The sequence below is a fragment of the Canis lupus genome, chromosome 34 (assembly GCF_048164855.1).
Source record: "Canis lupus baileyi chromosome 34, mCanLup2.hap1, whole genome shotgun sequence".
Classification (NCBI taxonomy): domain Eukaryota; kingdom Metazoa; phylum Chordata; class Mammalia; order Carnivora; family Canidae; genus Canis; species Canis lupus.
In genome coordinates this window covers 1,780,901-1,852,989 of record NC_132871.1, presented here as the reverse complement: position 1 = coordinate 1,852,989, position 72,089 = coordinate 1,780,901, and the positions used below count along the sequence as shown (strand labels likewise).

At 39.9% G+C, this 72,089-nt stretch overlaps 1 protein-coding gene and 1 long non-coding RNA gene across 6 annotated transcripts; one reads left to right on the top strand and one right to left on the bottom strand.

The window, feature by feature from the left end:
* Positions 1-11,851: 11,851 nt before the first annotated feature.
* ZSWIM2 (zinc finger SWIM-type containing 2) lies at positions 11,852-44,985 on the bottom strand. Of its 5 annotated transcripts, none has more exons than XM_072810848.1 (9): positions 44,512-44,985; positions 40,859-40,933; positions 38,804-38,861; positions 32,983-33,193; positions 26,046-26,297; positions 22,555-22,639; positions 21,759-21,871; positions 14,010-14,163; positions 11,852-13,096 (listed from the first exon to the last, which is right to left on the bottom strand). In XM_072810848.1, the coding sequence occupies exons 1-9, from the start codon at positions 44,515-44,517 to the stop codon at positions 12,284-12,286; spliced, it is 1,767 nt and encodes a 588-aa protein (XP_072666949.1). In that variant the 5' UTR covers positions 44,518-44,985; the 3' UTR covers positions 11,852-12,283. The 5 variants fall into 5 exon arrangements, with proteins under 5 accessions (XP_072666949.1, XP_072666951.1, XP_072666946.1 ...); XM_072810850.1 differs by having other exon boundaries at positions 38,804-38,844; positions 40,857-40,933; positions 44,512-44,984; XM_072810845.1 differs by lacking the exon at positions 44,512-44,985 and adding an exon at positions 42,481-42,644 and having other exon boundaries at positions 38,804-38,844; positions 40,857-40,933.
* Positions 44,986-45,030: 45 nt separating this feature from the next.
* Positions 45,031-52,907, top strand: LOC140624093 (uncharacterized). Its single transcript, XR_012023628.1, has 3 exons — positions 45,031-46,260; positions 47,265-47,373; positions 52,754-52,907. It is a non-coding gene; the product is annotated as an uncharacterized lncRNA (long non-coding RNA).
* Positions 52,908-72,089: the final 19,182 nt, after the last annotated feature.

Here is a 72,089-nt window from a genome sequence, read left to right as displayed (position 1 = left end):
TTGTCTGCAGACCAAAACCAGTGACTCTGGCCAGGGAACTTAGGACACAGAGTGGCACGAGTCAAGGCCACAAATAGCCTTACTGGCCTTGGAGCTCGTCCTCCCACTGCGCTTAGGCAGCGAAAATAATTCACAGCACCACCCATTGCTGAATATAGCTATCGGTACCTGGGCCAGGGAACCCATCAGAGCCCTGGGGAGGCCGTACAGCCGCCCTAACAGCCTTATATTGCAGCCTATATTAGCCTTCCATTCAAGTGGCACTTGAATAGAGCCCAGCCCATGGCTTTCCCCTTCTGAGCAAAACTGATGGCCCCATATGGCCAAGGGATTCAGTAGACAGTCTTGCCAGATTTGGGTCACCCTTCCCAGATTTGTGCAGACCCTGAGGTACATTCTGCTGCCCAGCCAAGGCAAGAAAACCAATTCATAACCGAACCCTGCTGCTGAGTATAGTACCAATTCTAACCAGCTAGTAAGCCTGATCGAGGAACCCAAGCAACTACCGAACGCATGCTGTAGCCTCACATAGGCTGGAACCAAGCTACAGGTCCTAGCCAACTGTTCTAGGCCAGTATTACTCCTCCAACCTCAGAACTTGGGCAGTTACCTTGCCCTGCAAAACACCAAGATTAGCAAGCTCCACCTGACCAAGGACATCATCAGCAGACTTACCCAGAAACCCACACTGCACTGACTGATGAACTGTCTCTGCCAAGGTGAACTTGTAAAGTCTAGATGAGAAGACTGCATACATATGCAGATACTAATTTAAGGAATCAAGGATCATTAAATATCTGGGAAACATGACAGCATCAAAGGGAACTAATAAAGCTCCAATAATTGACCCTAAAGAAATGAAGATCTGTGAACTGCCAAAAGATTTAGAATAATCCTTTTAAAGAAGTTTATTGAACTATAAGAACAATCAGACTACTAAACAGAATTAGGAAAACAACGCATGAACAGAATGATTTCAACAAAGAAACAGGATCAAAAACAAAGAAACACAAACATCCTAGAGCTGAAAAATACAATGATTGGAAAGAAAAATTAAACAGAGAGCTTCACATGAGGACTCATCATGCAGAAGAATCAATAATCTAGAAGATATTTGAAATTATCTAGTCAGAGAAGCAGAAAGAAAGAAGAATGAAAAAGAGTGAAGAAAGCCTATAAGATGTATGGCACACAATCAAAAGAATAACCACATTATGTGAATTCCAGGAGAAGAGAAAGGAACAGAAATATATATTTAAAGCTGAAAACCTCGCTAACATGGAATGAAATGGACATCTAGTTCCATGAAGCAAAAAGGATCCTAAATACATTCTACTCATATAAGATTACACTGAGACATTATAATTAAATTGTCAAGACAAAGACAAAGAAAGGGTTTTGAAAGTAGGAAGAGGAAAAAAAGGAATTATATACAAGGAAGCCCACATAAGACAATTGGGTGTTCCTCAACAGAAATGTTTCCGTCCAGGAGAGATTGGGATGATATATTCAAAATATTAAAGAAAAACACTATCAATATAGATTCTATACACATTAAACTTGTCCAGAGGTCAAGACTTTCTTTTTTTTTAAATTTTTTTATTTGTTTTTAGTAGCCTCTACACCCAACATGGAGATTGCACTTACCACCCTGGGATCAAGAACTGCATACTCCTCCAACTGAGCCAGTCAGGTGCCCTGAGATAAAGACTTTCTTGAACAAACAAAAGCTGAAGTTTGTATCACTAGACCTGCCTTATAAGAAATGCTAAAAGAATTTCTTGGAATGGAAATAAAAGTATGCTAAGTCACATCACAAAAACTTAAGTAATGTAAAACTTATGATAATGGTAAATACATAGTCAAAACTGGATCCTATAATTTATAATGGTGGTATGCAGTCCATTTGAAACTAGGTTAAAAGTGAAGGAACAAACATAGTAAAAAGAACCATAACTACAATAATCTGTTATTACACGATATGAAAAATATGCAAACTCTAGGGCAGCCCGGGTGGCTCAGTGGTTTAGTGCCACCTTCAGCCCAGGGTGTGATCCTGGAGGCCTGGGATCGAGTCCCATGTTCTCTCTCTGCCTGTGTCTCTGCCGCTCTCTCTCTGTGTGTCTCTCATGAATAAATAAATAAAATCTTAAAAAAAAATGCAAACTGTAACATCAACAACCTAAAATGTGAGCTGGAAGAGAAGCAAAAGTGTAAAGTTTAGGAATTGTATTGAATTTATCATTTTTACATAGGGTGTTACAATTTTAAGCTATTTCATACAGTCCTCACAAAAACCACAAAGAAAGAACCTGTAGAAATTACACAAAAGAACACAATAAGCTAAAGCATACCAGTAGTAAAAGACACCAAATCTAAAGAGACCGCAGGACCAAAACAGTAACATAACAATGGATATACAAACCAACCAGAAAACAATTGACAAAATGGCGACAGCAAGTCCACGTGTATCAGTTTGCTAATATAAAGTATAAAGTACTTTATACTTTAGTAGATTTAATTTTCCAGCCAAAAGATAGAGAATGGCAGAATGGATTACACATAAGATCCAACCATATGCTGCTTACGACAGACTCACTTTCGCCTTAAAGATACTCATAGACTGAGAGCAAGGGGATGGAAAAAAGATATTTTAAGTAAATGACCTTCAGTGAAAGGCAGGGGTAGTACTCTTACTTCAGACAAAATAGACTTTAAGTGGTAAAAAGAGACAAAGTCATTTTATAATGATAAAAGGGTCAAACTAACAAAAAGAAATGGCAATTGTCAATACTTATGCACCCAATAACAAAGCACCTAAGCATATAAAGCAAAAACTAACATCTGGAAGGAGAAAGAAATAGTGATACCATAATATGAATTTTAACAGCTCATTCTCAATAATGGAAAGATCATCCAGACAGAATCAACAAAACCCTAAGAAAACCAAAGCAGGAGGCACCAACTTCCTGACTTCGGCTATATCATAGAGCTAGAGTAATCAAAACAGCAGGTGCTGGCCCAGACACCAATACATAGGTCAACGGAACGCACAGACTAAAAGCATCACGATGGAGATAGCTGTTCATGCAAATGGAAACTAGAAGGAAGCTGAGAGGGTTATACTTAGAGATTCTAGGAGAAAGTGATAACAGAAAAGAAGGTCATTATAATAATGAAAATTGACCCTGAGAAAATAGAAGCGAACCCCTCACAGCTACATGGCTGCTAAGTGGTAGAGCCAACATCGGAACTAAAGTCGCTCTGAAGCCAGTGCCTGGGCTTGCTAATTGTGCCATGTTGTACCTTGACTCTCGCCTCACCTGGGCTATGGCAATGCTCTCCTCACTGGTATTCTCACCTCTTGTATTTTTTCCCGACCTGTTCCCCAGACTCCAGCATGTTGAACTTCCTAACGTCGTGCGTGATCTACCTCGACTCAACGTCAGTTGGTTTCCCTTTAGTAACAAAGGTCAAAACTGTTTGACATGTAATGGTGACAAGAATCAATTCATGTGACCTTAGGTATGTCATCTTCTTTTGTGAATTGATCCAGGTCAATTTGCTTAATTCCCCTGCAGTAATTCCTAATAGTATTAATCGTACTATATTAGTAAATATTTATTTAAAAATATGATTATCCCTGATGAACATAGATGCAAAAATCCTCAACGAAATATTAGCAAACTGCATTCAAAAATACATTAAAAATGTCATTCACCGTGATCAAAAGGGGATTATTCTGGGGATGCCAGAATGGTTCAATATTTGCCAATAAGTCAATGTGATACATCACATGAACAAAAGATAAAAATCATATTTTTTCAATAGGTACAGAAAAAGCATTTGATGAAGTTCATAACCAGTTTAGGATAAAAACTCTCAACAAAGGGGGTTTAGAAGGAACATACCTCAAGGTAACATATGTAAAAAAGCCACAGCTAACATCATAGTCATTGGTGAAAAACTGAGAGTGTTTCCTCTAAGATCAGGAACAAGACAAAAATGCCCACTCTTGCAACTCTTATTCAACATATTAGAACCCCTAGCCACATTGATCAGACAAGAAAAAGAAATATGAAGGTATCCACACTGGTAAGGAAGATGTTAAGCTGTCACCATTCACAGATGACATGGTACTATACGTAGAAAACCCTAGAGAGTCCACACACACACATACACACACACACACACACACACACACACACCTTCTGAAGTAATAAGTAAACTCAGCAAAGTTGCAGGATACAAAATCAGTACACAGAAACGAGCTGTTTTTCTATACGCTAATAATGAAATAGCAAAGAAATTAGAAAAAAGAATTCTACTTACAGTTGAACCCAAAAGAATAAAATACCTAGGAGTAAATAGCAAAAAGATGTACTCTGAAAATCTTAAAACACCAGTGAAGGAAATTGAAGATGACACAAATGGAAAGATATTCCCCGCTCTAGGATGGAAGGAATTAATATTAAAAAGTCCACAAGGGGGCCCCTGGGTGGCTCAGTCAGCTAAGCATCCAACTCTTTTTTTTTTTCTTTAAAGATTTTATTTATTTATTCATGAGAGACAGAGAAAGAGAGAGAAGCAGAGACCCAGGCAGAGAGAGAAGCAGGCTCCTTGCAGGGAGCCTGATGTGGGACTCGATCCTGGGACTCCAGGATCATGCCCTGAGCTGAAGGTAGACACTTAACCTCTGAGCCACCCAGGTGTCCCTAAGCATCCAACTCTTGATTTCAGTTCAGGTTGTGATCTCAGGGTCATGAGATTGAGCTTGCATCAGGTTCCACAGCAGGGAGGCCGCTTCTCCCCTCCTCCCTCACTCTGCCCCTCCCCCGGCTTGTGCACACTTTTTCTCCCTAAAATAAAATAAAATAAAAATATATAAATATAAATAAATATTGGGGTCCGCAAAAATGGGGTGGGTCCCGGGATCGAGTCCCCCATCGGACTCTCCACAGGGAGCCTGCTTCTCTCTCTGCCTGTGTCTCTGCGTCTCTCTCTCGATCTCTCTCTCTCTGTGTCTCTCATGAATAAATACAAACTTAAAAAAAAACTGTAGATACCACAGTTATAGATTTGAAAATATATACAAAACTGTAGTAATCAAAACAGTAAAATATTGGCTCAAAAATAAATACAAATCAGTGGAACAGAATAGAGAGCCCAGAAATAAACCTAAATTTATATGGTCAATCTGTGACAAAGGAGGCAAGATATACAATGGGGAACATACAGTCTCCTTAACAAATAGGTGTTGGAAAAACTGGACATCTACTTGCAAAAGAATAAAACAGAATCACTTTCTTACACCATATACAGAAATAAATTCAAAATGGATTCAAGACTTTAATTTTTATTTATTTTATGATAGTCACACAGAGAGAGAGAGAGAGAGAGGCAGAGACACAGGCAGAGAGAGAAGCAGGCTCCATGCATCGGGAGCCCGATGTGGGATTCGATCCCAGGTCTCCAGGATCGCGCCCTGGGCCAAAGGCAGGCGCCAAACCGCTGCGCCACCCAGGGATCCCAAATTCAAGACTTTAATGTGAGACCTGAAAACATAAAAATCCCAGAAGAAAATATAGGCAGTAATTTCTTTGACTTTGACCTTAGCAACTTTTTTCTAGATATATCCTCTCTGGCAATGGAAAGCAAAGCAAAAATAAAATATTGAGACTGTACCAAACTAAAAGCTTTTGCACCGTGGAGAAAACCATCAACAAAACCAAAAGGCAACCTGTTCAGTGGGAGAGATATTTGCAAATAGTATATCCAATGAGGGGTTAATATCCAAAATATATAAGGTACTTATATAATTCAACACCAAAAAAAGCCCCAACCTTCCCCAAAATAAAACCCCAACAATCAAATAATTGATTAAAAAATGGGCCGAAGACCTGAATAGACATTTCTTCAAAGAAGACATGTAGATGGTTGACACACATGGAAAGACGCTCAATATCCCTAATCATCAGGGAAACGCAAATCAAAACTGCAATATCACTTCACAGCTGTCAGAGTGGCTAAAATCAAGAAGACAAATAACAAATGTCGGTGAGGATGTGGAGAAGAGGAAGCCATGTGCACTGCCGGGAGGAACATGGGTTGGTATAGCGACTGTGAAAAAGAATAATCCAATAATTCTACTCTTGAGTATTTGCCTCAGGAAGGTGAAAACAGTAACTCGAAAGGATATACGCACCCTTCCTTATGTGTATTGTTGCAGGATTTGCTGTCGCCAAGACATGAGAGCAGCTGACATGTCCACCGATAGATGAATGGAGAAGGAAATGTGGTATACGTACACGACGGAATATACACGCCACCAAAAAGGGTGAGACCATTCCATTTGGGACAACATGGGTGGACCTAGAGGGTATCACGGCAAGAGAAGTAAGTCAGACGGAGAAAGACAAATACCATGTGATTCCACTCCTCAATGGAATCTAAAATAAACACAGAAAACGCAGAATCAGGACTGTAAATACAGAGAATGAACTGAGAGGAAGGTCAGGGGCGAGTTGGGTGACATGAAGAGGAAAGGGAGACACAGGCCTCCAGGTCTGGAATGAGTAAGTCACAGGAACAACAAGCAGAGCATATGGGGAACGGTCAATGATGTAACAGCGATGGGACGGGACAGACGGTAGCTCGACGTGGGGTGAACACAGCATAATGAATACACTTGTCAAGTCACTGAGTCGTACTTCAAATGTGCAGCTATACTGAAAAAAGAAAAGAAAAAGGAAAAAAGACAAGACATAACAAGCATCGGTGAGGATGGGGGGTGGGGACCAACACTAGACTGGGTCACGCTGGGCTTGGAAGTTGGTGCAACCAGTATGGAAGAGTGTGGAGGTTCGTCAAGGATGACATGGGGCGGCGACTCTAGTTGGTAGCGCTGTTTTACAGAATTGAAATTCGCTCAGAGACTAGAACTTGCAGACTGGATAGGAGGGATCCTTTCACCATGTGTGCATGTATCAAATCCCCATGATGTGCGCATTCAAGTACAGTTTCATTTAATTATACTTCAATAAAACTAAAAAAAGTCAGTCTTTAGTACATTGTGTGGAGATCTACTGGGAATTATATAGCCGGGGGCATCGGGGTGGCTCAGTCGGTTAAGCATCTGCCGTCGGCCTGGGTCATGATCCCAGGGTTCTGGGGTGGAGCCCTGCCCGGGGCTCCCTGCTTGGTGGGGACTGTGCGTCTCCCTCTCCGGCTGCCCCTTCCTGCTGCTTGTGCGCGCTCTCTCTCTCTCTCAGATTCTTTAAAAAAATTATTAAAAAATTGTATAAATTCTCATATAGAACATTAAAGATACGTTCTTTCATATTCTTTTGGTCACTTTTTTTCTCTAGAAAATATTCATTTTCATTAAATTATGGAATACCCTCATTCAGTTCTATGACTATTTTCTAGGGAATAAGGTACTGTGGTTTTTATATCATCCTTTGAAATGACGAAGGCATTTGGAAAGCTAAAGGATACATGTAGATATGATGCACTTCAGACTTAATTTTGAAATACTTTTTAAGATTTTATTTATTCATTTGACAGAGAGAGAGAGTACAGGCAGGGGGAGGAGCAGAGGGAGAGGGAGAAGCAGGCTCCTCATGGAGCAGGGGGCCCAATGAGGGGCTCCCTCCCAGGACCCCAGGATCAGGACCTGAGCTAAAGGCAGATGCTCACCCACTGAGCCACCCAGGTGCCCGTTAAATTCTTTTAAGATCATATAAAATATTATTCAGAAGGAATTTGAGTGAATTTTATCCTGGTAACAATATAAAATATTTTAAAGCTTCCTATTGTCAAAAATAATACATTGAAGGTTATACATATTACATTTGAGAGTTATCATTATTATATTCTTGTCTTATTTCTCATACATGATTTGTTAGCCCTCTACAGTCTATAGTAAAATTAGGAAAAGGAATTTTTGAAAATTATATTGGTTAAAAGAAAATTTTTATTAAGAAAATAATGTAAACCAGCGCTAGTACTGTATTTTTAATTTCAAAATTTACGCCACATTTAATGTGGTTTCCTTATTTATTTTACTTTATTTTTTAAATTTAGGCTTATTTATTTGAGAGATAGCTGCAAGCAGGTGAGGGGGGAGAGGGAGAGGGAGAGAGTCTTAAGCATACTCTGTGCTGAGTGTGGAGTGCTGCCTGGGGCTTGATCCCACGACCCTGAGATCAGGACCCTGAGATAACTGAGCCAAAACTAGGAGTCGGCTCTCAGCCAACCACACCACCCAGGCACCCCTCATTATGTTATTTAAAATTATATATTTAATACTACGAAATATATTGAAACAATCAGGATCAAAGTATTTTAATAATTTTGATTTTTCTTCAAAATGACTTATTTTTAGAAATTTTGTAGTTGATAACCATGACCATTAGAGTCTTATTTTTTCTTGTGTAATGAACATCTAGAATTTTAGCCTTTTATATACGTGCTGCTGAAGCGAACACTAGAATTTAAGCATTTCAAAATCATCGATTATCCATAATAATGAAAAGCTAATGAGGAAATTGTTATTCTTATTTTAAATAATCAGTTACATGGGTGTGTGAACTTTGGAAAATTAACTTTGCCGTATTTTAGTGGTTTTATAAAGTATAAAAAAAGATCTATTTTATTATGTCTAGCTTGCACATATTTCTCCAAAAGTTTCAATTCATATTATCTATTTTTCTTTATTTTTTAATTCTAATTTTAATTTTTTTTTTTTAAGTAATCGCTACACCCAACGTGGGGCTTGTTCACAACCCAAAGAGCTGTCTGAGCCAGCTGGGAGCTCCTGATGGTATGTTTTGAAAGAGGAAATTTTGTCAGCATACCGTGCTAGTCTTATCCAGATACTACTGAAATCTCACTGAAACATACTTCTGGTCCATTGCTGACATTTTTTTTAAATAAAAGCAACTGCTTAAAATATTTAAGTGTCCTTTGCTACTTTGCTCCTTTGTACTAAGAATAACATACTAGCCTATCATCACCAAGTTAGAGTTGTGTCTGAAGCACGATTTAAGCACAAATCCTTACTCTCAGGATCTCAAACGTTTGAACAAGCTTACGTGTGCGCGTGTGCTCCAGGGTGGAACAGATGGCCACAAAGCAGTACAATTTATTCACGAGCTGAAATCCAACTTTCAGACACGAGAGCCTCCCCAGTGACTTACACTCCTCTGATAGGCCAGACTGTCTTCCACTAATCAATGTTTCCATCTCCGACTTGAAAAATGCTGCCTCTGCCCCGGCGAGATCAGATCATTCACTCATCCAACCGTCATGACCTTTTAGCCTAAAGAAAATCGGTCCTCCTCCTCCTCAAGGAGCGTGTTAGAAGTAGAACTTGTTTCCCAGTAGACATCACTTAGAAAACAGTTCATCAGTTTTTAATCTTCTAATCGCCTTTGAAAATGTTCCTGCAAATGCCCACCTCTGAATATTTCATCACGATGCCTGCTTTGAATAAAATATTTATCACCGTGTGTACAAGCAACACATTACACGCGTGGCGATTAGTCACCATCGTACTCACGAAGGTGTCTGCTCAGTGTAACACCAACTCCGCGGCCACACTCCACTGGTAAGAACAGCCTTCTGCCTCTGCAAGCTCCAGAAGGCATTCTCTAGCCAGAATCAGGAAAAAAAAAAAAGGTTTAAAATGGGATGATATGATACTCCCTCAGTGGGGAGCTGAGCGAAATTCAGGGAAAGAGTCTGAGAAGGAGCAGCACTGCGTTCTCGCGTCAGACTAGGAGCAAGAAAATGTGCATTTCTGTTCTTGTTTTGGCTTCCCACCTTGGGTGAGACATGCAAGCCCTTTACACTTTATTTTCCTCATTTAGATAAAACCCAGGATTTCCAAGCATTCAGCTCTTGCACACTGTGCCTCTGCTGAAGTGCTGGGGGACACGGACAAAGGGTTCGAGCCCCGCCAGCCTCCGGCCTCCTTGGGCCCAAGCCTCCAGCCACGTCCCCCACCCCCGAGCTGTGGTGACCCTACACCAGTGGGCAGCCCACCGCCCAGCAGCCCCCCCGCGACGAAGACTCGCCTCACTGTCTGCCTTTGCTGCCAGGACCCTGGCCCCCCGCCACGGAGAGGCTGAGGTAAGGAGCGGCCTCGGCTGGAGGCCGCAGCCACCTGGCCACAGCCAAGCAGCACCCGAAACTCAGTCTTTGAAATGACCTGTTCACTGCGCCTCTAATTTCCATTTGTTGGTCACCTCCTTTCCTTTGCTGCCTCTCCTTTCCTTCCCCTTCCTCTTAGACCTCCTAGACACCACCGCGGAGGATGTTTGGCAATAGACCCACACACTTCCTTCCCTCCCCAGCCCTCTTAGGAAGAAGGATGCTACTGTCCATGTCTGACCCAGTTATTCCATCGCCTCTCGCTTCCCCTCACGTTTCATTCTCGTCGGTTCCCTCTGCCATTCCACCCCCCTGCCCGGAACCTCTCTGAAGCCTCCCCCCTCTGAAATCTCTTATTCAGGTACTACTTTCTCTGACCCCAACTTCCTATTTTTGCAGCTTGCCTGCCTACTGCTCCTGTTTGGCCAATCTTGGTCTTCTGACTCATTTACTCCTTCATCCTGCCTTAGAGTCAGACTTTTCCTATAAATCTTTTCTAATTTGTTCAGATTTTGAGTCTATTTTGAGTCTTCGACCTCTCCCTTGTTGAGGCTCCAAACTTGGCATGTTCATTTTCCTTTAATTGTGACTGCCCCCCAGAGCTGCAACCATGATGAATGTAAAGCTCCATCTTCTCTACCGTGGACGTAGAGTCTGTTTTTGCAGCTAAACATCATCCGAATGAGTCAGATTGGTAACATTACATAGATCCGTAGCCCCCAAACTTAAAAGGACTTCAAAATGGCCTGAATTGCCATCATGTTTCACTAGTTTAACTTGCCATTTCCCTTCAGAAGACAGTTTCTTGAGTCCTTTTCCAGTGACCTCAAATCTCTTTCTTTTTTACTCACTGTCTGCTGACTTAGACGGCAACCTCCCTTGTTATAGTGGATCTGTCCCTCCATCCTACTGTAGGCTCCTGACACCTATGCTCTGGGCCCTTCTGTTATTACCAATGATCAGCAGCACTATCTGCCTGATATCAATTATCACACACACAGGCTGTATTTTTAGTGACATATAAAAGGGTTCAAGTCTCAGCTTAAAAAACAAAAACAAAAAAACAAAAAAACAAACAAACCCTGAACATCTTCCAGTTACTTTTCTTTCCTTCGTAATCTCTTGTGCTGAGTTGTATATACTCCCTGTTTCCATGTGCTCACCTGCCATTTTCTCTCCAACGCAATCTGACCTAGACTTGGCTCCCACCACTCCACTGAACTCTCCTAGCTGAGGTTACGACTATTTTCCTTATTGCTAAAGCAAAATTGCATTCTTCAGTCTTGATCTTACCTGACCTAGTTGAAGACATTTTCTTTCTTTGGTTTTCTAATATCACGTATTTTTTTCATTTTGCCTCCCTGCTATGTGGCCACTTGTCTTCTTGATTCAGTAGTTCAACAAATATAGAATTCCCATGTTTGTCAAGCACTGTATGTCGACCATACAGCAGTGAACTAGACAATGAGGTCCTTGCCCCCAAATATATTTTAAGGGGGGTGAGGGGATTAAGTAATTGTATTCAGGCTTCAAAAATAGTACAAATAGTAGAAATTTGGTTATACTTCTATCTTTTTTAAAATCAGCAAAACCATTCTAAATGTGGCATAACTTATAGCATTATAAAATACTTTATTTTCATTTAATGTATAAGCAATACCTTTAGAGAAATAAAGTGAAAAAGACAACTACCCTCTGGATTTTCTTAAGGTTTATGGTGAATATTAATATAAGAAGATGCAAAAAATATACAAGATCTTGAAAAGAATTCTTCTATATTACATGTTATCAAGTGGAATATTTAAAAACAGTGGCTCAATGCAAGGAAAATCTATTTCCTTAATTTAAGTAAAAATAATTATTTTTATCAATATGAAATAAAATTTCTAAAAATTATTCATAATTAACAACATCCCGAATATACTCACCAAAACACCTAATGCTTAAAGGCTTATAAAGAATGTGGTCATTTCTTTTAGAGTAGTTAGTAATTTATAGACAAGTAGGTAAAATGATGACAAATAAGTCTATGTACATTTGTCAAGAGTATACAGTATTTATATTCTACAAATGAAGCACTTTTATGTTCAATATTCAAATATTTTCTGATGTTAATAAAAATACATCTTCATAACTGAATTCCTTCCAATATTAAAGATAGCTCAGGACTTTTTGTCTTTAGAGGATGAGATTCAGGCCTTCTTGACAGATTACTACATTTTTGTCTAATTTTTCCCATGCAATTATTGCATCTTTTGGGCGAACTAATCTTAGTTGTACCCCGATTGACATCAAGATTTAAATCTTCTGGGAGGAAAGTACTTGATCTCTTCTTCTCTTCTTTTATTCTAGTACCAAGAGTCTTCTTTGGATTGTGGTTAATACGTTTACAGTCTTTGGCCATCTTCTGGCTTTGACCAGTGTAGTGTTTTTCACTGATACATGGGCTTTCCATTCCAGTGGAACATACCATATTCTTGTGAGCAATAGAAGGAAGAAATGTTTGAGATGACATTTTTCCAACAGTTCTAGTTGGTAAATCTTGAAGATACCTGGGAAAATGTTGGCTAATTTTATATTCATAGATTAATTTCCTTGACTTTGAATCATCTGATTTGATAGAGAATTGATCATCTATTGTTATATTCTGATAGGTATTTGCTGAACTTTCAGGTGTATCCAGTTTTCCAGAATTACATTGAGGTATGCTTGGTAAAATTCCAAGTCTATTTTGTTTTAAGCCTAATCCAGTACCAGGAATAAAAAGTTCTGGTTCTTCCTGTTTTGACAGATGAGTGATGCTTGCATTTGAAGTGGACTGATGTGCGTGTCCATTTACTGCTGTATCTTTCCAGATTAAAGGGTTATATATAACTTGTCCATCAATAGGGCATGAGTTGCACTTGTAGAATAACCAATTGTCAATACATTTCCTATGAAACTTAAAAAAAAGGTTATAAATTAATCAGAGATACAATTATCTTGTTTATGATGTGTATTATCTATGCAAGTTTCTCCCAGTTTCATTATTGTGTTACTATTAAAACTATTTAGCAAGAATGGAAGATAATTATAATTTATCAAGTTTTATGGAAACAATTTGAAGAGAAAAATGGAATGGGTTATGGACTGATCTCCATTTTCAACCTTAAAATGGAAAGGCTTTTATGGACATCATTTTTGTAACCTCATTAAATCCCATTACTTATTCAAGCCATTAATTTCACTGTTCCTTTCTAATGAATTAAATTTATTAAATGACAAAAATAGTCACAACCAACTAGAGTTGGAAACGGATCTGATGATGGTAAGGTGTAAAATAATAAATCACATTCTTGGGAAGAAAGCAAACTATCAGACATTTTAAGTAAAGGTGACTCTAGAGCTATAAATACTTATTTAAAGTAACTTTATTTCAGAAAAAACCTGGTTGCCAATAGTCATTGAACAACATTAGACTTTAATTTCAGTGAGTTCACTTGAAATAATAATTATGTCAAATTAAACATTTCTGTTTCATCCAAAGAGTAACAAAAACACCTTATTATTCTGCAAGCTTTTTTTTTTTCTGTGGGTAACTAAAGTAGATAAAGTAGATAATCTAATTTGAAGAGCTATTTTGTCTTTCCTGGATAGAGTATACAGAAATGAGTCCTAACCAATAGAAATCCATCCATAAGGGACAGAGCTGCCTTCTCAATGGTCTCTGCTGCAGCTCTACCTTACACACTCTTCAATATGAACATCTCTGCACATAACACAAATAAAAAGTGAAAAGAGACACTTAAATTGTCAATTAATTCACAAAAACTGGCCCTACAAGGAAAGTCAAACTAATATGATGTGACTGCTACCTTGTGAGTACATGGTAGTAATCTTGTATGTTGACCGAGATGAAATGCCTTCAAACAGAGTCGACACTGATAGCCTGGAGCAAGCATCTTACTATTCTTTGTAATAAGTAAGAGAGGCAGTGACTTCACCACTTGTTTTGGTGTGTAAACTGGGCTGAATGAAAATGAGCAGAAAGACATGAATACTTATATGTGTTTATCGATCAGGAAGTAATCAATAGCACAGGTAAATAACCTCCATATAAATAATGTAAATGAATTCAATATTTTCTTGAAATGAAGGTAATAAATCTCATACATTATGAAGTTAAAAAAATCTATTGTATTGATGTTGAACAAGATGGATCCAATTTCAACACCAACTTCATAAATAACAAAATTTAGTCATTTCAAATAAAAATACTAAACTGAAATTTTTTTATTTGTAGTTTTTAATGTCTATGAAACAAGAACAATATTTTAATGAGAACCGTATACTCAAATTTTTTCAGTCTGACCCAACACTTCCGCCTTGTGTTTAGAAAAATACAACCCAATTCATGATGCCATTTGGTGCATGGTAAGCCACATTAGATACTCTGGGCTACTGTGAAAATTGGTAGATGAGAATCTAGGAGGAAACTCATTTTCCCTTAGAGTATATGCTCACTACTTTAGTATTGTTAGACTATGTTAATATTACTCTAGAAGTACCAACCCTATTTTTGTACCATTAAGTAGCAACTAACCAAATTGAGATTAATGTAAATTAACTGCTTTTTGATGCCATTAACAACTAATAAAGCAGATAAAACAAATATTTAAAAACAAAACTTGATTAAAGCTTAGACACATTCCTATCATTTAAAAGTCATTGAGAGCAAAGTTCAAATACAGGAATACCTCGGAGATATCGTGGGCTTGGCTCCAGACCACCACAATAAAGTGAGAACCACAATAAAGCAAGTCAAGTGAATGTTTTGGTTTCCCAGGGGCAAATAAAAGTCATATTTGCATTATAGTGTAGTCTATTAAGCATGCAAAAACATTATCTCTGAAAAAGCAATGTACATGCTTTAACTAAAAATACCTTATTGCTAAAAAATGCTAAGAGTACTGTTCAAAAATGCTAACAGTACTGTTAAAAAATGCTAACATTACTTGAACTTTCAGCGAGTTGTAATATTTTGCTGGTCTTGCCTTAATGTTAATGACTGTTGACTAATCAAGGTACTAGTTGGTGTAGGCTGGGATGGCTGTGGCAATTCCTTAAAATAAGACAACAACAAAGCTAGTGTCTCATCAATTGATGCTTCCTTTCTATAGGATGTGATGCTGTTTGGTTGCATTTTACCCACAGAAGAACTTCCTTCAAATTTGTCAATAGTCTTTTTCTAAAAAAAGGATTTACTTATTTATTTCAGAGAGAGAGAGAGAGAGAGAGAGAGAGAGAGAGAGAGAGAGAGAGAAAGAGTCTGTGTGTGTGTCTGTGTGTGTGAGTAGGGGGAGGGGCAGAAGGAGAAGGAGAGAGAGAAAATCTCAAGCAGACTCCTGTCTGAGCTCAGAGCCTGACATGGGGTTTAATCTCATGACCTTGAAATTATGACCTGACCAAAAATCAAACACTCAACTGACTGAGCCACCCAGGCATCCCAAAATTTGTAAATTCTCTTAAACCCTGTGGCTACTTTAATTAACTAAGTTGATGTAATATTCTAAATCCATTGTTGTCATTCCAACAATCTTCACATCATCTTCACCACCAGGAGTAGATTCCATCTCAAGAAACCACTTTCTTTGCTGATTCATAAGCAGCAACTCGTCATCCATTAAAGTTTTATCATGAGATTACAGCAATTCAGTCAATCTTCAGGGCCCACCTCTAATTCTAGTTTTTTTGCTGTTTTCACCACATCTGCAGTTACTTCCTTCACTGAAATATTGAATCCCTCATTCGTGAGGGCTGGAATCAACTTCTTCTTAACTCTTGTTAATATTAATATTATGATCTGTTCCATGAATAATGTTCTTTTTTTTTGAATAATGTTCTTAATAGCATCTAGAATGGTGAATTTTTTCCAGAAGATTTTTAATTTACTTTGCCCAGATCCACCAGAAGATTCATTATGACAACCAGAGCCTTACAAAATGAATTTCCATTTCCAGGGAACGTGGCAGAGCAAGAGTATCCCAGGCTCACTGCATCCCATGTCTACACCTAGGTAAACTGACAGCAGATTAAATAACCCAGAAAATGACCTGAAGACTTGCAGAACAGACTCTCAACAGCTAAATGATAGAAGACTACATCAAAGAGGGTAGGGAGGGCAGAGATGCAAGTTGGGAGCCAAACTGACCTGTGAGACTGTCTGCAGGAGGGAGAAATGCCATTAGTGTGGGGAGGGGAAGGGCCAGGCCCCAAACCAGGCACTGCAGTGAGGGGCATAATGTATTCAAAGTGGTAAAAGAAAAAAATCTATAGCCAAGAATACTCCATCCAGTAAGGTATCATTCAGAATAGAAGGAGAGATAAAGAGTTTCCCAAACAAAAGTTAAAAGAATTCATCATCACTAAACTAGATCTACAGGAAATGCTTAAGGGGATTCTTTGAGTAAAAAGGAAAGGCCATAAGCAGCAGTAATAAAAGTAGGAAGCACAAAAGCAGTAAACTTAAGTATATCTATAAATATCAGTCAAGGAATTCGCAAAATAAAAGGATATAAAGTATGACATCATACACCTAAAATGCAGAGGGGAGAGGGGTAAAAATTTAGTGCATTTAGAATAGGTTGAAACTTAAGTAATCATCACCTTAATATAGATGGCTATATGCACAAGATGTTATATATAAACCTAATGGTAACCACAAATCAAACACTGGTAATAGATATGCAAACAATAAAGGGGATGGAATCCAAGGATATCACTAAAGAAAGCCAGCAAACTATGAGAGGAGAGAGCAAGATTACAAAGGAACAGAGAAAAACTACAAAACAACCATAAAACTAGTTAAAAAACAGCAATATACACTCTCAATAATTACTTTCCATGTAAATGGACTCAATGCTCCAATTAAGACATAGTGTGATGGAATGGATAATAAAGCAAGAACTATGTGCTGCCTACTAGAGACTCATTTCAGACCTAAAACACAGGCAGAGTGAAAATGAAGGATGGAAAAACATTTATCGTGCAAATGGAAGTGAAAAGAAGGCAGTACTTTTATCAGACAAAATAGATTTTAAAACAAAGACTGTGACAAGAGACAAAGGACACTATATAATCATAAAGGGAACAATCCAAAAATATATATATAACAATTATAAACATTTATGAATCCAACATGAGCAGCCAATAACAAACATAAAGGAAATAATTGGTAGTAATACAATAGTAGGGGACTTTAACATCTCACTTACATCAACAGATAGATTATCCAAACAGAAAATCAACAAGGAAACGGTGGCTTTGAATAACACGTTGGGTCACATGGATCGAATAGATATAATCAGAACATTTCATCCTAAAAGAGCAGAATACATCTTTTCAAGTGCACATGGAACATTCTCCAGAATCAATCACATACCAAAACCAGACAGTGTCACTACAAAAAAACACTACAGGCCAAGATCCCTGATGAACATGGACGCAAAAATCCTCAACAAAATATTAGCAAACCACTTACAACAATACATTACAAAGATTATTCAACATGATCGGGTGGGATTTATTCCTGGGATGCAAAAGTGGTTCAATATTTGCAAGTCAATCAACATCAGACACCACATCAACAAGATGAAGGATAAGAATCATATGATCATTTCAATATATATAGAAAAAGCATTTGACGAAGTACAAAACCCATTTATAATAAAAACTCTCACCAAAGTAGGTTTAGAGGAAACATATCTCAACATAATAAAGGTCATATATGAAAAACCTACAGCTAACATCAAACGCAATGGTGAAAAACTGTGAACTTTTCCCTTTAGGTCAGGAACAAGACAGGGATGTTCACTCTCACCACCTTTATTCACCAGAGTACTGAGGGTCCCAGCCACAGCAATCTGATAAGCAAAACAAATAAAAGGCATCCAAATGAGTAAGGAAGAAGTAAAACTTTCACTATTTGCGGATGACATAACTATATACAGAAAACCCTAAAGTCTACACCAAAAACTACTAGAACTGATAAATGAATTCAGTAAGATTATAGGATATAAAATCATTTAGAAATCCATTGTATTTCTATATACTAATAATGAGCAGCAGAAAGAAAAATTAAGAACAATCCCATTTACAACAGCACCAAAAAGAACAAAATACCTAGGAATAAACTTAACCAGGGGGTGAAAACTAGAAAACATTGATGAAAGATATTGAAGATGACACAACAAATGGAAGGACGTTTTATGCTCACGAAATAACAAATATTGTTAAAATGTCCACACTACTCAAAGCAATCTAGAGATTTAATGCATTTTTCTAGATTTTTATAGAGCTATACAAATACCAACATCATTTTCCACAGAACTGGAACAAACAGTCCTAAAATTGGAATGGAACCACAAAAGACCCTGAATAGCAAAAGCAATCTTGAAAAAGGAGCTAAAGGTATCACAATTCCAGATTTCAAGCTGTCTTACAAAGCTGTGGTAATCAAAACAGTATGGTACTGGCGGAAAAATAGACATACTAGATCAATGGAACAGAATAGAAAGTCTGGACATAAACCGACACGTATATGGCCAATTAATCTTCGACAAAAGAGGCAAGAATATGCACTGGAAACAAGGCTGTTCAATAAACGGTGTTTGGGTAAGTGAACAGCGTCATGCAACAGAATGAAACTGGACCACTCTCTTACACCACGCACAAAAGTCAACTCAAAGTGGATTAAAGACCTAAATGTGAGACCTGAAACCATGAAAGTGCTAGAAGAAAGTATAAGCAGTAATTTCTCAGACACTGGCTGTAACAACATTTTTTCTAGATATGTCTCTCTCTCTTTTTAAAGATTTGTTTATTTATTTGAGGGAGAGTGAGCACAAGGGAGGGGGAAGCAGAGGGAGAGGGAGAGAGAACTTCCAGTGGACTGACCTGAGCCAAAAATCAAGAGTCTGGATGCTTAACTGCCTGAGCCACTTAGGGGCCCCTCTAGATACGTCTCTCGAAGCAAGAGAAACAAAAGCAAGAATAAACTATTAGGACTACAGCAAAGTAGGAAGCTTCTACACAGCAAAGTAAACAACCAACAAAACTAAAGACAACCTACTGAATGGAAGAGAATATTTGCAAATAACTTATCTGATTAATGGTTAGTATCCAAAATATGTAAAGAACTTATACAACTCCACACAAATCAAATAATTTTTTTAAAGATTTTATTTATTTATTCATGATAGACATAGAAAGAGAGAGAGAGGCAGAGACACAGGTGGAAGGAGAAGCAGGCTCCATGCCGGGAGCCCGACGTGGGACTGGATCCCGGGGCTCCAGGATCACGCCCTGGGCCAAAGGCAGGCACTGAACCGCTGAGCCACCCAGGGATCCCCCGAAATCAAATAATTGAATTAGAAAATGGGTAGGAGGTGCCTGGGTGGCTCAGTCGGTTGAGCCTCAGACTCTTGGTTTTCTGCTTGGGTCATGATCTCAGGGGCTTGAGATCCAGCCCCAGGTCAGGCTCAGCGCTCAGTGCAGACTATTGTACACCTGAAACTAACATAGCTAACGCTCTATGTTGACTCTCCCAGAATCAGAGGTTTGCTTAAATGTATTTCTTAAATAGTAAGACTTGAGGGATCCCTGGGTGGCACAGCGGTTTAGCGCCTGCCTTTGGCCCAGGTCGCGATCCTGGAGACCCGGGATCGAATCCCACGTCAGGCTCCCGGTGCATGGAGCCTGCTTCTCCCTCTGCCTATGTCTCTGCCTCTCTCTCTCTCTCTCTCTGTGTGACTATCATAAATAAATAAAAAAATAATAATAAGACTTGAAGTCAAAATTATTCATTAATTCACAGGGTGAAGAATGGATGTTGTATTCGCAGGCACGAGAACAACATTACATAGTAATGTCAAGGATTACGGATCCCAGATCGCCATAACAAATATAACTATCTGAGAAAGTTTGAAATATTGCAAGAATTACCAAAATATGTTAACAGAGACATGTAGTGAGACAAATGCCGTTGGAAAAATGGCACCGATATACCTGCTTGATATGGGTTATCACAAACCCCTGGTTTGTAAAAAAAAAATGCATATCTGTAAAGTATAATACAGTCAAGCACAATAAAACAAGGTATGGGGATCCCTGGGTGGCGCAGCGGTTTGGCGCCTGCCTTTGGCCCAGGGCGCGATCCTGGAGACCCGGGATCGAATCCCACGTCGGGCTCCCGGTGCATGGAGCCTGCTTCTCCCTCTGCCTGTGTCTCTGCCTCTCTCTCTCTCTGTGACTATCATAAATAAATAAAAAATTAAAAAAAAAACAAGGTATGCTTATATTTTTCAGAAGCATTTATATTTCTTATCACTCTACAGATATACTTCCATCACACTACAACGGTTGCTTTTACCAAGGTCGTCTAATTGTCGACCCCCCCCCAAAAAGAACTGTATATTTTTATTATTTAAGGTGGTAACCATACTTTATCTTGAAATTATCTTTTATTCATTCTACTTTCTCTGCCTAGAATGCTTTTCTTTTCTACCCTAATGTTCTCTCACTTTCACCTATAAATTCTTCAAAACCTTTAGTTATACAGTTTGTCGCTCTCGTGGGTTGGCGTGATACCTAGCCAGAGCCAGAGGAAATGGAGATGGAGAGCCTTTGCGTAGGTTTATTATACACCCACGACATATTTTATGCTACGAGAACAAGCACAGTTTTTATTTGTATAACTCACTGAAATTATTTTCTTAAAGATTAATTTTATCCTGTAGGTTTATTATACACCCACGACGTATTTTATGCTCCGAGAACAAGCACAGTTTTTATTTGGATAACTCACTGAAATTATTTTCTTAAAGATTAATTTTATCCTGTCCTTTCAAAATGATCTTCTTTTGTATATGTTTTATAGTGTACCTAATAGGCTAATAATACACAGCATATTTAATTTTCTTTAATAAAGAATATGACAAAAGAATCTGGAGGCCTATCCACTAATAAACAGCCCCGTCAGTGTCGTGAAATACAACCAATCTGCTCAGCATTCTTCCTCCATGAGGGCGAAACAGTGGGGGCATCAGGAGCAAGACTGGCTTCCCCTAGAGGTCAATCACTTCAGAGCAAATATCAGATCCCCCTGCACTTTTTAAAAATAACTTATGTCAGTTTTAATTTTGCATTTATTTAGACAACCATTTATTTACCGAGGGAACTACTATATCCCTAACACCTAGTAGAATCTCTGATAGGATTAATAATAATAGACAACATTATTTGAATATTTACTGTGTGTATTAACTCATTTTATATTCACAAACTTCCTATGAGTCTGGTTTTATAATTATTCACATTTTAAAGATGAAAAAAATGTGGCAGAGAGAAGTGAAGTAATGAGCCCAAAAGTCACTTGTAGCCAATTTGTACAAGATCTGGATCCAGGCAATCTGACTCTAGAGCCTTCATCTTTGCTTGTATAATAATGTTACTCAGCAGATGATTCATACTTACTGAAAAAGGAAAGAATAAAACTTATTCAAACTGAAAAATTATTTAAATGTCTCATATCATAAATGAAATGTAAGCTTGACTGAGAATCTCACCCTTCCTTTCCTTGAAAACGTGGCATCTTTTCTTCTATCTCATTTTTAATATTGACACATTTTACAATTTCATCTGATCTTTTTTCTAGTGATCTCCATCTTTGATTTCTCTTCTGTAATAGGTAAAAATTGGTGTTACTTTGCAAATCACGGAAATTTTAATTTCGTGCATTAAAATCAGTTGCATAGCAACAACATAGTGCGAATAACAAAGACTCATTTGAAAATATACCTTTTTCAATATTAAAAAATTTACAAGTTATTAGTGAGTCTAATATACGATTGCATAGCTACTGTAACTTGACTTTTAAGGTAAAAATGTTAATCAACAATGGTAATTGTGGATGTTTTATCTTGTGTAACAAATAGATAGTATCTCAGCAACAGGAGATACTAACTTCTAAGTATACAGTTCAAATGATTGTAATAAAATTTCATTGTTGTTGATGTCAGAAATTTTAAAACCACAAGTGGTCGTCAATAAGTTATATCAATTTGAAACACTGAGGTTTTTTTTTTTCTTTGAATGACTTTTCCAGCTTAGTAGCTGTAATTCCTGATTTATGTATAATATCACCAGATTTTGTTACTGTGTTAGTTTTATAAACTACCAATGTGAGAACTGGTTGCCTTGTACATTCCTATGAAAAAGAATTCTCGTAAAAATATGGTCTTAGGTTTTTATTAAAAAACAATCAGCTCTACTGAAAGTGTTATCTATTCTTAGATTGACTTCACTTAGATTTCCAACAGCACAAACACAAGCGCCATATAAAATTCAAGATGGATACGGTACCTCACGAAATGCAAATGGGTGAGAAAGGTGGCAGCAGCCATCAAAACATTCCTGGCATAAGTGATACTCTATGCATCTGGTACACCTACAAACACAGAAGACCAAGACATAGACAAGAACACAAATCCAGTCATTTTTGGTGGTTTTGGTGAACAATTCCTGCCAGAATTTCCTGAGAACTAGGCAAATAGGACGAGGCCCATTTTATCTCACCCATCTTGGCTTCCTACTGCTACAGTAACAAATCATAACACATTTAGCAGCTAAAACAACACAACTTTATTATCTTAGAGTTTTGTAGGATAAAAGTCTAACACGGGTCTCAAGGGGCTAAAATCCAGGGGTCTGCGGGATTGTATTCGTTTCTGGAGGTTCTAGAGGGGATCCGTTCCCTCGCCTTTTCCATGTTCTAGAGGCCGTCTACCTTCCTGGGCTCAGCTCGTGGCCTTTTCCTCCATCTTCAAAGCAAGGAATGCTTGGTCTCGGGCCTTTCTTCCAAAGTCACATTTCCCTCTGACTCTCTTTCTGCTTCCTTTCCACTTTTAAGAACCCTTGTGATTACACGGGGCCCAGATAATCAAGAATAATCCCTTTATTTCAAGGTCAAGTGTTTAGCAGCCTTATTTGCACCTGCAATCTTCGTTTCTCTATGACACGTAACATAATATATAGGTTCTGAGGATAAGAATGCAGACGACATATTTGGGAGGGCATTATTTTGCCTACCATGCATCCCCTTTGGGATGTGTTCCCCTATTACCTCAGCTTTCCTTTTATTTCTTTCTCTAAATTCCTGTAGGATTTGTAACCTCTTAGGTATTGTATCATTTGATTATCCAGTGTTTTCCAATTGTTTCATGGATGCAAGAATTATACTTAGCAGAATACTTTTTGAAAACAGGAATTATATTCCCTCTCTTTGCTCACAACATGTAAAAAAGGTGTATGTATAAAAAGTTCTTAAGCTGATAAACAGAAACATCACTTTCCACAAAAGCTCCATCTAAAACTTACATTTATAAATATTTTGCAACAAGCAGATAATTTTAATTTACTTGCAGCAATATTCATGAGACAAATCATATTCTGAGCAGTAATCAAATGAGCTTATTTTCTTACTCAAGTTATCAGAGATTTAGAAAACTATTTCCATGAGAAATTTGAGAAAATATATCCTTCAGATATCTTACAGGCACAAGCACGAATTTATTTATTATTACTATTTATATGTCCATGAAAGTTCTTAGAAATCCTTATCAATTGATCATAGCAGTGGTGCAGTTTATTTGATACACCAAATTTTGTTAGGCAAGAAAAAAAATATTTTATATTTTTATAAAAATATTTTATATATGTATATATATAGTGAAATTAGCTACTTAAAAGATAACTAGCTCTATTGTGAAACTCTAATGAAGAAGGAACTGAAAAGCTTTCTAGTTTGTCTCCTACTCAATCCATTCCTAAAACTACTAGGAATAGTTTTTCAGTCTAATGACTAAATGTCAGTATTTGAGGGAACGCAATGAGGGTGAAGTCACAGATGTTGAAATACATTCTTTAATTTGTAAAAAAGACTGATATAGAGGTAAATAATTGTGAGCTAAACCTAGAGAGGAGAAGTTATTCTCAAAGGAGGGTGTAGAGCAGTGGGCAGAGAGCAAAACAGTGGAGAAAGCCTGAGTTTGGAACGATTCTCCCCAGAATGTGCCACTTTGGCATGCGGATTATTTTGAGCTGAAGTCATCAAGGCCCAAAAGACTCAGGAGGAGCTTTTTTGCCTCCCCTTCAACTGCTAAAGGAATTTAGCAGAAAGAGAGCTTTCAGGAGAGAGAACTGCAAAGAAGTGTGAGCTCACTGTGGAAAGCTGGAGGGAGCTCAGCAGGACCTGTTTGTCCAAATTCCCCTCTGTGTTCCATTGTTTCTGCATGGCAGACATTGGCTCTTTCCATCTTCCCATAGTCTTCTTTCCCTTTGAAGCCTCAGACCCCTATCCCCTTCTAGCTCCAGATGGCTTATAAGCCTCAAGTGAACTTCTCATGTCAATGGGAGGCTCCCACAGGAACAAGTTTAATTTTTTTCTGCTATTAATCTGTTTTATGTCAGTTACAGTAACAGACTAACAAGAAGAACCTAGAAAGTTACAGAAAATTTTTTCCTCCTGAGCAAGAGGTAGTAAGAAGAATCATCCACTAAGACACAAAGAGCAGTCAGAAAGCTCAGAGTGATGGTGGAGTGCACTGCCATCAACAAAAGACTTAAAAGAAGACTTGAAATAATCTACTAAAGCCACACACTGATCATTTGAGGAATAGGCAACAATGAGGATGGAGAAATTTGCACCATGGCCGCTTCTTGCCCTTATCCCCCACAGCTGTTCCTCCTAATCCCTCTTCCACACGTTATCTTGGCTCCTTACTGTTGGAATCCATACCTCTTAAAAGCAATGGCTGCTAAAACTGAAGATCAAGTCTTTCCTTTGTCAAGAACTCTATTTAACCAACACTCCTGACTTTAGCTGAACACCTGCCAAACCTTTACAAAATTCTTCCTTTCTTCCTCAATTTAAAATGCTCCTTTGGAGCCTTCTCAGGCCACTCATTTTCCAATACTTTTACTTATAGTGATCCAGTTGATTTTATCCCATGTGACACATAGAGAAAACAGAGAACTAAAACACTTCAGAGCAGAAGAGTTATCATTTGCTGATGAGAGTGATAAAAACAGTTTTTTGGTTTTATGAGAGGGTTCTAAAAATATATATTAATTGGGCTCATCCTAATGTATTTTTCTAGGAAGACTGAAAAAAAAAGAATATATTTTCTTAACATACAGTTAAGCTAAAATTTTAATTAAAATGCAATCTCCCAAGCATAGCAATTAATTGCTGTTTTAGTATGGCAACTGGGGGAAAGTTTGGGGATTACTTTAAAAAGTAACAAAAATTGTTTTCTCTAATATTTATCTTATTGTTGTTGAGGCATAGGATTAAAGAAAAAAGCATGAACTCATTGCAGTTTTGAGTTTGTGAAACTTGATTAAATATTCAGTCCATCTGGTCAATATCCCTCCAGTTCAATCCTAGGAGCTTTTGGCAGTTGATGGTTCAAAGAAAGTCATAGAAGTTGAGAGGTCTGGAAGTTGAGGCTTCTGAATTTGGAAACTCATTTAGGCCAAAGCAACAGGCCTGTGTCCAGAGCTTCCAGGGCAGGATGCTACTTCAGGCTCTCAATCTACGCTGGAGTACAAAGCCAATGTCTTTGTGTAAGCGAAGAAATAAAACAATCAGAATTTTGGAGGTACTGGGCTGACATAAACCAGTCTGGAAATCCTAAATAAGTAACCATCACGTAAGGCAAACATACTATATATATACACACACACACTGAAGGAAAGAGGCCGTCTCAATGACTAGTACCCTAGTGCTCCAAGTTTCCTAAAGTTCAAAAAAGGTCAGAATACATGTTTATAATTTTACTGATGACACTTACTTATAACATTTCCCCTCAATTGGAAATTGTTTACAGTTATTACAGGGAATTCCAAGGTGTTTGTCCAGTCGCTCTCTTTCAGCTGCAGTCACAAGGTTGCTAGAGTTTTTGAATTCTTCTAAAACAAGTTTTAATGGTGCAAACTCTTTCCTACACAGAGGACATTTCAACATGGAAGTATCTGAAATCGGATCCTGATAGTTAGCCAGGATCTTCATGCATTTTATATGGATGCTATTGCCACAGCCAAACCTGTCAGAAATAAAATCTGAATTTACCATTTGTATACACCAAAGTTATATATATATATATATATATATATATATATACATATATATATATAAGTTATATATATATAAGTGCTATATATATAGCACTTTCAGTGCTACCATCATTATTTCCCATAAAAATAGATTCTGAACCGATTTTCCAAATAAAGCTTGATTATACACATAACCACTATCTTATCTACCTACCCAATCTATCATCTTTAATTTAATGCATTAGGATTCCTAACAAACTCTCCCCCATTCTGATGAAATGGTGGTAAACAATTCTGCATCATCAAAATATTTGTCATTTTTTAAAAAATTTTATTTTTTAAGTAATCTCTACACCCATTGCAGGGCTTGGACCCACAACTCTAAGATCAAAAATTGCATGCTCTATTGACTAAACCAGCCAGGCACCCCAATATTTTTCATTTTTAAAGAGACAACAAATATAATCTTAACAAAAGGAAAATTATAGCAATAATTATTGTTTTTTAAATAAAAAGCATCATTGAGATTGGGGTATTACCTTATTTTCCTAGAAATCACACAGTATGTAATAGTACCTGACAAATATCTACTGAGAGAAATAATATTTTGGAAAATAGTTAGCAACTTAAAAATATGCAGTAGAAGCAGCCATGTGAAAAACTACATGAAAAAAAAAACTACGTGAATGAAAATTTTGACAAATAATCAGGAGTAAGAAAATGAAAAGTTCAATAGTAAATAGTTACCCAAATATCCAAGTCCAACTTTATAGTGCCTCAAAGAATAGTATGAATATGACACTCTTAACAAATGTTTGTATGGGTAAAAATTTCAATTATTTAGATTTAAAGATAGAATTTTGAGAAACTGAAAAGAATTTTTATAATATTAAAGTACTGTCTTTACTCTCAGAAAATTCTTTTTAACTGGTCTAAGCCATGACATTTATTCATGTGTATAAAACAAAAATGTGAAAATTATCCTACTTTAATAACTTAAGGTAGAGAGGGGAGTGAAGTGGAGTTAGGCTTTAATTTTCGCCCTTTATAATGTAGCCTAGAAATGTTTAGAATAAGAACAGGACCTTCTACAATGGCTATGTTAGGAAACAAAAGAAGGACAATTAAATAATAAGCAATAGGTAAAGCTTTTTGTTGTTTATCAATACGTCTTAGAAGAATCAGTTACAAACATATTGAATTAGAATTTTTTTCATAAGCTTCAAATATCCAAAGGAAAAACATGTAGAAGTGTGAGAAGATGGCAAAATAGAATCTTGAGCTCACCTTGTCCTGACTAACAGACACTCACACTGACACAAGAGCCACCTAAGTGCAGTTAACTCTCACCTGGAACATGGGCAGAACGGGCTTTTCACAGTTAATTGTGGAGGGAATTTAACATTGAAAAGTATAAGAGGAGCAGAGATAGGCTCAGGAACTAAACCCCTGGGGAGACTAACTACAAATACGAGGGACACCACAAGCATGGACAACTGGCAGGATGGGCCCCAACCCTAGGCACCCAAGGCACAGGGAACCTGTGGGGAAGAGGAGTCACCACATTTGGCTTTGAAAACCAGTAGGGCTTACCAGTTTTTACATCAGCGGGGCTTAGCTCCAGGAGAGCCACAGGGTGATAGGAAACTGACCCTCCACCCTTAAAGAGCAGCATAACAAAAACCCAGCCCCAGCCAAAATACAGCAAAAAAGCAGCAGTTTGAAAAGCACCGGGGTTATCATGAAGGAGATTGATTTACTAATTTCAGAACGTGCCTCAGAGGAGTAAGGATCACTAGGAGACTTCTCCAAGAACAAAAGAGCTGGTGGGCACCATTTCTATCTTTCCCCATCCCAGAGGCTAGATAGCCGGATACCTGCAGGAACCAGCATACACACTCTCCACCTATTTTGCTATCACAGTGCTTCCTGCCCCCACATTATCCTGTGGAGCCAGACCAACCAACTTGCCCCACTTAGCAGGTGTCCCACCAAAGTAGCTCCTGGTCTAACACACTCTGCAAGCAGTCCCAGCAGGGACCAGCACCATTGCAAAGTGACGCCTACCCTGGGGAGAGAGGCAGCTAACTACACACACCAGTGTACCCACAGTCTCAGCAGCCAAACCTTACAGCAGGCAGCTTAGACACCACCCTGCCAGCCAGTGCAACTGCAGTGCTGGCTCGCAGACTGGGGGCAGGCATGAGGTCTGACTTCTGGCCCCATCCACCCATGAAAGTCTTTCAAGTGACAACACAGGAGAGTGCCCTGAGTTCAGTGTGACTGCAGTCCCAACAGGTAGGATGAGGGCAGGCATCCAGTGTGACCACTAATACTGCCCAACTACAAGACTAGTAGTGCTTTTAGATGGGTTCAAACTTAAGTGACCAACTTATATATACTTTTATTTTTTTAAGATTTTTAAAAATTTATTCATGAGACGGGCGGGGGGGGGGGGCGGGGGCAGAGACACAGGCAGAGGGAGAAGCAGGCTCCATGCAAGGAGCCCAATGTGGGACTGGATCCCAGGACCCTGGGATCATGCCCTGAGCTGAAGGCAGACGTTCAACTGTTGAGCCACCCAGGAAGCCCTAATATATACTTTTATATAGACTTTAAAAAATATATTATTTATTTACTTATTTTATTTATGAGAGAGAGTGCATGAGTGAGGGTGAGTGAGAGAGCATGATTGGGGCAGAGGCAGAGGGAGAGGAAGAGGCAAATTCCCCCCTGAGCAGCAAACCCAAAGAGGGGGTCCATCCCAGGACCCTGGGATCATGACCGGAGTTGAAGGCACTTAACCAACTGAGCCACCCAAGGTGCCCGTTATATAGACTTTTATATCCATGATGTTATATATGAACCTAATAGCGATCATACATTTAAAAAAACTATAAATTATATAGAAAAAATAAAGGGAAAGGAATCCAAGCATGACACAAAAGGAAGCCATCAAACCACATCAGAAGAGAGCAAGAGAAGGAAGGAATGGAGAAGAACTACAAAAACAAGCATAAAACAAGTAACAAAATTGCAATAAGTACCTAAATATCAATAATTACTTTAAAAGTAAATGAACTAAATGTTCCAATCAAAAGGCAGGGTGAGTGGATGGATAAAAAATACCAACTCATCTATATGCCACCTTCAAGGGACTCACCTCAGACTGAAAGACATATGGAGATTGAAAATGAAGAGACGGAAAACCACTTACCATGCAAATGAAAGTGAAAAGAAAGTCAGAGTAGCCATACTTATATTGGACAAAACGGGCTTTAAAACAACGACTGTAACAAGAGAAAAACAAGGACATTACATATATATAGGGAACAATTCAACAAGAGGATATAACAGCTGTAAATGTTTGTGTACTCACATGCGAGCACCTAACTACATAGAGGAACTATTAACAGACATAAAAGAAGAAATTGACAGTAATGCAATAATAGTAGAGGATGTTAATATCCCATTTACATCAATGAATGAATCAGCCAGATGGAAAATCAACAAGGAAATAGTGGCTTTCAACAACACGTTGGGTCAGATGGACTTAATAGATATTCAGAATATTCCATCCCCAAACAGTAGAATATACAATCTTTTCAAGAACACATGGAATAATCTCCAGAATAGATTGCATGTTAGGCCACAAACACGTCTCAATAAATTCAAAAAGACTGGAATCATATCATGTTTTCTGACTATAACATTATGAAATTAAAAATCAAACAGAAGAAAAAAGTCAGAAAAAACCACAAATAAATGGAGGCTAAATAACATGCTACTAAACAATGGGCGGGTTAATCAAAATATAAAAGAAATAAAAAAATGTGTGAAGACAAATGAAAATGAAATCACAATGGTCTAAAATCTTTGGGATGCAGCAAAAGTTGATCAAAGAGGGAAATTTATAGCAATACAGACATACCTCAAGAAGCAAGGAAGATCTCTAACAAACAACATAACCTTATAGCTAAAGGGGCTAGAAAAAGAACAAAACCCAAAGCTAGTAAAGGGAAGGAAATAATAAAGATTTAAAGAAGAAATAAATGAAAAGATACAAAAAACCCTCTCCTCAGACATTATAATAGATCAATGAAACCAGGAGCTGGTTCTTTGAAAGGATCAATAAAATTGATAAACTTTTCACCAGACTCATCAAGAAAAAGTGAGAGAGGCCCCGAATATATAAAATCAGAAATGAAGAAGGAAAAATAACAGCCAATGCCACAGAAACACAAAGAATTAAAAGAGAATATTATGAAAAATTGTATACCAACAAATTGGGCAATGTAGAAGAAATGGATAAATTCCTAGAAACATAACACTTTCCTAAACTGAATCTACTTCCAATAAGAAATAGAACGTTTGAACAGACCATTTAGTAGCAAGGAAACTGAATAAGTAATGAAAAAACTCCCAATAGAAGTCCAGGACCAGATGGCTTCACAGGTGAATTCTACCAAATAATTAAAGAATATCTATTCTTCTCAAATTATTCCAAAAGATAGAAGAGGAAGGGAAGCTTCCAAATTCATTCTAGTAGGCCAGCATTATCCTGGGACCAAAACCAGATAAAGATACTACAAAAAAAATGTATAGGCCAATCTCTCTGATGAACATAGATGTAAAAATCCTCATCAAAATATTAGCAAACCTGGGACACCTGGGTGGCTCAGTGGTTGAGCGTCTGCCTTTGGCTCAAGGAGTGACCCCAGGGTCCTGGGATCGAGTCCCACGTCGGGCTCCCTGCATGGAGCCTGCTTCTCCCTCTGCCTGTGTCTCTGCCTCTCTCTCTGTGCCTCTCATGAATAAATAAATAGTATCTTTTAAAAATAATTAGCAAACCAAATCAAACAATACATTGAAAAATGACTCACCATGAACAAATGGGATTGATTCCAAGGATATAAGTGTGGTTCAATATTCATAAATCAATCAACAAGACATATCAGATTAGCAAGAGTTAGGACCAAAGAAAGTGATCTCAATAGATGCAGAAAAAGCATTTGACAAAGTACAACATCCATTCATGATAAAAACTCTCAACAGAATAGGTTTAGAGGAAATAATTTCTCAATATAATAAAGGCCATATATGAAAAACTCACACTAAAATCATACTCAATAGTGAAAAACTAAATGCTTTTCCTCTAAGATCAGGAACAAGACAAGGATGTCCACTCTCACCAATTTTATTCAACACATTACTGAGAGTCCTCGCCTCAGCCGTCAGACTAAAAATAAATACACGACATTCAAATGGGTAAGGAGGAAATAGAACATTCAGTATTTGCAGATGACATAATACTATACATAGAGAACCTTACAGACTCCAGCAAAGAATACTAGAGCTAATAAATAAATTCAGTAAGGTCATGGGATACAAGACCAACATACGGAGATCTGCTGCATTTCTCTACACTGATAACGAAGTAGCAGACAGAGAAATTAAGAAAGCAGTCCCATTTAGAATGGCATCAAAAAGAACAAAATACTTAGGAATAAATTTAACCAAGGAGGTGAAAGACTTGTACTCTGAAAACTCTAAAACACCGATGAAGGAAATTGAAGATGGCACGACAAGTGGAAGGAGAGTCCGTGTTCTAGGATTGAAAAAAGTCAATACTGTTAAAATGTCCATACGACTCCAAGCAACCTACACAGTGAATATAATTTCTATCAGAATACAAGCAACGTTTTTCACAGAACTAGAACAAATAATCCTAAAATTTGTATGGAACCACAAAATATCCTAAATAGCCAAAGCAAACTTGAGAAAGTAAGACAGAGCTGGGAGTATCACAATTGCAAATCTGAAGATACACACGAAGCTGCAGTTATCCGCACAGTACGGCACTGGCACAGAAACAGATGCACAGATCAATAGAGCAGAAGAGAGAGCCCAGAGAGAAACCCATACACAGATGACCAATTAATCTACGACAAAAGAGGCAAGAATAGACAACAAGGAAAAGACAGTTTTTCAATGAATGGTGCCGGGAAAACTAGACGGCTATTGGCAGGAGAATGAAACTGGACCCCTTTCTTACAAAAATCAACTCAAAATGGATTAGAGGCCTAAATGTGAGATCTTGAAACCATAAAAATCTCCAAAGAAACACAGACAGTAATTTCTTTGACATCATCCATAGAACCATTTTTCTAGATTTGTCTCCTCAGCCAAGGGGGAAGCAAAAGCAAAATTAAACTATTGGGGTTACCTAAAAATTAAATGCTATTTGCACAGCAGAGGAAACAATTAACAAAACCGAAAGGCACCCTACGGAAGGGGAGAAGATATCTGCAAGGGCTTTATCTGATAAGGGTTAATATCCAAAATATATAAAGAACTTATACAATTCAACACCAAAAAGCCCCTAAATAATCTGATTAAAAATGGTCAGAGGATCTGAATAGACATTTTTCCAAAGCAGTCACACACCAGGGTGACAGACACACAGGGAGATGGTCAAGATCAGAAATCGTCAGGGTTGCTGTCAGAAGGTACGTGAGTGGGGGAACGGGGGAAATAGGGTTAGGAGTACACTTACCTTGATGAGCACTAAGTAATGTACAGAATTACTGAATCATTACATTGTACACCTGAAACTAATATAAATGCAGTATTTTAATTATACTTCAATAAAATAGAGAAAGAAACATCTGTCACCTGCAAAATGTGACAGGAAGCTTTTTCTCTAAAAGTAACTCTTGACAAATAGAGCACATATCATCTGAGCCAATTTCCTTCTGTTTGATGTATCCGTCTTCCTCAATGTGCACAGCTTCGCCATTTGTTCTTTTTTGGGGAGTTTGAACTCGATGTATTCCTTGGAGCAAGTCACTGATTTCTCTCTCCACGAGACCTAACCGCAAAGCAGCTAGTGAAAAATTCCAAAGTATTAAAATTCGGTGGCAAAACTGGAGATACAGAAATGTAACAGATTATGCTGAAAGTTAGAATTTTTTGTCCAAATATCGGAAAGACTGTTGTGATTGAATTTTTATACCTACATTTACCACTTTTTGTATTTATTCCGAACCAAAAGGGCAGGAAAGAGTCATTTGTAAGAAGAATGAAAGTTATCTTTTTTTCCCCTTGTGACCGGAAAGAGTGCAAATATAGGGTTATAAAGGTTTTACACTGATTACATGATCGTGTTCCTCCTTGGATCGGTGTCACGATCTTACAATCTGACCTGTTCACCTTCTCCATAAACAAATACTTACAACATAGAATTAAAAACAAAACAAAACAAAACAAAACAAAAACAAAAACAGGCACAAATGCAGAAAGGGGAAACAGGGATATTTGGGAAGCCAGTAAAATTAGTATCTGCTGGATGAGTAAAGAATGGATGGATAATGGGAGAGCAAGACTCAGCTGACGGTGCCGACTCTCCCGTCCTGGTTTAAGAGGGGAGAGGGTCTGTCAGAGGATCTTGGTAGCCACATCTTTCACAGATTTGGTCAGTATTCCTCAGGACAATCTATTATGAACTATGTTGCTTATTACCTGGGGATATGCATCCTTTGAGTTATGAATTTTCTCCATCTTGCTGTCCTGATAAGAAATTATTTTCTAATAATACATATGGTTTTGACCAGGGTATCTTAGATTCTTCATTCCCTGGCTCATCTCAGGCTCTTTTCCTTTTCTCTCTCTGTAACATGCCATAATTTAAATGCCGTCTGTTTTTGGTGCCCTGAATTCTACTCCTGTTATATACCCTGTATTATATCTAGAACATCCTTTAATAAATTTTTAAAACATTCACAAGTTCATGAAAAGCTTCATTTTTTTTCTGGAAAGACTCTTGATTAGACACTAAAAATACTGAAAACATCATAGATACGTTTCAGTACAGAAATCTCTGTTCTTTGCATGCCATGGGGTGGCAGGTGGAATGTAAGAGGGTAACATACTGTAATTAACCATTAAGTTGGGGGATGATGGCTATTTGTCACAGAGACGGAGCAACATCTGCTCTCTACAAAAAAACAAAAACAAAAAACCCACCACCACCACCAACAAAACATGGGGAGGAAAAAGAAGAAAAAAAATTGTGCTTTTGGGAATAGAGATTTTCTAGGGCAGCAGAATCACTGAATATAGGAATTCATAAAAGGAGCTGGCCAGAAGCTGTCCTATGTGGTGTAATATGAATTGGAAGATACAAGGGAGAAACAAACTCTTCTGAGATCAATTTGGAAAAAATAAATGTATGAGACTAGGAAAGAACATTCTTTTATAGAGAAGAGCAAGACAGCTAACCTTATGGAAGATGTTCAATTTCATTAAACATCAAAGACAAGTGAGTTGAAATAAGAATGAGGCACAGACACAGAATGAATATTGCTACTGAATAAGTAATGACAAATAAATGAAATGTTATGTTTCTCATATTTAGAAAAGTCATATGAAGGCATTCTAGATCTTCTAAGGGTGTGTTAGATACATGGGAGAATGGAAACTATTTTCTTATGCAAATTTACCGATTATCATGGACCTTGTATCTGGCATTTTTTCGTGTTTTGTAGGCTAGCCTCTTTTTTTTTTCTAAAACTATGGAAATATTATTAATGTTTCAAAGTATTTCTGTGTATTTTTAAGTTATTTTCTTTGGGGACTTAAGTGTTCTGTTCATGCCTTTCACACTATGGTTAAGTAATAATATGTACCTAACACATGAATTCCAAAGCAAAACTTGCAGAAAATTGATACACCGCTCAAATTGCAAATTACTAAAAGTATTTTAAAGATTGATTTGGCAATCCATATGGGCGGCAGACTTAAAAATATCAATACTTCTACTCTAAAACCCAATTCATGAGATTTTGGGCTAAAGAAATAGTTGAAGGAAGAGACAGCTTCATGTACCAGGAATATAACCGTAGTTAGAAATAAACTAAATGACTAGCGGTAGAAGAATGTTAGCTAATTATGATTTACTATATTCTGTGGAATAATGTTAGCCATTGATGACTTTAATTACATAGATTACACAGCATTGAAAATGTTTACAAAGCAACAGTGTTTGATAAAAAAAGCAGAAGACAAGGTGCCCGTGGAGTACTGGGTTTGCATAAATATAAACTCAAAAAGGAAATAAGAAAGCATAAAAGTTTATGATATCTTTGCAGTGGGAATTTTAAAAAATTCCCTTAAATGTGGTTTTTACTTTATCTAAATATTTTATTAAAAAAGGAACAGATGGTATTTAGTAGACAAGAAATAGAGGAAAGGGAGAAGAGAGGAGCTCAAAAAGTCTGGTTTATACTTTGCATTCTGTCTGCTGTTAGCAGTGGACCTTTCAGAATCCCCCTTATAAAGAGGAGAGGGGAGCCGGATAGACTAAAAGTCTTTCTATGCCAACATTTGTAAAATGAAAAGGAGGAGAAGTTTCTGGCTCTTAGTTATTTGTCCCTCAGCTCTCTGTTAAAAAGTAAACTATCAAAAAGCAGACATTGTATTTAGAAGGAACTATTAGGTTGATAAATGTAGGTTTTGCTTAAAAACATTTGTTGGGGATCCGTGGGTGGCTCAGCGGTTTAGCGTCTGCCTTTGGCCCAGGGCGCGATCCTGGAGACCCGGGATCGAGTCCCACGTTGGGCTCCCGGTGCATGGAGCCTGCTTCTCCCTCTGCCTGTGTCTCTGCCTCTCTCTCTCTCTCACTCTGTGTGACTATCATAAATAAATAAAAAAAATAAAAAAAAACATTTGTTGGACGATAAGAAAAAAGAAATGTCCAATGCTCAAAGCCTGGTATCTTTGTAATACAATTCCTGCATAATCATCTTTGTAAGTCTTCAAAAATAAGTCATATTTTTGATATGCAACACTAGGGTCCAAATATTTGTTTTCTGATGTGTTTTAGAAGAATCTGGGAATGATATTCAAAACACTCTTCCCAAACAAAACAAAACAGAACACTCTTCCCTCATCACTAGTAACCATCTCCTCCATTATGTACACACGTCACATAATCCTAATGAATAACTGTTTATAGCTTTCTTTAAATTAATTTTCATGGATGTTTGTTCTAGCTTCCATTTACATGATAAATTTTAAGGTGTGCAAATAGGATTTTCTCAAAGTTGACTAAAACTTCTTTTAAATATAGGAAACATGGGAGATCTTTTATTTTAGTAGGAAGCATTCATTTTTCAAAATGAATATAAAGGATTGAACATTAAAAAAAATTCCCTACTATGGTAGACTCATATTTATGGAACAAAACATGGTTTCTGTCCTCAAGAAGTACAAAGGGTAACACAATGTTAAATGTTATGTTGATCCATATCAAATTGCTATTTTTTGTAAATAGTAACACCCAGAAATGTTAGTATTCATAGGTTTTGATTTATATAAAGGACCAAGCAGAGGCTCTTGGTTAATGCACAGTACAGTGAATATTCATTGACTTTGGTGGTACAGAGGGGCACTGTCTAACTGGCCAACCACCAGCCACATGTGGCTACTGAGCACTTGACATGTGGCTCCCGTGGCTGAAAAACTAAATTTTTAATTTTGCTTCATTTAAATTGAAACTGAAAACTGATAATAGTCACTAAAAAATTTATATTTGCAACAATTTGGGTGTCATATGAATCTTTTCACCAACTGATTACTTTTTGAAATCTAAGTGCAGAGTGAATATTTCCAATGAAAAGGTAGCGTCTGAGATGAGATGCTCTGTAAGTATAAAATACCTGCTAGACTTTGAGGACAGCCTACTAAATACTGCATAATTTTTATATTCATCGCCTCTTGATGTGATAATGTTTTGATGTATTGAATTAAATCAACACATATGATTGAAATTAAATTTCCCTTTTTCTTGCTATTTTTTTTTTTTTGTTAATGCAGCTGCTAGGAAATTACATACGTGGCTTGCATGATGTCTCCGTTGGACAGCGCTAGCATAGACGCTTGCGGAAATGATTTGTACAACAGTGGGGAGAACAAATAAGACTTGGAGAGGATGAAAACATTTAACTTCAGGTGGATAAAATGAAGGAATAGAGAAGAAAACAATATGTATAGATCATAGAACCTAATCATGGTGTATGAAGGGGTTGGGAGAGAGGATGAAGTAGAGAATTAAGGGACACTTCAGGAAGAACCTTTTGTCTACAATGTGAAGGAGGAAGCCCTGAAGTGCAGGCCCTGAAGAGGAGGAGGCTACTGGCAGCACTATGAAGAGCTCCTGAGGGTTGGAGAAAAGCGAGAAAGAGGGCGGAGAGATGAGAGCCCCGTGGGGAAGAAGGCGAGATACAACGTGAACGGGATTCCTGGCTCCGACCAGAGATACGAAGGAAGAAACTGGGGCAGGAAAAGTCCCCTCCTTTCTGGTTTTGGAGACTAAAGAAGCAGCAAAGCCAATACATGGGGTGGGGAGTACAAGATGGGAGCACAAATGGGAAGAAATTTGATATTTAAATATCTACCTCTGGAACCTCTAAAACGGATCTGCCCCGAAGGCAGCTGGAAATACCTCTTGGTTGAGAAGACCCTGAAATCACTGGTACAGAGGAAACAGCAGATGCGGAAAATGGGAGACCTTCCTCAGAAAGTGTCAAGTGAGAGAAGAGTAAAAATAAAGTTCTGTGAAACACTGACATTAATTTACTATTTAGTACAACTTTTAAAGGTTTATTGTAATTATTCTTATGTGATAGTTGAGGGGAATTTAACTTGGCTAAATAAAACCAATACTCTTAGAACTAAAAAAAAAAATCGAACACTTATTATCATTTTAATCTTTACGAATATTATAAACATTTGCTAATAAATTTTAAAATGTCATTGCAATTCTTAGATGGGTTTATTGTAGGCCAAATAAGCACATGACTAGAGCAACCCTTCCATTGTGACAATATCTTTTTTTATAAAATCTGCAAATCCAGATGACCTGCAACAAAATTATTTTTCTCTTTTAATTTTGATAGACCCCAGAACTTAAAGTTACACAGCTATATGCTTGACTCTAAACTCAATTTAAGTACTGTCATAAAAATATTTTATCCTTAAAATATGTATACTTGTATATTTTTTAAAAGATTTACATATACATATTTGCATACAAGTTTCAGTCAGTAGACATTTTTAAATGAAATTATGTGCCATGTCAACTGTCTATTGATGGGACCTAAAAAATTACATTTCTTATTTTTCCTGTAATTAAAATAATTTAAAATACAGAAACCACTGTGAATCTTTGCTTACAACGCATGAGGGAAATTTTGCCTTCTGAATAACTAGTCATTGTTTCACCCTTTTTAAAAGTCCTACTGAATTTGAAATGATAAAGTTACATTTTTTTTGTTAAGGAAGAAAATTGTTCCAACTGTCTTAAATGTAACAAATTGAGCTATAGATAGTTGTCAGATTGTTTAGGAGAATAATTTTTTAAATTTAGAATATGTCCAAACAAAAAATTACTAACAATGTTAACTTCAAAATAATAAAAGAAAAAAACACAACTTACATTCATGATTCCTTGGAAGCTTGAATTTTTTCAACAAGACCCTAATATTCACAGGCCAAAAACAAACAAACAAACAAACAAAAACATTTATTTCTGACAGAACCTAAAAAGATGTATTTTGTTTTAATTTTAGGATAGGGACAGCATTACAGAACTTATATTGCTGACAGCGTTATAAATAAACTTAACACTTACTGATTTTGTTATGATAGTAGGCAAATATGTTAACTATACTGAAATTAAAATAAAAAATTCAGACAAAAATAATAGTTAAATACATGTTTTAAAGTAAGCATGGTGAAAAAAGTGTGATGAATGAACATAAAAACATTTATAATAAAGAGATTTGCCAGTCAGTCCATGTATTTCTCTAGGAAATACAGATGTTCGCAGAGTTAGGCTAGTGAGGGAATTGAGGTATTCATAGTACTTCCTTTCAACTTCCCTAGAAGTTTCTTACGCCCGGAAATGGAGTAATTTTCTGGAGAGTACCAAGTGGCTGCTTTCCTACATATAGCACTTTAACATATGACAGAAAAAATACTTAAAATATCACCAATTAAAAAGGACTATGGCTTTTTTTAAAGTGAGAAATACATTTAAAATTCTTAAACATATTAAATATATTTAGTATAATAAGGACTTGAATATTTCCATTTAGTTTGATTAATGTATTGTAAAAAATGAGTTACATTATATAAAAATGAGAACAGAAGGTTTTTGCCCCGAGGAAGCTAGCACTAAAAAAAAAAAAAAAAAAAAGAACAAAAAAAAAAAACACCTATTTTAAGAAATGTAATTATTATTATTTTTTAAATTTTTATTTATTTATGATAGTCACACACACACACACACACACACACACAGAGGCAGAGACACAGGCAGAGGGAGAAGCAGGCTCCATGCAGGGAGCCCAACGTGGGATTCGATCCCGGGTCTCCAGGATTGCGCCCTGGGCCAAAGGCAGGCGCCAAACCGCTGCGCCACCCAGGGATCCCGAAATGTAATTATTTTTAATAATAAAACCAAACTGCAAGTTTTGAAAGGCTCATATTTTATATCTTCTATGCTAACTAAAGCAAATTATGTTAGCAATGCTGGATAGAAACTGATCAAAACAACAAAAACTAGGTAAATGAAAGTTTTGGAAATGACAAATACACACCGTTTTGTTTTGTTTTGTTCAACCTATAAAGAAAAGCACTCAAAATGTGGGATACACTTTCCTCTCAATTTTTTGTTTGATTTGTTTTACTCTCAAAGATCAATCAGACTTTCTATAAAAGTATATTTCATGATTTGTTTGTGTACATATAGGTGCATAAAACAAAATGAGTTTGAAAGAATGAAAAACATGGAAAAAATTCCAAATTATTTCCAAACACTAAGTGGAAAGAGTCTTTAAATTTCCATTCCTAGGATTCCTCTACAAATAGCTTCTCAGACTAGAGGAGAAATTTCAGGTTCGTCGGAAGTAACCTTCAGTGGAGTCCTACTACCGTCTTGAAAGAGTCATAGTAAACGCTTATTGAAAACAAAAATAATACGTTAAAAATACATCATAATGAAAAAATCAAAATGGATTTTTTTGTTTTAAGTCATTTGTTGTACTGTATTTACAAAGAAAACAAACAATTCATCAGTTAGAATAAAAATTAAAATGTATGAAGGGATTTATTTTTAACTGACCACAAATAGAAATCCTATAGTCAGAACATAAGTAACAGTAGTGATGTGAATGAATCAGGGAGGTTTTTCTTTTTTATAGTTAGATTTCACATTTGTATGTACATAATGAGACCCTCAGAAGTGATTTTTTTCTTAATAAAAACATAAACATTCAAAAGTTGCAGAGGTGGTCATATGTTTCTCAAGTTAGACCTTACTTAATTTTCAAGATGAAATAAAATACTGCAAAATATACTGAAAAACTACAGCCATTTTACCTTAATATTCTCCCAATGCCAAATTTCTTTAATCTGGTACTCAAATCACAAAAAAGGCAATATTGTAAGAAGTCCCCTTGAGGCCGACCTTTATTACAGTTACTTACCAGCATATATGCTTACAAAGTTCCCCTCCTTTCAGAAATGTGGAACAGTTACAAACATGAGGATTTCCTAAAAAAACCTTTAAAAGAAAAATGCATACTTAAAAAAAAAACTCTTGAGCTAATTTTTAGAGTTAGAATAAAACTAATTTAATAGATAATAGAATTAAAAGAGATTTTCAAGAGGTAATTTAGTTTAGGTGACTCCAAAGGTTGCATATAGCGGATGGAGACATCTTAACTTTGGACACCAGCCTCTTCATATTCTTTGTCCGGGTTAATGATCCGCATCATCAGCTAAGACTGTTTTTAGGTGACCTACACTCACTTTTTGAGAGCTAAAAAAAAAAAAAAAAAAAAAAAATCTACACATTTCTTACTGAAAATTCCTTCTGCCTTGCAGGGGAGCTAAAGATCTTTCATACAGTAGCTCATCCTGGATTTTCGTTTTGCACATTTAAATCGGCATATAATTTTACTTGAGAAGAATAATTTTACTCACCAAGTGTATATTGACTAAAACAAATTACTAACTACAGTAAGTGTTATGAAGGACAACGTAAAAGGAAAAAAAAAGGATATCTTAAATAAGCACAGGCTAGTAATTTGTACTCGGTGCTTAAGATGCAGGACACTGAATTACAATTTTCCAAGTCAACACCTGGCTGACTTTTGAGGGGCAAGAGTGGGATATGCGAATATAAAATATCTGTTGTCTTTCAGAAAAATCAAAAATAATTTTTATTAAGGCCTTTCCAAGGCATTGTCATCTAAACAGCACTTTCAAAGGATCTTCTTGGAGTTTTAGAGTAACTAAAGAGAAAGAAAAACCGATTTTATTGATTTAGTAAGTTACAGGTACGTGAGGACCCAAGACTGGGCGCAACACAAGCCCTATATTTAAATAAACCGTCTCATATTTTCAAGCCTAAAGATCAGGCGAGGGCCATGACCTTACAAGAGTTGATGCAATTTGGAGTCCTGACTTCCAAACACGAAACTTTTCACTCATTTCTAACACATACTATATCCCTGTGCCATCTGCGGGTCTTTAGAGGCTGGAACTCGCAGTGCGTGGGTGTGGCAGCGAGAATCCGCAGGGATCCTGAGGGTGGTTGGATCCCCTGCGGGCCCAGGAGGGCCGGGGGGCAGGGGGGCCAGGGGGGTCAGGGGGATCAGGGAGGTCAGGAGGGTCGGGGGGCCCAGGAGGGCCGGGGGGCAGGGGGGCCAGGGGGGTCAGGGGGATCAGGGAGGTCAGGAGGGTCGGGGGGCCCAGGAGGGCCGGGGGCCAGGGGGGTCAGGGGGATCAGGGAGGTCAGGAGGGTCGGGGGGCCCAGGAGGGCCGGGGGGCAGGGGGGCCAGGGGGGTCAGGGGGATCAGGAGGGTCAGGAAAGTGGGACAGGGGGTCATGGGGGTGGGGGGTGGGCCGGGGGGGCCAGGGAGGTCAGGGGGGTCAGGAGGGTCAGGGGGGTGGGCCAGGGGGGTCAGAGGGGCCAGGGGGCTCCGGGGGGTCGGGAGGATCTGGGAGCCAGGAGGGTCAGGGGGGTCAGGAGGGTCGGGGGTGGGCCAGGGGGGCCCGGGGGTCAGGGCGGGGTCCAGGGGGACCGGAGGCGAGGGGGGTGATTACTCGGAAGTCCCCGCGCTCGGGCTCCTCCTCCCGGAGCAGGAAGCCGGTGGGGCCCATCTGCCGCAGGAGGTAGAGGCCGCCGCGCAGGGCCAGGTCCTGCCGCCCGCCCACCAGCTCCCGGGAGCGGCCCCCGCAGCCCCGCGGCCGCAGCATCCCGCCGCCCACACGCCCCGCCCGCGTCTCCCTGACGACCGCCCCGGCCAGGTGACGGCAGCCGAGCCCCCGCCCCCCGCGTCAGGGCGCCGCACACCTGTCTCCAGGGCCCGGGACGCCGAGGCCCCCTCCGCCGCCGAGGCCGCCCCCTCCGCCGCCTCCCCCTCCGCGGCCAACGCCCCCCACCCGTGGCCTCCCCCCTCCGCCCGGCGTCAGGGTCCCCCCCCCACACCTGTCTCTAGGGACCCGGGACCCCACGGCGTCCCGCTTCCCCCCTCCCCCACGTCCTCCCCGCCTGCGGCCTCCCCCCTCTCCTCGAGGCCTCCCCTGTCCCCTGCGGCCTCCCACCCCGCCCTCGCCGTCAGCACCCCACCTGCAGCCTCCCCCCTCTCCCCACGGCCTCTCCCTCTCCCCTCGGCCTTCCCCCTCCCCCGCGGCCTCCCCCCTCTCCCCACGGCCTCTCCCCACGGCCTTCCCCCTCCCCCGTGGCCTCCCCCTCCTCCCGCGGCCTCCCCCTCCCCCCGCGGCCTCTCCCCTCCCCCACGGCCTCCCCACCTCCCCGCGGCCTCCCCTGTCCCCTGCGTCCTCCCACCCCGCCCCCGCCGTCAGCACCCCACCCACAGCCTCCCCCTCTTCCCACGGCCTCCCCCTCTCCCCTCGGCCTTCCCCCTCCCCCGCGGCCTCCCCCCTCTCCCCACGGCCTCTCCCCACGGCCTTCCCCCTCCCCCGTGGCCTCCCCCTCCTCCCGCGGCCTCCCCCTCCCCCCGCGGCCTCTCCCCACGGCCTCTCCCCTCTCCCACGGCCTCCCCCCTCTCCCCGCGGCCTCTCCCCTCCCCCACGGCCTCCCCCTCTCCCCTCGGTCTTCCCCCTCCCCCGCGGCCTCCCCCTCTCCCCGCAGCCTCCCCCGCCTCCCCGCGGCCTCCCCCTCTCACCCGTGGCCGCCTCCTCTCACCCGCGGCCTCCTCCTCCCCCACGGCCTCCCCCCTCCCCCCGCGGTCTCCCCCCTCCCCCGCGGCCCCGGCACCCCCGCCCCCGCCATCAGCACCCCTCCCTCCACGCCGTGCCCAGGTGCCCCCGGTGCCGCCCGCCGCCCCCCCCCCCCGCAGGAGCCCAGGGCCTGGGTCCGAGGCCGGGCGGCGCGAGGCGCATCTAGCATCTAGGCCGCGTGTTGGCGGCTGTTGGGCGTCGGTCGTGCACACGCGGACCTGCGCTGCGGGCGACAACCTCCCCGGACCGCGGGGCTGAGCCGGCCCAGGCCTGTGACCGCGGCCTCGGGGATGCCTGTCGGGCGCCGCTCCGGGACCCCGCGGCCTTTCCGAGAAACCGAGACGGGTCACCGAGACGGGTCACCGCCGAGCCTGGGCAGAGCTGGGGGCGCCCACAGCGGGAGGCGGGGGTGGGGGTGGGCGGCGGCCACGGGGCTGCGGACGGGGGCGGCGCCCTCCGCGGGGTCCGAGGCGCCCACTTACCTGCCGGCTCCACCCTCCCGCGCCCACGTCGGCCGCCGAGCAGACTAGGGCCTCGACCCGGCCACGGTGAGCTCCGGCACCGGGTGTTGCAGCCAAATACCCTACATCCGCGGTAACCTCATATTCAGACCCACAGAAATCACTGAATTCACTTAGATCATCCACACTTACAATTTTTAAAAAAATCCAGATAAATGACTGACAGTCTCCACTTTCTATAGAACGAGTTGGGCTTCAGAGCAAAGCATTCACTCAACTGTCATTCCCTCTCTCTCCATATATGGACAATATATATTCCCCTATACATTCCATACATATGGAGCGTATATAGTTAAAGAATTAACCTTGAAGAGAACTTTAAGAAGCGAACAATAGCAAATAATTGTTAGGCCTGTTAACGCTCACTCACTGTCATTAGATGCAGCTTGCTCCCCTGTAAGTGCGAGGCGTCATTTCCGGGAAGGCCACATGTTCAAGGCGCACGAGGCTTTATGGAAGCTAGAGGAAAGCTCACAAATTCCGTTTTGGGGGGTGATAAAAGTCGGAATATTCATGCGTTCATGGAGGTTAAAAAGAGAAAGCACAGATTGTTAGACAGAACTTCAGTCTAGATGTAAGACGTTTGTTTTTATGTCTGTCAGTTGAGACTTTCAAACGTTTTCATAGCCAGGTGACTGTCCCATATGTTTGCTTCATCTCTTGAGACTGTGTGACATGAGTAATATTTGCAAATAGTAAATCAGGGAATTAAATTTCTCCCTTCAGCTTGTTGTGCTCCCTTCCAAGTCACAGTGGGAAGCATATTGCCCCAGAGACGAGGGAGGCGCTGAGCCCGGGAAAGGAGTCGTTGCTAAGCCTGGAGTTTCATGAATTAAGTTGTTGTCCCTTCGGCAAGACAGTTTAGCCATAAAAGACCAGAACCAATACATTTTATCAATCAATCTTAAGTACCTAGGTTAAGAGAGAAAAAGTGGGGCCTGGAATGCCGGGTCGCTGGACTGTGGGAGACAAGGCCTCGGGGTGCGTGAAGCCGGTGCACAGAGGTCGGTGCAGGAAGTCGCGCTGCTCACAACAGGGTGCACTGGGCCGGGTGAGGGTGGCAGCAGGTGCAGGCACGGACTGAAACGCTGAGGCGGGTTTGGGAGGACCGAGGGCACCCAGGGAAGGCGGGTGGCTCCGGATGTTTGCTTCGGGAAGGGCGTCAGGGCGGTGCAGCTTCCTGGGAGCCCCGGCCTTCGGCCCAGTGTTCCCGGAGGTGCACATAGAGGGGCCAGTTGAGGACACACGGGTCAGGGGGCTGCTTCTGCGGAGAGGGGTGTGTGTCCACGGCCCAGGGCCGCAGGCCGCACCCCGGCGTCTGGCTGGGGCCGCGGAGACTCAGCAGTGTCCATGCGACAGAAGCAAACCCAAGGGCGGGCCCAGGGCTCTGCTGCTGAGGTCAGTCGGGGCGTCCTGAGCTACACACATGACTCCTGTAAGATCACAGCAGCGTCTCTGGCTCGGGCAGGGGGCCAGGCCCGGAGCGAAGCACCCAGTTTCCTTGCTGGCACTGAGGGTGCAGGAGGCCACCTGGAAGGGAGGCTGGGGGCCTCAGGAGGAGCAAAGTGGCCTCTGGCTGACACCAGAAAGGTAATGGGGTACACCTGTAGCAGGGAACCGGATGTTGCCAGCGACACGAGTCAGGTTGAAATCTGATTCTTCCTTGGAGCTTCCGGCTAAGAGTAGGTCCTGCTGACTTCTGGACTTGGGTCTCACAATACCCGGACCAGAGAGCGCGGCTGGGCCCGCCTTGACCTCTGACCTACGGAACTGTGCCCTCATAATGAGTGTTGTCTTAAGTCACTGTTTGTGGGAATTTTTAAAATATCAATAGAAAAGGAATATACAGGGCCACTAGCAGGTGCATATGCGGCCATTGACAAATTTACAGAAACTGTTAGAGGAACAAATATGAATGGAGAGTGCTGACTGACCGTCTCGGGGGAATAAGTAAAAATATGAACGTGAAAGTTTTACCCCTTGTTATCTGCTAGCACAGGGTTGGACAAGAGAATCACTCTGGCTGGTTCCAAGTATAAAGTCATGTACTACAGGACATAAGGAGGTTTGCAGAATGTTCAGTAAGACCACAGAAACCAGGCTTTGACCATGTACTAAGGTGAGGAACTCAGGAAAATTGCTCATTCATACCATGAGATTTTTTTTTTTCCAGTGGAAATACCTCTGAGTCACCCAAGAAGCTAGGGACCAGACCTCAGTGCCTCCACTGTGGTTGCAGAAAACCAAAGAACTTCATATCTGGAATTTTTAACTGGGCTTCATGGTCTCAAGAGCTCCGCGTTTGCTTTTCAGGTCTGGGCAGAAGCTAGTAATAATGTGTTACAATCTAGAGGCCAAAAGAAAGAAAAACCTGGGAACTATGGAAAGATGGTTAAAAACAAAAACTGGACGGGTGAAAAATGGCTAAGAGAGGGAGGTCAAAATAGATGGCCAGCTAAAAGGAGCAGAGAATCGGAAAGAGCTTCTTGTTTTTAAAAATTATCGTCAACAAAAAAGTTCCCACTACAAAGGGATATGTACCTCAAGCAGAAAGAGCTTATCGGATGTTACAGGATGAAATTAATTGCAATTATTGCCATGCTTGGATATGTAGTTAATAAATTTCAGAATACTAAAGAGAATGAGAAACGCTGTTTGCAGAATAATAAAAAAAAATAGATACAAAGAGGCAAAAATTAGGTAAGCATCGATTTTTTGTTTGCATTTATATCAAGCTAAGTAGGACTCGGCATATGGCCCATGAGTGATTAATGAATGAGAGAGGAACTAGAGGACACGTATCAGAAAAGTCAGGGTCATTTTAATTTTATGTTATTTTTTTTTGTTTAATTTTATGCTTAAATGGTTCCTATTAATCAGCACCTGTCCTTTTTATGTCATAGCTTCTCTGTTTTCTTTATGTAGTTGATTCATTCTTTGGTTGGTTTGAATAATTTCTTGAATACTTTTTGCAGGAAGACAATGTGAATGAAATGTAGCCTTGAATAACGTCAATTATCTTACAATTGTTTTCACAGGTGAATGACAGTTTGGCTGGCTATAAAATACTTGGATAAAAATCTTTCTCCTTTAACTCTAAAAATATTGCTATATATCTTGCAGGTGATCTGTGATATCGAAGGCATAATCCTGAATCTAATTTTTTATTCTCTATGTGTTGCTGACATTAACAACAAATCTTTATAGTTAAGACTTCAACCAGGATCATTTCGTGAGTTTTTCATTAATATTTTTGGCACTTGATCAACCCAGTGTCTTAGTACGTGACATTACTGTTTCTGTTCCATTGCTTCAGATTCTTCTTAAAGAATACCAATCATCTATATTTTGTATCTGGTTTTATTTGCTTGATTTTGGTCATTCTTATCTATTATTTACTCTTTCATCATTTTTTTATTTATTTATTCATGAGAGATGCAGATAGAGAGAGAGGCAGAGACACAGGCAGAGGGAGAAGCAGGCTCCACGCAGGGAGCCTGATGTGGGACTCGATCCTGGGACTCCAGGATCACGTCCTGGCCTGAAGGCAGGCGCTAAACTGCTGAGCCACCCGGGCTGCCCATCATCATTTTTTCCCCCTCAACTTTTTTCTTTTTCTTTCTGGCAGAGCTCTACTTTTCCAAGTTTCACTGAGGCATAACTGACATACCTGACTGTATAAGTTTAAGGCATATGCCATGATGATTTGATTTATGTCCACTCTGAAATAATAACCACAATAATAATTCAGCTAACATCCATCTTCTTATATAGACACAGTAAAAGGAAAAGAAAAAAAAAGAAAAAAGGGAAAAAATGTTTTCTCTTTGTGATGAGAGTTCTTAGGGTTTACTCTCTCAACAGCTGTCCTATGTATCATATAGCAGTGTTTGCTGTCATCATCATGTTGTACGTCATATCCCTAGTACTGACAGCTGGAAGTTTGTACCTTTTGAGCACCGTCCTCCAATTTCCTATCCACCTACCTCCCCATTTCTGTTAACCACAGGTCTGAGGTCTGATATATATTTATTTTTTAAGATTCCCCATACAAGTGAGATCATACAGTATTTTTCTTTTTGTCTGACTTTTTCACTTAGCGTAATGCCTTTCAGGTCCATCCATTCATATTGTCACAAATGGGAGGATTTCTTTGTGTTTTTTGTTAGTTTGTGGCTGAATAATAGTCCATTGTATCTGTATCCCTCAACCTCTTTCATTCATCCATCAGTGAATACTCAGGTTGTTTCCATGTCTTGGCTATTATAAATAATGCTATTAACACAAAAGTGCATTTTTCAATTTAGTGCTTTTGTCACCTTTGGATGTATTCCCAGAAGTGGAATTGCTGAATCACATGGTAGTTCTACTTTTAATTTTTCGAGGATTCTCCATACTGACTGTAGTGTAGGATTTTCTGTAGTGATAGTACCAATTCTACCCAGATTTTCTATTTCTTCCTGAGTCAGTCTTGGTAAGTTGTGTTTCTAAGAACTTCTCCATTTATTCTGGGTTGTATGATTTGTTGGCCTCTTGGGATCCTTTGAATTTCTGTGGTATCAATTGCAATGTCCCCTTTTTCATTTACAATTTTGTTGATTTGGCACTTGGGTCCTTTGTCTTTTTGCCTTGTTTAGTCTAGCTAACGATTTGTCAATTTTGTTTATCTTTTCAAAAAACCAACTCTTGGTTTGGGTAATCTTTTCTATTCTTCTGTTCTCTATTTCACTTATTTTTTTCTCTATTATTTCCTTTCTCCTGATAACTTTGGACTCATGTCGTTTTCCTTTTCCTAGTTCATTAAGACAAAAAGTTAGGTTGTTTATTTAGAATCTTTCTTGCTTCTTAATATAGTCATTTGTTGCCTTGAGCTTCCCTCTTAGAACTGCTTTTGCTACATCCCATAAGTCCTAGTATGTGTTTTCATTTTTATTTGTTTCAAGAAACTTTTAAATTTCTTCTTTATTTTTTGATCCATTGGTTGTTCAGGAGAGTATTATTTAATTTCCATGAGTTCATGAATTTTCCAGTTGTCCTCTTCTTATTGATTTCTAGTTTCATGCCATTGTGTTCAGAGAAGACACTTGGTATGATTTCAATCTTCTTGAATTTTCCGAGACTTGTTTTGTGGCCTAACATAGCCTAGAAATATCCTAGAAAACAGACCTAACATGCTAGAAAATCTTCCATGTGCTCTTGAGAAGAATATGTTTTATGCCATTTTGGGGTAGAGTGCTCTGTATATGTTGGTTAGGGCCATTTGGTCTATGGTGTTGTTCAAATCCACTATTTCCTTATTGATTCTCTGGATGAACTATCTATTATTGAGCATGGGATACAAAATCCTCACCTATATTGTATTATTATTTATTTCTCCTTTTAGTTCTGTTAATTTTTTAAAAAAGATTTTATTATTTATTCAAGAGAGACACAGAGAGAGGCAGAGACACAGGCAGAGGGAGAAGCAGGCTCCCTGCAGGGAGCCCGATGTGGGACTCGATTCCAGGGCCCCGGGGTCACGCCCTGAGCTGAAGGCAGAAGCTCAACTACTGAGCCACCCAGGCATCCCTAGCTCTGTTAATTTTTTATTTATATTTCTAGGTGCTCTGATGTTGGGTGCATATTTTGAACTGTTTTATCTTTTTGATATATTTACCCATTTATCATTATATAGTGACTTGGTTTTGGTTTTGTTTTTTTTACCATTTTTAGATTGAAGTCTATTTTATCTGCTATAAACCTAGCTTTCATTGCTTTTTAAAAAAATTACCATTTTTCTGAAGTGTCTTTTTCCATCCTTCACTTTCAGTCTATATGTCTTTAAGGCTAAAGTGAGTATATATATATATACATATATATATATATTTTTTTTTTAATAAATGCTGGGCTTGAACTCATGACCCTGACATCAAGACCTGAGCTGAGATCGAGTCAGATGCCTAACTGACTGAGCCACCCACACCTAAAGTGGGTTTCGTAAAGGCAGTATCTTGTTGTATTTTCTTTTTTTTTTTTTTTTTTTAAAGATTTTATTTATTTATTCATGAGAGACAGAGAGAGAGAAGCAGGCTCCACACAGGGAGCCCGATGTGGGACTCGATCCCAGGTCTCCAGGATCACACCCCAGGTGAAAGCAGCGCTAAACCGCTGAGCCACCGGGGCTGCCCTTGTATTTTCTTTTTATCCATTCAGCCATTCTATTATCCTCTAACTAGAGAATTTAATTAGTTTGTCTTTAATTATTGATAGGTAGGAATTTACTATTACCATTTTGTTAATCGTTTTCTGTTTGTTTGGTAGATCTTTTTTTCCATGTTTCTGCTGTCTTTTTTGGTGTGTTTTGATGTCTTTTGGTATTAGCATACTGTGACTTCTTTATCGTGTTCTTTTGTATAATTACTACAGAATTTTTTCCTTGTGGTTGATAAGGCTTACAGAGCATATCTCAACTTATAGCACCTTATTTTTAAACTGTAGCAATTTAACTTCAATAGAATCTGTAAACTATAGTTTTACCTCTCCTCCCCCACAGATTTTAGGTTTTTGCTATTACAATTGACATGTTTTTATTGTGTAACTAATAACAGATTATTGTAGTTATGGTTTGTTTTCTTTTTAAAATAGAATTGTAAATGAATTATGCATCACTACTGCCATATTGCTATGGTAATATGCAATATGGTACCATATTGCTATGACTGTATATTTACTATGATTGGTGAGATTTATGCTACTTTTTTGAGTTTTTATGATGTCAATTAGAATTCTTTTACTTCCACTCAAAGAACTGTCTTCAGCATTCCTGTAAGGAAGAACCCTCTTTAGTATTTTCCATAAGGCAGTCTGGTGGTAATGAATTCCCTCAGTTTTTGTTTGTTCGAGCAAATCTTTATCCCTGCTTCTGAAGGACAGCTTTACCAGGTTTGGAAATCTTGGTTGACAGCTATTTTCTTCCAGTATTTTGAATATGTCATCCCATTCTCTCCTGGTCTGAAAACTTTCTGTTGAGAAATCCACTAGTTTTATGGGAGTTTTTCTTGTATACAACTTCTATCTTTTCTCTTACAGCTCTTAAAATTCTTTCTTTGACTTGTCAAAACTGTCAAAATTTAATTATAATGTGCCTCAGGTTAACCCTATCTGATTCAAACTATTTGAGGTCTTTTGGGCCTCATGGATGTGGATGTCCATTTCTCTCTCCAGGTTTAAGTGTCTTTCTTAAAAGCGTGTCCTTTGTCCACCTCTTGAAAAGTGTGCCTTTTTTTTTTTTTTTTTACTGTTCTTACAGAATCTTTTCTAAGTTGCCCTCTTCTTTTTATTCATCTTTGATGAGTAAAGGTGGTAATTTCTTAGAGTCTTAGTATTTGCCTCAAGCAGGGAACAAATGGAGTCATCTTGTTTTGCCTCGGTATCTGCTTGGATTTGTTAGAATCCTCCTGTTATCACTGTAGGCCAGTGTGGTCCACGCTCCTTTCTAAGTCTGTTCCCCGTGGCGTCAAAGAACCTTGATGTTAAAGGAAGAAACTCTACGGCAATGCCACTCATACCGTATCTGGTGCGCTTTCCTTGTTTCTGGTCTTCCGACGCAGCTGTTTTTGAGGTCGTTTTGTTCTCCCTGCTGTTGCTGCAGCTCGTGCAGTCAGAGTTAGAGCCATCGACCAGGTCCTTGGTCAGCAGTATAGTCTACGAGGTACGTCCCCCCCGGCTCCTCTAGTATAGTTCTCTGCAAATAGTGCAGACCCGTGTTCCAGATTTTCTTGCACCGTTTTGCATTTACTTAATCTTTATGCTGTAAGGGGGTCAAAAGCGTTAGCTGCTTTAGTTTCAGTTACTAGCTGCATCTGGAAGCCTGCAGGCACATCTTAGGAGAGGGTCTTGGAACACTAAGAAGGAATACTTCTAAAAGGCACGCGTGTGAAAAGGTATCACTTTGATCTCCACCATCCAAGGGGGCTTGATGCATTAGGCGCACTGGCTCAATTAAGAAGGAACATTTGGGCGAGTTCCGCTGTCCAAGAATGAAAGCCTCTTTGGTGATGTTGGAAGATTCTCATCACAGAAGACGCTTGAAGGCATGCTGAATTGGCATATTCGACGAGCGCTGCAGGTTGGCTTGCAGAAATGAAAGATTATCCTAAATATCCTCTGAGGGACATTTTGCCTTTCTTAGAGTCCGTAATTACGCAGACTAATGTTGTTTTAAAGCTTATTTGAACTAGTTGCCTCTCACTATTCACTTGCTGATGGAACCTATGTCTAATATGAGATCTTTTATACAATTTTCAGTAGCGCTCACGAATCTTTCCTATAAATAGGAGAATGGGAATACTACCTTAGTTGTCGTACTAAAAGAAAATCAACATGAAAGTATTTTGAGAGTTCTGTAAACATACACAAAACTTTTGAATATTTGATGTGTAAATATAAATATCTTACTCATTGGAGAATATTTCTTGTGGACCTCGTGGGCTGTAATATCACCAGGCTAAATATTTCACAGGGTCCATGTAAATGAAAAAAAAAAATATTTTAAAAGTATGTTGTTTTGTCTTAATTGTTTCATTATTGACTTGGAAAATACATTCAGCCTGTTTCTTCTCTTTACCCTCCAGATGGTAATTTTTCTGATGTCATCTTGGCACCATTCTTTACTGCATAGTAGGAACTGAATTCATCTCATCTATAATATGCATATATTATTGGAAATTACCTTTGTAACAAATGACAACACCTGACATTCTCAGAGTAAAGCCATAAGAATATTAAAAGATAGAAAAATATTACATTTCTAAACAAAATGAATGAAAATGTTGTGTGTGTGCATGTGTTCATAGTCAGCAAAAAAAAAACCCCATGGTGCTTCGACCTAAGCCATGTGGAAAATCCCAATGTGGGATGATGCCCTGGAGCGAATAGTCCCGTGGATACTATCCCATCTTTTGGTCTCCAAAGTTGTTTCCTCCACTAGGTCTAGAACTCCACCGTGCAGTTCTGGGTATCTCTAGGCAGTATTAGCAGAAGTAAGGCAAAAAGAAGAAGCGAGGGCTTTACTGCACATCCGTGTCTACCCCGCAGTGACTCTCCTGCCGGCGTGTCCAGTGAATGGAGGGAGCGTAGGTCACCGCACCCTTATTTACAGCTGTTGGGCAGAGCGGACACTGGCCTGGCTCATGAAGGTGGTCCAGGCTTCTTCCCCTTTTTAGAAACTGAGCTTATACTCAGAGGGAAGTTTCTGGAGAGGATAGTAATAAGCAGATCTGCAGGGTGCTGCACGGTCACACCGACGGCAGGGAACGAGGGGAGGGCCCGGGGCAATCCTGCTGCCAAGTCTTCAGAGCTACGGCGAGTCTCCTACTCTCCAGCCCCAGCATCGCAGAGGGCCACCCCCATTAGGGGCCCTTCTTCCAGGTTCTTGTCACTCCCCGCCCACTCAGGTCACAGTAGTTGGACAACAAGGCCAGACACCAACCAGAACCTCAGGCGGAGGCCGTGCCCTCAGCTCGGAGAAAAGGAGGCCTCCGAGGAGCCCATCGGAGCCAACAAGGCTTTGCCCAATAGGGTTGGCCCAGCTATAGCCACTCACAGTCCTTGCTTCTGTGCCCTCGGAGCGCCTGTCCTCCTGGCCCCCGGAGTAAAGGCCCCCAGCTCCCCGGCTTGGTGCTGCCGGGTTCAGGTCACCTGCCTCAGTTTCTCTTTTAAGAGTCACTACACTAAATCTTCTTGCTTGAATTGGCTTCAGTGAGTCTCTTTTGGTGGCCGTTGGGCATTTGTCTCTCTCTCTCTCTCTTTTTTTTTTTTAAGATTTACTTATTTATTCATGAGACACAGAGAAAGAGAGACAGGGAGAGAGAGAGACACAGAGAGAGGTAGAGACCCAGGCAGAGGGAGAAGCAGGCTCCATGCAGGGACCTCGACGTGGGACTCGGTCCTGGAACCCCGGGGTCACGCCCTGGGCCAAAGGCGGAGGCTCCCCCACCAGGCCCCCCCCCCCCCCCGCCCCAGGCACCTGTTTCCTAAGACAGGTGCAGGCTGCCAGCAGCTGAGCCGCCCACCCCTCGGGCCCTCTGCTGCCTCTGCTGCGGGCGCTCCTGGTGACCACGACTGGGCAGGTGTCTGCAAGCCGGACGGTCACTAAACCCGGGAAGCGCACCGGCAAACCCTTCCAGCCAGGCCTTAGAGACCCCGGGGGGCCACGACTGCGTGGGGGGGGAGCTGGGGCACCTGCGGCCAAGTGGGACCCGTCCAGGTACTGACGCCCTCGGACCTGCCCCTGGGGTTTCCCACCCTCTGGCCTTTCCCTTACTCCAGCGGCCCCAAGGACCCCATCGCCCTCCACCCCCCCGCCCCCGGGCCTGGGCGGGATGACCACACCCAGCTGCCCCCCCCTCCCGGGTCCTAGGAGGGATGACGACACCCAGCTGCCCCCCCGCCCCGGGGCTGGGAGGGATGACGACACCCAGCTGCCCCCCCCCCACCCGGGGCTGGGAGGGATGACGACACCAAGCTGCCTCCCCCTCCCCCCCCGGGGCCTGGGGGTGATGACCGACACCCAGCTGCCCCCCCCCGGGCCTGGGAGGGATGACGACACCCAGCTTCCCCCCCCCCCAGGTCCTAGGAGGGATGACGACATCCAGCTGTCCCCCCCCCCAGGTCCTAGGAGGGATGACGACCTCCAGCTGCCCCCCCCGCCCCCGGGTCCTAGGAGGGATGACGGACGGACACCCAGCTTCCCCCCCCCCCGGGTCCTAGGAGGGATGACGACACCCAGCTGCCCCCCCCCCCCCCAGGTCCTAGGAGGGATGACGACACCCAGCTGTCCCCCCCCCCCCCCCGGGTCCTAGGAGGGATGACGACACCCAGCTGCCCCCCCCCCCGGGTCCTAGGAGGGATGACGACATCCAGCTGCCCCCCCCCCCCGGGTCCTAGGAGGGATGACGACACCCAGCTGCCCCCCCGCACCCCTCCCGGGGCGGCTGCACCAGGCAGGCAGTCGGGGCCGTGGCTTCCTTCGTATGATTTCTATTACAGGAACACACAGTCTCGAGATACGCAAATAAAAGTCTAAAACGTGTTTGGTACGTAAAACAAAAAAAACAAACCAAAAACCTTGGAGCCAAATCAGAACAAACTCCGGGGCTTAGGTCTGAGCAATTTCACTTTCACAGTTCGCGCAAGTGTCCCTAAGGGCCTCGGAGGCTCTCGGGAGACCCCCCTGCTCGGGGCCCCCACCCCGGGCTGCGGCTTCTCGGGGCCTCGGAGCCTGCAGGGGTCGCGGAGCCTCGGGGGAGCCCGGCAGCCCGGGTCGCAGGTCCCTCCACTAGGTGTCAGGCCGGCCCCGTGGACTGGGTGGTGTTGGCAGGTTAGGTCCCGCTGGCCCTGCGCCCTCTGACCTCCCCCAGGAGGAGGCCGGGCCCCCCAGGTTCCATCCTGGGAGCTCCGGGGCCTTACGCAGCCGCTGTCCCCCCAAAGGCTCCCTGTAGGACCTGCTCACGGTCAGCAGCTGCCGGAGTCCCCGAGCTCTGGAGGGGACAGAAGGAGAAAACCATCAGGGGGAGCCTCAGCAGTGGGGCTGTTTCCTCCCTGATCTGGGGTCTCAGTCTCTGGCCTTCCTCTCCACCGAGTCATGAGGATGCTGGGCCCACAGGAAGACCCAGAGTATAGGGCCTCCCCCTCCAGGTATCTGGGTCATGAACTGGCTTTGGAGGAAAATAGGAGCAATGACGGCCCAGCTCAGGCCGTGTGGACGGCTCAGCTTTCTTGTAAGACAACGCGTTGGGTAATTCATAAATTAGATTCTTTTAACTTATTTCTCCCTCTCTGACGGCCCAGCGCAGCATCAGAGGCTTTGGCCTTGTGTGGGCGCGACCTTGGCTCATGAGGACATCAGCTTCACCTTCTACTAAACAGTGAAAACGTGCGGCGGGTGAGGGCTTCACAGGCCAGAAAGGTGAACATTCGTGAATATGACTCCTGTTTTCCTTAGGATGCCCAAATTTTATCTTTTTGCTTAATAAAGCTGTTAATGTTTTTTGGCAAAAATAGTTTTTTTTTTTTTTTTCCCCTAGTGTTTACCTAAATTCCAGTTGGTTCCCACATAGCGATATGGTGGCTTTAGGGGTAGATTTAGGGACTCCTCACTTACCTACAGCACCCGGTGCTCCCACAGTGCCCGCCTCGGTCCCCGTCACCCATCTAGCCCCCCGCCCACCTCCCCTCCAGTAACCATCACTTTGTTCTCCCTCCGTAAGAGTCTGTTTCTCAGTTCGCCTCTCTTTTGTTCCCTCCATATTCATCTGTTTTGTTTCTTAAATTCCACATGTGAGTGAAATCATGTGGTATTTGTCTTTCTCTGACTGACTTATTTCACTTGCATAATACACCCTGGCTCCATCCGCATGGTGGCAAATGGCAAGGTTTCATTTTCTTTTTATGGCTGAGAAAAAAAAAATATATAATTATATTTTATAAAAATAAATTATTTTTTATAAAAATAAAATATATATTTTATTATATATATAATAAAATATAAATATATATATATTTACTATATATATAAAGCATATATATATGTGTGTGTGTGTATATATTTATGCATCTATATCACGTCTCCTTTATCCATTCGTCTGTTGATGGACATTTGGGCTCTTTCTATAATTTGACTATTGCTGATAGTGCTGCTACAAACATCGTGGCGACTGAATCCCTTCAAATCAGTAAACACTCAGTAAGGCAATTGCTGGATTGGAGGGTGGCTCTATTTTTAACTTTTTGAGGAAACTCCATACTATTTTCTGGAATGGCTGCGTCAGTTTGCCTTCCCCAACCAGTGTAGGACAGTTCTCTTTTCTCCACATCCTCCACACCATCTGCTATTTCCGGTGTTGGTAATTATAGCCATTCCGACAGGTGCGAGGGGATATCTCACTGTGGTTCTGATTTGCATTTCCCTGGTGATGAGTGACATTGACCATTTTTTCATGTGTCTGTTCACCATCCGGATTCTTCTTTGGAAAAATGTCTATTCACATCTTTGGCCCATTTTTTTTTTTTAACTGGGTTATGTGTTTTATGGTTATGGAGTTTTATAAGTTCTTTTTATGTTTTGGATATTATTCCTTTATCAGATATTTCATTTGCAAATATCTTCCTTCATTCCATAGGTTGCCTTTTAGTTCTGTTGACTGTTTCTTTCCCCGTGCAGAAGTGTTTATCTTGATGAAGTCCCAGTAGTTTATTGTTGCTCTTGCTCCCCTTGCCTCAGGACACATGTCTAGTGAGAAGTTGCTACACTGACGTTAAAGAGGTTACTGCCTGGGTTGTCCTCTAGGATTTGGATGGTTTCCTGTCTCACACTTAGGTCTTTCATCCATTTTGAATTTATTTTGTGTGTGGTGTAAGAAGGCGGGCTGGTTTCACTCTTTGGCATGTTGCTCTCCAGTTTTCCCAGTATTATTTGTTGAAAACACTCTTTTTCCATCGGATATTCTTTCCTGCTTTGTTGACAATTAATTGCCCATATAATTGCGGGTCCGTTTCTGGGTTCTCTATTCTGTTCCATTGATCTATGTGTCTGTTTTTGGGTCAGTACCACACTGTCTTGATCCTTTTGTAATACAGCTTGAAGTCTGGAATTGCAATGTGTCTAGCTTTGCTTTTTTCTTCCAAGGTTGTTTTGGGTATTCAAGGTCTTTTGTGGTTCTATACAAATTTTAGGATTGTTTGTTCTAGCTCTGCGAAAAATGCTGATGGTATTTTGATAGGGATTGCCCTAAATGTGTAGATTGTTTTGGATGATATAGAGATTTTAACAATATTTGTTCTTCTAATTAATGGGCACGGAATATCTTTCCATTTCCTAGTGTCGTCCTCAATTTCTTTCATGTTTTATAGCTTTCAGAGTACAGAACTTTTACCTCTTTGGTTAGGTTTATTCCTAGGTATTTTATGGTTTTAGTGCAGTCGTAAATGGGATTGATTCCTTGATTTTTCGCCTGCTTCATTTTTGGTGTACAGAAATGCAACAGGTTTCTGTATATCGATTTTGTATCTTGTGACTTTACTGAATTCCTGTATCAGTTCTAGCAACTTTTTAGTGGAGTCTCTAGGGTTTTCCCGGAGTTAGGAGACTCTCATGGTCTGTCTCCCTCTCTCATTTTCCCCACTCAGTTCCCCTCCTTCCCCTTATAATCCCTTTCACTATTTCTTATATTCCATAAGTGAAACCATATGATGATTGACTTTCTCTGATTCTTTCGGATTTTCTTTTTTTTTTTTAAAGATTTTATTTATTTTTTATTTATTTATGATAGTAACACACAGAGAGAGAGAGGCAGAGACATAGGCAGAGGGAGAAGCAGGCTCCATGCACCGGGAGCCCGACGTGGGACTTGATCCCGGGTCTCCAGGATCGCGTCCTGGGCCAAAGGCAGGCGCTAAACCGCTGCGCCACCCAGGGATCCCTCGAATTTTCTTTATAGAGAATCACGTCACCTGCAAATAGTGAAAGTTTGACTTCTTCCTCACCAGTTTGGATGCCTTTTATTTCTTTTTTGTTGTCTGATTGCTGAGGCTAAGGACTTCCAGTTCCATGTTAAGTAACAGTGGTGAGAGTGAACATTCCTATCTTATTCCTGACCATAGAAGAAAAGTTCTGTTTTTCCCCATTGAGGATGATATTAACTGTGGGTATTTTTTAATGTATGGTGGTTATTATGTTGAGGTATGTTCCCTCCAACCCTTCTTTGTTGAGGGCTTTTATCCTGAATGGATGTTGTACTTCATCAAATGCTTTTTATGCATCTATTAAAAGGATCATATGGTTCTTGTCCAGTCTTTTATTAGTGTGGTGTATCACTTTGATTGATTGGCAAATATTTAACCACCCTTGCAGCCTAGAAATAAATCTCACTTGATCATGTTGAATGATTCTTTTAATGTACTATTGGGTTTGATTTGCTGGTATTTGAAAATTTTTGTATCCATGTTCATCACGGATATTGGCCTGTGATTCTCTTTTTTAGTGGAATCTTTGGCTTTGGTGTTAGTTACAGTGATGTTGGCCTCACAGAATGAATTTGGAAGTTTCTCCTCCATTTCTATTTTTTGGAATAGTTTGAGAAGAATAGGTATTTACTCTTTAAATGTTTGGTAGAATTCTTCTATGAAATTATGTGGTCCTGGACTTTTGTTTGTTGGGAGACTTATGATAACTGATTCAATTTCTTTGCTGGTTATCAATCTACTTAAATTTTCTATTTCTTCCTATTTTGGTTTGATGGTTTTTACATTTCTAGGAATTTGTCCATTTCTTCTAGATTGTATAATTTGTTGATATATGATTTTTCATAATATTCTCTTATAATTTTTTTATATCTCTGGTGTTGGTTGTGATTTCTCCCCTCTCATTTGTGATTTTATTTATTTGGGTCCTTTCTCTTTTGATAAGTCTGGCTAGGGGTTTATCAATTTCATTAATTTTTTCAAAGAATCAGCTCCTGATTTCATTGATCTGTTTTATGATTTGTTTTTTGGCAAATAATCTTTTAGAAATTTAGTATGAAGAAATTTTATGTTACAAATCTAAAGTGGAGGATATATACACATATATACATATGTATGTGTATATGCACACACACATATCTAAAAATACAAGGAATAGGTCTGGCTCTACATTCTGCTCATTATGATTAGAATAGTACCTGGAACATAATACGTGTATAGTAAATATTTGTTAAAAGGATCAATGAACAGATGTGAATTGAGAAGATATGTGTGTAAGAGATTTGGTCAATAAGACTCGTTCACTCATGGAAGTGAAGTGTGAAGAACCGAGAAGGACTCTGGGTTTCCTATACCCGTAGAAGGCTTAGTGGTGACGTTCATTAAAATTTGAGACTCCAGGAAGAAGTACAAGTTTGGCTGGAAAGACAATGAGTTCAGGTTTTACCATTTCGAGACAGTGTAGCAGATAGCAAAGCGAAGCTGTCTGACAAGCACTGGCTGTAAAACGCATGCATGTGGTGGAAAACATTGAGCTGGGGATACAGAAGTTATGATGTAGGAGGGGTCAGAGGGGTGGCCTAGACCATCCAGGTGGAGTTGTTCAACGAGGAGAGAAAGAACAGAAGCATTGCTGAATAATATTTTAGGACCAACAATATAACAGGGTCTTGGAAAGCAGACTGGAAAAGCAGGAATAAAGCAGCAGGCTCAGAGAGTAGTGAATTTCAAGAAAATGGAGTGGTCACCAAGGTCAAATATTTCAAATAAATCCCGCCATTTGAGCAGTAAAAGAAGCAGATGGATTTATAAATTAGGAAATTGTCTGACTCTTACATGGGCTACTTCAGTGGAGTTATGTGGATGAATTACTATTTATACTTATTGTATGATTGAGAAATAAATAGGAGGTAAGAAAGTAAAGTTAATGGATATAGACTGTGGACTATATTTTGATGCACTATTGATATTAAAAAATAAAGAAGAGAATATGTCACTCAGTATTTGCTAAAGTCATCCGACTTAAGGGTGGGACTTTATGGGGCAGTGGATCAACAATCTTCAAACTAATATATACACTCTTGAAGTCCACAAAGACTTTGCAAAGTTCACAGGCTTAGAATTTTAAGAGATTCAATGTCCACCTACTCAACTCCCATACTTACTGTTTCCTAATATTAACTGGCCTGAGACCTTCAGTTAAAACTCCATGCTTGTTTTTCCTCCCCCACTTTCCTTTTGTAACCATACCTCTCTCATTTTAGAAAACAAAATCATATCTCACATCCAATCTGGTGTTCCTCCCCTCATGGTGTGAAAGTCCCTGGGACACCAAACTAAAGGAAAAGTTGTATCGATGATAAGAAAGTGAACGTCTTTAATGGCTCAAAAACAAATTCATTTGAAAGATAAGGCATTTCTAATTCTTTGCTTTCAAAACAATTGAAGCAGCTAACAGATCATTGAAATATACTTTTTGATAATAGATCCCCATGTAATTTTTGGGCACGAACTTGAAAAGAGGACAAATAGTCGATTTATATTGCTAATACCGAAACTTCCCATTCCCTTCTGTCCCATTTTACAGTTGTGCAACAATTTTGCTCGGTGAAACAACAACAAAGAATTAGATCCATGCTCATTAATGCCTTCTACCACAAATAATATTTGTTGTTACGTAAACTGATTAAAAACAAAACAAAACAAAACAAGAAAGGCGAATTCCGGAGTGCATAAAGGAAAGCATTCAGAAAGACAAGAGCATTGGAGCGTTGGGTAGTATCAGAGGAAAGAAGAGGTCAGCAAAGGGTGTGAATGTTATGCTGGACTGGATAAATATGACATAATGGGGTTAACGTCCCTACGCTTGAAGGTTTTAAGTGGACCCTAGCAGAGACCTCAGGTGATCCGAGTAGTCCAATGAGGCCAACTGTCTGTAACTCTGGTTCTTCCTCAGCGTTGTTCCCATTATTTTGATATATGTGCTGCCCGCTTGAGCGCTAGTTCTTCCTCAGGATTCATGATTTAGAAAGACATTCCAACCCACGTTGACTGTGACTGGATGAATCCTGGAGAGAACCCTCCCGTCAGGAGGGCTAAGGAGATTCACTCAGGTAGGAGAACTCAGTTCACCACTTCAGAGATAAGAACTTGACTTTTCTTCCACGCAGTGTTCTGAGGCCTGGAGAACTGCCTGGCATAGGGAGCTCACATACTTTCTGTTGAATGAGCTGTCAGTGATTGGAGGAAACCAAGACCTGAGCCTCGACTTAGTGGAGCTAATTGGTGCTGCCAGTTTGCAGTAAAGCCGATTTGAACTTATATATTATTTGTTCACTCCATATAGATGAGAGCAAAAATAGGTTCCGGTTACATATTTATGTTTTATATAATTCCGTTTGAAAATTCTCTTCCAAATAAATCTCCTATCTCTTTCATTACCTAAAATGAGGGATAGAGGGGCTGCACGTTACCAAAAAAAATATGATTCAAATGATAGCATTATTAAGTTATATTTTATATATATCATCGTTATTGGTTTATGGCAATATGTGTTAAAGAGTATTTATATGTCTGGATGACAGCACAGAGAACAGGCTAGAACCGCAAATTAGACCTGGTGTCACCGGTTTGAAAATGTCAGAGATTTAGCTTTTAATAAGCCAGAATGATCATGTAAAATAAGAAGACTAGCAACAACCTCCAACTGATGTTCTTGGGAACGTGGGGATGAGTTTGAAGTTAAGAACTACTTTTAGATTAAAAGTCTTGATATTTTCTGTCAATTAAAATGACTACAATTAACAGCTATGACTAGAGTTATTTAACTGCAAATTATAAAAATCCAACTTTAATTAGTTTTAATGATCAGTGGGAATTTATTGGCCCAGAAAAGTGGGAGGCCCAGAAGGCATGTGGCTTTAGCACAGCCGGATGCAGGAACTTAAATAATATCATCAAGATTCCCCCTCTTTCTTCTGCTCTTGGCTTTGTTTTCTTACTGTTGCATTTATTTCTAAGCAGATTTTCCCACTTGGGTGGCCAAGAGCACATCAATAATCCAAACTTGCTTAGTACTTAGTGCTTTTAAACTCTGAAGGAGAAGATGGATCTTTCTGCTGATAGTTTTAACAAAAAAAGCTGGGGAGGATTTTATGGGCCTGACACAGGCCACGTATCCAGTCATGAAGCCTTCTCGATGGTTAGCACAGCGCCGTACTCTGCGTGATCAGATCTTGAGTTTTTGTGTCTCTGTAGAAAAGATCCGTGAAGAGGTGTTCCTTTCCTGAACCATGCGGATGGAAAATCCCCCCCAGAATGTCACCAGACACGATGATGTGACATCTGAAATCTTTTTGCATTTTATATTGTGCTGATTAACCAACCACATCATAAAAACTGATGCACCAAATAGGCTAAACAGCTATAATAAATAATTAAATATATGGTGGCTTTTAAGGTCAGTCAGAATTTGAGGTTCCTTCTATTTTGTTGATTCTTATTCCCAACTGCCAACGCTAGCTCATTGGTAGCAGTCCCCAGGAAGGGGGCAAGGGGATATTGAAGAAGAAAAGAAAAGAGAAAGCAACTTCTATTTATTTATTTATTTATTTATTTATTTGCAACTTCTATTTAAAGAAATGATCCAGAAGCACCACTCATCACTTCTGATCATGTCCCCTTGGCCAGAACACAGGCATAGGACCATTTGTGGTGTTAGGGGAAGCTGGTAATTATGGGATCTACCTGGGTAACAAGGTGTTCCGGGCACTCTATTACCATAAGGAAGAAGGTGAAAATGTATAATGGGAAAAGTAGTTGTCTCTGCAATGGTTCTTAAATTTTTAAATTACTTTTACTATGCAAACATTGCTAAAACATGTACTTAAATGGGAAAAGAAAAAAGGGAATTTTCATTTTTTATAGTAAAAGAAAGAATTCTGGTATAAGTGTTTAGTACATTTTAAAGTCCCTTTCAGATGGTGGTGCTATTGAAGGATGCTTTGATATTTAACATTACTATGGATATTTTCTTTTTTTTTATTTTTTATTTTTATTTATTTATTTTTTTTACTATGGATATTTCAGTAATAATATTAACACATATTTTTCTTTTGTAAAAGAATGGATATTGTTGATACTCTTAACATTACAAGTATTTTGGTCTTGGATGTTTTTATGTCATTGACCAGTATATCTACATTTTTAGAAAACATGGAATTGACTATCTTGCTTTTGTAAGGAATCAAATTGCTATAATATGCACTATAAAATAGATTAAAAATTCAAGTCAAATGGAATTGCAAGATTGTAGCTCTTCCTAATGCTAAAAGCTTATTGAGCTAGAAAAAGTATAATTTAGCATATCACCAACTTGCCAAAAAAAAAATAAAAAATAAAAAAAAAAAAAGAAAGAAAGAAGGAAAAGATGCCTGGCTTGGATTTCATCCAGGAAGACATCTGTTTGCCTGGAACTAATAATAGTACAACCCTAATGATGTGCCAAACAAGTTATTTTAATAGAAATGCTTTGTTTTGAGAGGTTAAGTTTGGTTACTCAGCAGAACTGCTGTGTTTATAAGGGTATTATGTTCGATTCTGCAACTAGGAAACATGCATCCCACCGAAGCAAGCTTGGGAAATTTGGTGGGAGTTGCTGTACATTTTACAGCTACACAAACAGAGGACTCTTGATCTCCGAATGACCTCTCAAGATTAACCACATTGGAAGATTGGAGGCAAGGTAGTAGGAAATCACTATTCAAATTTTAGAATGGATATTGGAGATTGTCCACTGTTTTGAAAAGTACAAATATTCATTCAAATGCCTATCAGCTGTTTCTCAAAATCTACCCAAAGGAAAAATTTCTGCTTGGTTCATTTTAGTCCCATTATTTCTTCCTCCTAATTTTCCTGCTCTAAAAAGTCAAAACATTTAGGTAACGTGAAGAAGGGATATTCAAATGTTTGAATGCTTAGTCTATGTGGTTTTAAATATCTGGATTTTTTAAATCATAGAAAAAGATCAAATTTCTCAGATTTTATTCATATTTGTTATGTATGTTTATTTAGTATATTTAGTTAGTGACTGTAAAGAACCATGTGAACAAGGCCAAAGGGGATAATGATGTAGGAAAGTCATTTATAAGCTTTTTAGTCCCTGTTACCTAGTTTTAGTGACTGTTCTGTTCAATTCTCATTGTGCCAACACCGTTTCATTTAAGCATTAGACTAATGGCTAATATGCATTTAGAAATATGTTTAGAAAAAAAAATAGAAATATGTTTAGAATTTTATCCAATATAATTTCTTTTTTTTTTAATCCAATATAATTTCAGTTGTTAATTCAGAAGTATCATCTAAGCCAAAAATGGGAAGCTAAAGTGTCTCTTTTAACAGCATTAGGGAACAGGCTTAACCACTGTGAGAAAACATTAGGGGGGCACCGGGGTGCTGCAGTCAGTGAAGCAGCCAACTCTTGGTTTCCGCACAGATCATGATCTCAGGGTGGTGAGATGGAGCCCTGCATCGGGCTCTGCGGCCAGCATGGAGTCTGCTTCAGACTCTCTCTTCCTCTCTCCCTCTCTCTCTGCCCCTCTCCCCAAATAAATAAATAAATCTTAAAAAAAGAAAATATTTAATGTTTTATATTTTACTTTCTTAAGTAAATTATTGATATCATTGAAGAGGTATAAAGAGGATAAAATAATGTTTTTCTTTTTAAGATTTTATTTCTTTATTCATGAGAGACACAGGCAGAGGGAGAAGCAGGCTCCCCGCAGGGAGCCCGATGGGGGACTCGATCCCAGGACCCTGGGATCATGACCTGAGCCAGAGGCAGGCACCCAAGCCCTGAGCCACCCAGACGTCCCAATTTTTTCTATGTAAGATATTCCCATGTAAAAAAATTGGGGGGGGGGGACACCTGGGTGGCTCAGTGGGTTAAGCATCTACCGTCTGCTCAGGTCTCGATCCCGGGTCCTGGGAGGGAGCCCAACATTGGGCTTCCTGCTCAGCAGGGAGGCTGCTTCTCCTCTGCCTCTGCCCCTCTCTTGCTCATTCTCTCTCTCTCTCTTTCAAATAAAATCTTTAAAAAATAAAGGGATTTTGTAAGATGAACATTTTCTAAAAGTTTTTATGCTGAAATATAACTGCTGTTATGTGTAATTGATCGCATTTTTATGTTAACTAGCCCTTCTCTAAAGGCACACAACGTTCTGAATGCTGTGCAAAGAGAAAGCAGCCAGAGGAATATTTTCTGGCAAAGTCCAGCTCCACATGTTGTTGCTGACCATGGGAAACAGATTTTGGCCAAAACAAATGCTAAGATTATTCCAGGAACTTTCTGGCACACCTGGAGTTTTTTTTTTTTTTTTTTTTTTTTTTTTAATTAACTAGTCTCTACTGAAATGGCTTTCCAGGTCTAGGCTACTTTGGGGTACAATTTTAAAGTGAATTGATGTAATTCTAGACCTTTATAAGGAGTTTCAGAATATGCTCAAGGTCTCAGGGAGAAATAGTGGTGGAGTTGTCATATATACTGGCTTTGGCCTTTGTAAGCAAAATCTTTTTTTTTTTTTTTTGCTTATTCAAATATGATTTATACTTAATAAAAAGTGACTTTTTTATGTGTACAGTTCAATAAATTTTGACAAATTTATATAGTAGTTTAACACCACAATCAAGATAGAAAAGATTTCCATTATCTGAAAAATCTCTTTCATGTTTCTTTGTGGGCAATCCCTTTTCCCACTTTTGGAGACCACTGATCTGATTTCTGTCCCTATAGTTTTGTCTTTTTTGGGATGTCATAAAATCAAGCCTATAGTATGTGGTCTTTTGAATCTGGCATAATGCTTTCACTTAGCATAAGGCTTTTAAGATCTATCCATGTCATTGCATGTATCAGTTTATTCCTTTTTTTATTTTTTCCCTCTGAGATTAGCCTCCTTTTAATGCTAATGGGATCACTAATTTGTGCAGACTCAAAGTGCTCTGGACCAACCATTTGTGGTCTGGCATTCACATTTTCCTTAGCCAAGTGGTACCTTTCCCGTAACCCTGCACGCCCAGTGATGGTCAGATGACACTCTGTAAAAAAAAAAAAAAAAAAAAAAAAAGATGACACTCTGTAGACAATTGAGAAGAAAGGGGAAATCTGTTGGAGAACGTTTAGGAAAGATTTAATCCACACTGTGATAACAAAAAAGAGGGAGGATCACAAATTCATTATATTCTAGGTTCCACTGTGTGCTTCCTACCCCTTCCAGATTCCATGATATCTGGAACTACAGAACCCATATTGCAAGCCTGAAGGAAAGGCCGAAAGGCCTGTGGAGACAGGATCCCAGGACCCTGTCATTTTTAGCTTGTCAACAAACCTTTAAACTGCCCATCTTCAGATTTCTTAGTCAGCATGACGGCTGAATGTGCTTGTTATTTATACCATTTTATCATGTCATTTGTAGTCAATGACATTCCCTGTTAAGAAAGTGTCATCCAGTCTAGAAACCAGTTTGGGTTGGAATTGGAACTCAGTTTTAGAATTCTGTGATTCTGATTATTATGGTCAGAAAAATTTCCACTACTCCTTTCTATAGTAATTCCCTGTTGTACATCAAATGGGTTGGCACCTAAACATTTTCCTGGAAAACCCCAACCCATCAGTTCACTTAAACAATGATGATGCTACACCATTATGATTTGCCTTGGAATCCACTTAGTAGGCTTGCTCCAGTATTTTCTGGACTGGTTGCAAAACTGGGAAAACTATATTGTTCACTGATTATGATACTGCAATTTTTTTCTGGAGTAAATTTTTTTTTTCATGAGAGACACAGAGAGGCAGAGACACAAGCAGAGGGAGAAGCAGGCTCCCTGTGAAGGAGCTCGATGTGGGACTCGATCCTAGGACCCCGGGGTCACGACCTGGGCTGAAGGCAGATGCTCAACCACTGAGCCACCCAGGCATCCCTAGAGTAAAATTTAAGCATGATTTTTTCAGATCAATCTCTAGAAAAGAAGAGAGAATTAACCTAGAAACCTAGAAAATCTAATGATCCTTGATAGGAATGTATTGGCCATGCTATCAATTACTGTAGACTCATAATGGTTGCTCAACTGGTCCACTTTATTATATTACATTAATCTTAAAAAATAGAACATATTTATTTTGAAGAACTAAAGGAACACAAATTAATGTCTTTAAAACAAAATAGAAAACAAATGAAAATTATTTCTGTAGGTAGGCCCCACATTTTAATCTGGGGTCTGTCAAATACATGCTATTATTACTTACTATTAAGTATTTAGATCAAAGTTATTCCAAACTAACATCTTTATAATTTTACAGTCACTTACCAGGAAATCCTGTCCTGAAAGAATTGTTCTCTCTGCCATTAATGAAGGGATGTGCCCGCTGGGAATAGCCCCAGAGGGCAATCAGCCCTGCGAAATATTGGAATAAGATAATATAAAACTCATAAATATTTTTGTTAATAAACTATTTTTGTCCCAATAAGGTTAGAAGATAATGTTAGATTTAAGACTATTTTATGTCAAACACTTTAGCAAAGATGGCCAAAGTTTCTGACTGATAGAAGTACTATATTTAACTATGCCCCCCCAATACACTCGAAAGATGTTAAAATGAATTATTCTTTTTATATAAGATATTTCATTGAATTATTTATTGAATTAGTGCTAAGAATAAGAAAGTAGGCTATGTTTGGAACTGAATAATAAACTCCATATGCCTTCATCAATATTTCATAAAATAATTCTGCAAAGTTAGTAGATAAGAAATGATTTTGTGGCTTTATTAGCTCTTCAACCAGTCTCAGGTATAAACATTTTCCTTTTTTTCCCAACGCATATGGAATACTCTTTCTTGAGAATACTTACCCAAATCTTTGTCTACAGAATTCTGGAGAAATATAGCAAATTTACATTACTTTATATTATCTAAAGGATCTACTTTGAATTGTCTCGAGATTTCTTAGAGTTGTAAATTTTGGAACTGAAGAGGTTTTAGAGATCATCTGTTTATGCTGTTCCAAGTGTCCTGATTTACTCACTGATATATATGTGTTTTGAGTTGGAGCAAAAAGGGTAAACTAACAGAAGGAGTTCTAGGATTTCCTCATTCTCTATTGTCCATCCAATTTATGGCACAGTCCCTAGAAGGGTGAGCGGCTGTCTGCCACAGATGCATGGGGATAGAGTCTGAGAAACGTTGTTCTATGTAGATGATATCCTACAGTTGAGAAAACCAGTGATCAGAGAGGTACAATAAACTACTTAGCACAAAACAGCTATTTTGACACATAAGATACAAGAAAAAGTCCTCAAGTAGAAGTCAGTCCCCTTTGGTCTAGGCCTGTATGTGCCACCACTGTGTTGGGAACAGCAGCAGACAAATGACTGTACCTGTGAACAGTAACTTACCGAGAGTATGTAATTTATAGGTTGGGGCCACGGGGTCCAGGACAGGTCCTCTGTGTGAAGCTGGCGTGTTCACAACTCCTGGACGGTGCTACCCTCCGAGTCGCAAAATCCTGGCTACGGGCAACAGTTCTTTAAACCACGGAGGGCAGTCGACCCAGTATCAGCTATATTGTTTGTGTTGCGTTCTCAAATAAGATGAGGAACCACCTGGGGAGAAGGACCAGGGGGTGGTGCTTATAGAGGCTGGGCTGCAGCCACGATGAGCCTGAGTGACTTGGCGGAGACAAAGAAGCAAAGATAATAATTTGACAGCTTACACGGATGCAGTACTTACTACATACTACAAATATTAGCCTAAGAATTTTATATCTCTAATGTCATCATATCCTTATCAGAAAGGTATTTTTTTAAAAAACATATTTATTTATTTGACAGAGAGAGAGAGCATGAGCACAAGCAGGGGGAGTGACAGAGGGAGCAGGGAGCCCAGCACCCTGGGACTGTGACCTGGGCAGAAGGCAGACGCTTAACCTGCTGAGCCACCTGGGTGCCCCAGAGAGGCATTTTTTTGTCTCCCCTACTTTTTTTTTGATGGGGAAGATAAGGCTTAAATATAGGAAGTGGTTTATTCGGAGTAATACAGCTAGCAAATGGCAGAACAAGACTCTAGGCTTAGGTAGTCTGACTCAGGGCCTACACTCCTAAGCAGTGACAGAAGCAGAAATATGGAGAGCAGCCTGGTATTAATAATTTTCTGGTTTCTGAATCTGGTTTTCTTCATGCTTTGTGATTCTGTGAGATTCTTTGTATACCTCCTTCTCCACCTTTTTACGTGAGCTATTTGCTCCTTAACAACAAGCTTTCCCTAGTTGTTGGGAAATTGGGAATTGAGGGTAGGGACTGCACAGAGGTTTACCAACAGGCTCCCGGAGCTATTGACGACATAGCATGCACAACAGCAGACGAGGTAGTAACACGGCCACCTCTACCGGACGTCAGAAATACAGATTCCAGAAACAAGGCCGAGATGGATAGAATGACCCAAAGAGAAATCACCTGATGTTGAAAACCTAGAAATTCTGAGAATGGATGTGTGCTGGAGTCAGGCTCAGGATTTTAAACTGTTCTGGAATCAAAGAGCTGGGGAGTGGAGTGCTGTGTCAGCTGTATGGGGTTTTTAATTGGAAAAAAAAAAAAAAAAAAGAGGGCCGTGCTATTATCTGACATTTGTTAAGATGATCAAAATTTGTTGTAGATATTACATGACACAGAGAGAATCACAACTTACCCGAGTAACTCTTAAGAAAAAATGGACATGTTGACACAAATAGTCCTTGAATTACATCCTTAGATTACAACCCTATCAAGTAGAGTGACTTTGCGTGCTATGCAAGTAGAATACTATTTTTTTTTTTTTACTCCTTAAAAATTTTAAGTGTTCAGGACAGTATTACTAACTATAAGCACAAAGACCTTGTGCAGAAGATCTCTAGAATCCTTTTATCTTGTGTAATGGTGACTTCGGGTGCACCGAATGTCAACTCCACATTTCTCCTTTCCCTCAGCTCCTGACAACCATCATTCTACTTTCTGCTCTGATGAGTTTGACTGCTTTAGATACGTCGTATAGGTGAACTGATGTAGTGTTTGTTCTACTATGACTGATTTATTTTACTGGGCATAATGTCCTTAAGGTTAATCCATTTTGTAGCATGCGACATAATTTTTTATGGGTGCATAATACTCCATATCATGTATAAACCACATTTTATTTACCTATTCATCTGTTGATGAGCATTTAGGTTGCTTCTACCTCTTAGCTTTTGTGAGCAAAGGTGTAATGAACATGAAAGTACAGATGCTTCCTTCTGATCATGATTTCGATTCTTTTGGGTAAATACTGAGAAGTAGGATTTCTGGATCATACGGTAATTCCATTTTTAACTTTTTGAGGAACTTCCATATTGTCTGAGTAGTGGCTGCACCATTTTTCATTCCCACCAAGGTTGCACAAGTGTTTCAGTCTCTCTACATCTTTATCAACAAGTGTTTTTTCTATTTTCTGGGTTTTATAGTTTCATGTCTCATGTTTAAGTCTTTAAACCATTTGGAGTTGATTTCTGTGTAGTAAGATAAGAATCTAATTTCATTCTTTTGCCTGTGGATATCCAGTTTTCCCAACACCATTTGTTGAAGACTCTATCTTTTCCCCATTGTGTATTCTAGGTACTTATGCAGAAGATCAGTTGAGGTATGGATTTATTTCTAGGCTCTTTTTTATGTTTTGTTTCATTGGTCATATATTTGCCTCCATGAGCCAGGTTGTCTCTGTTGGAATGTCTCAACTCTGTTGCGGGAGGGCAAAAACCACCATAGGTATCTAGAAACAAATGATTATGGCTCTTTTTCAATAAAACGCTGTTATGGACACTGAAATTCAAATTCATACAATTTTCATGTGTCACCAATCATTATTCTTTTGATTTATTGTCAGCCACTCAAACATGTAAAAACTCTGCTTAGTCCACAGGCCATACAAAAGGATGCAGTAGGCAGGATTTGGCCTGCGAAGCATGATTTGCTAGCTTTTACTTTAGAGCAGCACCATCCAATAGAAATATAACATAAGCCATGGATGTGATTTTAATTTTCTAAAAGAATGTTTTAAAAAATGAAGAAGGATGAAATGAGTCTACGGCCATACCACCCTGAATGCGCCCGATCTCGTCTGAAGAAGGATGAAATGAGTAAAAATTTTCCTTAACTCAGTATCTTAGAATATTCAGTTCAACATATAATCACTATTAAAAACTTACTATGATACTTTCTTATTTATTTTATTTTATTTTATTTTATTTATTTATTTATTTATTTTACTTTCTTTAAAAAAATACAGGACTAGGCTGTTTGATCACTGTAGCTCCATAGTAGGTTTTGAAATAATGAAGTATGAGGCATCCAGTTTTATTCTTTCTCAAGATTATGTTTTTTTAGAGTCTTTTG

Bases quoted from the DNA above. Each gene is read 5' to 3' on its own strand.
- ZSWIM2 (XM_072810845.1), bottom strand. From the start codon at position 42,633: ATGCTGCGGCCGCGGGGCTGCGGGGGCCGCTCCCGGGAGCTGGTGGGC. The intron at 21,872-22,554 runs GTACCGTATCCA...TACCTATTACAG, and splicing joins ACCCATTTGCATTTCGTGAG to AAGAGAAATCAAAGATGGAG. The intron at 14,164-21,758 runs GTGAGATTCTCA...ATTTTCATTCAG, and splicing joins CGTTTTCAAGGAAAGGAAGG to CCCAGTTTACACACCAAAAC.